At 40.1% G+C, this 71067-nt stretch overlaps 4 protein-coding genes across 8 annotated transcripts; 3 read left to right on the top strand and 1 right to left on the bottom strand.

Moving 5' to 3' along the window:
* The first annotated feature begins 3303 nt into the window (after positions 1-3303).
* On the top strand, positions 3304-23160 carry ccdc80 (coiled-coil domain containing 80). Its single transcript, XM_006805965.3, has 10 exons — positions 3304-4869; positions 4986-5183; positions 6385-6854; positions 7226-7564; positions 8818-8974; positions 12168-12304; positions 18359-18510; positions 19943-20046; positions 22000-22083; positions 22267-23160. Exons 1-10 carry the CDS (start codon positions 4239-4241, stop codon positions 22587-22589), a joined length of 2595 nt encoding a protein of 864 aa, XP_006806028.2. The 5' UTR covers positions 3304-4238; the 3' UTR covers positions 22590-23160.
* A 655-nt stretch (positions 23161-23815) lies between these two features.
* slc35a5 (solute carrier family 35 member A5) lies at positions 23816-32847 on the bottom strand. 5 transcript variants are annotated; one of them, XM_006805961.2, is made up of 10 exons: positions 32769-32847; positions 30872-31031; positions 30619-30717; positions 29146-29279; positions 28853-28920; positions 28317-28505; positions 27426-27620; positions 27206-27333; positions 25895-26163; positions 23816-25276 (listed from the first exon to the last, which is right to left on the bottom strand). In XM_006805961.2, exons 2-10 carry the CDS (start codon positions 30996-30998, stop codon positions 25208-25210), a joined length of 1278 nt encoding a protein of 425 aa, XP_006806024.1. In that variant the 5' UTR covers positions 30999-31031; positions 32769-32847; the 3' UTR covers positions 23816-25207. The 5 variants fall into 5 exon arrangements, with proteins under 5 accessions (XP_006806024.1, XP_087685864.1, XP_006806027.2 ...); XM_087829738.1 differs by lacking the exon at positions 23816-25276 and having other exon boundaries at positions 25353-26163; XM_006805964.2 differs by lacking the exon at positions 23816-25276 and having other exon boundaries at positions 25353-26163; positions 30872-31028; positions 32769-32846.
* Positions 32848-34617: 1770 nt separating this feature from the next.
* Positions 34618-50835, top strand: f5 (coagulation factor V). The gene is made up of 25 exons (XM_006805960.3): positions 34618-34856; positions 35102-35184; positions 35860-35982; positions 37397-37609; positions 37700-37861; positions 38768-38989; positions 39077-39242; positions 39357-39537; positions 39824-39920; positions 40037-40242; positions 40839-40986; positions 41082-41294; positions 41878-43948; positions 44056-44224; positions 44488-44724; positions 44868-45084; positions 45213-45392; positions 45538-45654; positions 45769-45840; positions 46510-46595; positions 49172-49327; positions 49439-49583; positions 49699-49850; positions 50022-50204; positions 50308-50835. Exons 1-25 carry the CDS (start codon positions 34696-34698, stop codon positions 50452-50454), a joined length of 5907 nt encoding a protein of 1968 aa, XP_006806023.2. The 5' UTR covers positions 34618-34695; the 3' UTR covers positions 50455-50835.
* Positions 50836-54470: 3635 nt separating this feature from the next.
* On the top strand, positions 54471-60134 carry rgcc (regulator of cell cycle). The gene is made up of 5 exons (XM_006805959.3): positions 54471-54618; positions 54800-54973; positions 57597-57707; positions 57844-57906; positions 59384-60134. Exons 1-5 carry the CDS (start codon positions 54591-54593, stop codon positions 59389-59391), a joined length of 384 nt encoding a protein of 127 aa, XP_006806022.1. The 5' UTR covers positions 54471-54590; the 3' UTR covers positions 59392-60134.
* The last annotated feature ends 10933 nt before the right edge of the window (positions 60135-71067 follow it).

Below are 71067 nucleotides of genomic sequence, written 5' to 3' on the forward strand. Positions count from 1 at the left end.
AATCTCAGGAAGAGCTCAGGATGCTCGTGACGTTTCAGACATGTTATACTCCTCAAGCAAGCCTTTGAACAGAACATGTGAGACACAGATGGCTGTAATCTTTGGGTGGAATGGCAGACTGTGGGAAGAGGTTAATTTTAGCAGGAGAAGGCGGTGCAAGGGAGCCAAAATGTTCTTTCTTAAACACAGTTTCCTGATTGTTTGATTGTCATTCAAATAGATACTGCCTTAGAAAATTCAATATTATACAGTATAAACATGGAACATGAAGTGCCTCAAAAGATTTTGGTGTGACATTGCTTCTCTGTGGACTTACTATTTTGTTGCTCTTTTTGATCCTGTCTCCCACACTTATTATAATTGTAATTTCTTTTTCAGCCAGGGCCAGATCTAGCCTCTTATGTGTGGGCAGTTGAAAATGAGATGTGGGTAATTTGGATGAAAAAAAGAAAAAGAAAAACTGCTAATAACCTACGATTTATTGAATCACTGTTCAGCTGCTGGCATATCTGAAATGACTCTGCAAATGATCTCTAAAAAAAAACAACAATAATAAACTACTAAACTAATTGCTAATCAATTAACAAACTAATCAAGAATATTCAGAGCTCAGAGAGATGGCAGTGGTGTTTCTCTTTTCCCTCACCACCAACCAGTCATGGCAGATGGCTGCCCTCCCCTGTCATTCCTTCCTGTTAAAGGGGATTTTTTTTTTCCTTCCTGCTGTCGTCAAGTGCTTGCTTATAGGGGTTGTCTGCCTGTTGGGGTCTTTACCATACAATATATGAATTAGCAGTATATAAATTGAATTGAATTGAATTGAATTGAATCGAATCAAATCTCTGATGATGTCAAGATTGTTTGCCAGTGGAAGGCTTGCTTTAGAGGTCTGCTCTCGGCTATTCACTTAATCAGAAATCAGACCTGGCATTTGTGTTTTCTGTGCTGCTTTTTCTACTAGCTAAACAAAATCCAAAATCATTTTTCTTATCTTTTGACTGGGTAGGCAGGATACTATGTTTGCATGAGCTCAGTCAGTCCAGAGCTATAACCAGCCTGGTTTCCAGCTGTAAACCATTCCACTCTTTCATGAAACCAAACATTCAGAAATGGAAAACACAACATTACATTTTGGACATCTTTTATTTTTAAATGGGCAGCACAAGAGTTACGTAGAAACAGGAAATATCCTGTTTCTACGTAACTCTCAGCAGTGTCCTTGTCCGGATTTCTTTTATTTATTTAACAAATTTGAAAAGATACAATAGAAGGCAGTATTTCATCAAGGATGTACAGTTTGTTTCTCAACATATCACAACATCAGAATGTCTCTTCATAACCCTGAAATGAATTGACCATGTTGGTTTAATCAATTGCAATTTTTCTTCAGTCTATGTATGAAGTCCTAATGGAGAATGCCTTTTATTAAAGCACTGCCATACAATTACAATCACAATATTTTAAAAACAGTTCAAAATTGAGGAAAGCAGACTGGTGCACACACCATTGAAACAAAAAAAATAACATCAAGCTGTCACCAAGAACTGGCTTTCTCCATATCTTTTTCATAAAATGAAATGTTATATTTTCAGTTTCTGTTAAGCCAAACACCAACAATTTTGGATTTTTTTTTTTTGTTACAGCATTAAAGAACTTTTAAAAAGGATGTCTGGTATAAGAAACACAGCTCTGGTGTACAACAATCAACATGCCCTCTGACTTGTTAACTAAACCATATTGTAAATATCAGATAATTTATCAGATTGTCTGGGTGATAAATGTTTGGTTCAGTATCAGGTCCAAATGTGATTCCTCCACTGTGACTTATGCATCTGAATCCCTCCTCCTCGATGTTGGCATCCTTCCATATGGTCATCCACTGCTGCTTATTCTGGTTCTCTGAATGTATTAAAGATCTGTTGTACAGAACCATCTGGATGGAAGCAAAATACATGGTTTGAGGCCGGCAGTCCTGGGAATGAGTTTCACCTTGGCTCACTCAGAGTGGAGCGGCCAGAGGACTTTGGTGATTTTGGATACTGAGTGTAATTACAGAGCAAATCGTGGAGAAGTCTGTGGAGTTTGTGCACTGAATGCAGTAATCAGTGCTCTGTTTAATTCTGTCCATTGTGAATGCAAACAATGTCCCTACATAATGTTTTTACTTGTTTATAAGAGATAAGACTTCTGTAATGGTAAGCACAAATACTCACAGGATACATCCATACTGAACCACAAATCCTGAAACTACCAGTGTTATGATGATCTTTTCAGTTGTGCTGTGCTTAGAATGTATCTTTATTCATAAGGTTTATGGGTAGGGGGGGCAAATAACAGGTATAAGATATAATTCCCTAAAAACATTATTCTACCAACCTAACTCACTAAATATCCTAAAATTACCCTACCCTATAAAAATAACACCAATCCGATACATTTGCAGTGGCACATACACAGCATTGTATAAAGATCATAAAGAGAGTTTTTGCAAGTTATGAAATGCCATACAGTGTTAATAACAACTGTTGTTTTAGAGTTTACTTGCGGTAAGCTGCAGAAAGCTTGCATTTCTTTCCCTTCATAAGTTGTTTAAATTTTTATACGTGTGAGAGGAATAGTAAAGTGAAATAAGCTCACAAAGTCTTTTGTTGATTTGATTGTGTGTATTTGTAATCAGATTTTCATCATTTGCAGGATCAAGAAAAGTGTCATAACAAGTGGCAATGTCATCTACGAAACATCAAAAATGCCACGTTGCTGTAATTGTGGACGAAAAGGACCAAAAGTGAAATCTAATCTAATGCTGCATCTAAACACTAACATCACTCGAAGAAAGATGAAGATGCTTGTTGCATGTCATGATATATTTTCTGTGTGTATAGAAATGTGGCAGCTATTCCTTTTTGTTTATGCTGAGGTAGTATTTTGCCTTTGGGGTGAGAGTGGATGTGGTTTAGACTTGGTGGCTTTCTTTTCTTTACTTAGGCCTTAATTACAAGCCAACCTAGGAAACTTTCATAGAGGAAATTGAGAAACACTGATTTGGGTTCAAGAAACATCATAAAAGAGCAAGGGCGATCACTGCAGTTACGTTATTTTGGAAATAAACATATTGCTATATTAATCTTTTGACGTTTTTTTCTCCGTTTTTCGCAGTAACATTTAGAATAAGATGAAAGAGACGGTCATGCTGTGAATTTAAATCGAATGAAAATGAGGAGGTGGAATATGCTGGTAGAAAGAAATCGAATTTGGGGGCGTTCCTCTTTCGCCTTAAAAGGGAGAACTGGACACTGTGTCAGATTATGGGAATTTCTCTTCCCGGAGATCTGGCCAGCAGGGGAGTAAACTTTTTCCTTTACTTTTTTCTTTCTTAAATCTTCCTCAGCTACTTAATGTGTTTTTGAGTGCAACCCACCTCATTCTGACCAGTTTCCTGTAAAGAACCTTCTAGTGAAAGGAGTGTTGCAGAGTGAACTGGCAACCGAAAGTCCCGGGGCAGGTCCTGACATTGCGTCGCCAAGAGTCCGGAGGCTGAGGTTTGTGTGGACGTTTCTGGGAAAACCTCTAGAGCTCCGATTTGCCAAAGGGGAGACCTGAGAAGAGGCAGATTCGCTTTTCCTCTGCACAGTCTAAGCGCAGGTTTCCAGCTCAGACTAACTGTCTTCATTTTGAGGGATCTTCACTATTTCTGCAGCCAGAAGACTTATTGTTGTGGGAAATAAACAGAGCCCAAAAGAACTTTGACTAGTTAAAAAGTAATTAGGGCGTAAACAAATTTTGCATTTTGGAGATGTGACGTGGTCCTTAACTTTTCACTCTAGGACTCTAGCATTTTATTGAGTGTATCCCGCGGTGATAGATTTTTTTTCTGCGACACTTGTGGATGTTTGCAGGTTATAACTGCAATGATCGACGCTTCTGATCTTCTGTTCTGTGAGTTGGAAACGAAAGTGCTGCTGAGATGAAGTTTTAGATCTGTGCTCTGAACTCTTCTCGTGTTCGCATTGTTTGCCAGATTAAAGGCAGACAGCAACGTGGATTTTCTCAGTAGAAGTCATGCTCTGAAAGTGGTCATTGGCAGATTATGTGCCGATCCCGCGCGCGCTGCACTCTTCATCTGGAATTAATTGATTGTCACCCTCAGATGCGCTAAAGACGCACAGGTTCAAGGATCCACCACTGGATCTTTGCATTTACGGCAGTGAGTGTTTAGCCTACTTTAATTTCACACAACAATGAGGGTTTTTGTTCTCAGTTTAGCTTTGATATATCTGCTTACCTGGACCCAAGCCGACAAACAGACTCACCTCAAGCGGGTGCAACTGCGCCGACGCTTTCAGGGACGTTTGCGCCCTGGATATACTTCGCCAATCTCGGTGCACAGCAACAAGAACGCACAAAATGTGCAGGCAGACGAGGCGATTCCGCTTACCTCCAGGTCGGGGAACCTGGAGGGAGCCAAGAGAGCAGGAGGCCGGTTGCGAAGGATAGGGACGAATGGACAGATTGGCTTGTCCCGTCAACTGACAGATGAAGGTACTCCAGGAGCCAGAGCCAGAGTTACCCGCATGCCCAGCAGCGCCGGGTCACCAAATCTGCTGGCCAGCTTTGCAGGAAAAAACCGAGTCCTCGTTATCTCGGCGCCCCATGACTCAGACGGCTACTACCGACTGATGATGTCACTTCTGAAGCCAGATGTCTACTGCGAGCTGGCAGAAAGACACGTCCACCAAATAGTCATGTTTCATCAAGAAGGAGAGATGGGAGGCAAGGTCCGGAGAATCACAACAGAGGGGAAAGTGATGGAGGAGCCACTAGATACTGCACTCATCCCCAGACTAATGAGCTTCCTAAAACTAGAGAAAGGTAAGAAGGTAGACAGCATAAGCCTCTGTCTCAACTTGTGCATGGGTCAAAACGTCATTGCAAGTGCTGATATTAACCATATCATATGCTTAATCTATTAATGTGTTGAACTGCAGGCAAGTTTGGAATGGTGCTTCTGAAGAAAACCCTGCAGGTGGAAGAGAGATATCCCTACCCTGTGAGGCTGGAGGCCATGTATGAGGTCATTGACCAGTCACCCATGAGGAAGCTCGAGAAGCTTCGCCAGAAAGGCTTCATCCAGAAGTGTAAAGGAGCAGGTGTGGAGGGACAAGTGGAAGAAGGCACACTTGCAGGTGAGAATGACCATGATAAACATTTTTTTCAACATGTTTGTTTTCACAGCAGGGAAATCCACACTTTTTAGTTTTAAAACTTCTTAATTAACATTGAACCTTTCTAGAATATATCCATGGTGCAGTGATTACCACATGTGCCTTATAAACAAAAGATCTTTGGTTTGAGACTGGGAGAAGTTGCAAACAGACTTACAATCGTACAATCTTAGTGTCAGTCTGCAGCCTGGATAAGCTGGATGGTTACACCAGGAAGGGCAGCCATGAGATCAAGTTGACACTCAACCTTTCCTCAGGTTGGTTTTCACTTGCCCAGTCTTCATGTAAGTAATCTAGACCAGTTTGAATAATGTGAATAATGGCACTCGGGGTTTTCAGGGGGCTGGCAGCTAGATTTGTCAGCTGTTACAGTGTTCAGTGCCCTCCTATAAACTACAACAACTTCCTCACTGTAAAAACCTTTATGGTACTGTACTATGTAGAATATAGCTTTTACTAAGCAACACTGTCAGTAGTTCATTATAGTTTATTACTATCTCAGATTACTTCCTAAAAGATTCTGTGCCATTATAATGCATTGCCAGCTAAACCTTAACCCTACTATTAGTCACGCAGTCTCTTAAAAACACCTCATACAGAAACAACAAACAAATTCTAAACACCAAATAACTGAAAAACTCTCACAACACTGTTAAATCCAGGATTTAAACCAAAGAAGAACTTTTTTTTCCTCTTTGTAAAATTATGTTGTATCTTGCTGTTCATATTTTTTCATATTTTATATAATATTGTTTACAGTGTGAAGCTGTACTCAGAAACAAAGTTGAGTACAGTATATTACTGTACTAAAATTCCTGTAGTTTTACAAAGGTTTTTTTTAATAGTATACACTGATGACACATACCAATGCATAAATCGTCCATTAAATTGTTACATAAGTACAATGTAATATGTTACCTTTAATGGAATCTGCTCAAATTAAATTTACTTAAATAGTATATACAAAGCACATTTTCCTTAGGAATTTACTATTTCAATGAAAAGTTTGAATTTGAATTTAAATTAATCTTAAATTGTATTTATTTCAGTTGTGTTTTATTCAAAATTATTGCTTCATGTTTATTAGGGTGAATAATCTTTTTTTTTTTGAGTGTATGCAAAATGAAATGTTTACCTGTGATCTCTGTCTCCATCTTGCCAGTTCCTGACACACCTACAATAAAACTAAACTCAAATAGCAAAACAACCCGACCTACTACAACCACCACCAGAACAACAACTAAACAACCAACCACAACTACTACCACTACAACAACAACAACAACAACAGCAACCCAGCCCACGACCACCACTACGACTACTACAACAACCAGAGCAACAACAACTACAACGACAACCAGAAAACCAACCACCACAAAAAGGCCCACTACTACCACCACTAAGAAAACGACCAGAGCTCCTACCACAGCCCTGTGGCTCCCACTGCCAAGAACTACCGCTGATCCATACTACTACAACCACAGAGAGAGGGAACGGTACCCATTGAAAACCACCCCAGCTGGAGATAACCGCACTGACAAACTCAACAGAGATCCACACAGCCGCAAGCTACCCATCACACATAGACTCCCAAAGACCAAACCCACCAAGAAGAAGAACGGTGGAGACAAGGTAATCTGTAACATTCATTTTAAAGATAGATTTAATAGATTGACTTTGTATTTTAATGGGTTTCAGATTCATGCTATTTATAGAATACAAAACACCTGGGCATATATTAGTGCTAAAACCATACATTACATAAATTTATAAATAATATCCATGAGTACATATGCAGCACACTTCTTGCTGATTACTTTAATTGCTTTTCATTGGAGCTTTTCGAATGAAATAGCTGTTTAGCAGCCAACATAACTCATTTCACCATCATTTTTTGTGTGTACAAAGAAAGGTTTACCACGACACCAGCTCAAGACCAAATCATTCTCACAGTGTTTGACTCAGTGAAGAAAATGACAAATAATATCTGCTTTTGTGCGCAGGTGTTGACTAACGAGTACGAAGACAAGTATGAGCCTAGCAAGCCAACAGCAAGCAATCCAGAGGAGCCAGAAGTTATCACTGTTATCACTCCTACCAGGAAGGGAAAGCACGATAAGCATGACAAGAAGAAGAAAAAGAATGACAAGGGTGCCAAGAAAGCCGACAGAAGAGGAAAGCCAGGGAAGGAGGGAAAGATCGGGGGAAAGAAAAATGGAAAGAAGGCGTCAAAGTACCCGGAGAAAGTGGACTATCCAAAGCCCACTAAAAAGCCAACGCCACCACCAAAGGGTGCCCTTGCCTCCTTTCTGGATTACTTTGAAAACAGGAGGCGGCTGCTGGTGAGAGCATGACATAATACTAACAGTTTATAAGAGGCTCTTTCACCTGGCAAAACTCCAGGTTTCGAGCTTTGGCCAGAGAGAAATGTCAGTACTCAGAGCACCATCGCTAAGTGTGGGAACAGGTTTAACATTTTGGCCAAAGTGCTTATTTGATTTCTTGCCAAAATACAGATGAATACAAATATCAGACTATGGGCATCTGGAACAGTTGCTTATTAGTCTATTATATTTCAAACACAGCCACTTCCTGATAAGCAGATAGCATGGACTTCTCTGCACCCAGCCAAAAATGGCTCCAACAGATGAAGCATGATGTGATTTAATTTCTGATTTAGCATTACCTCAGTAATTAATTGCTGTTGCCTCCTTTCTGTAATAATCTAAATATCTCCTCAGTAATTAACTGAGTTTTCTGTCAAATACAACTATCAGCCAGCTTTATGCTAAGCTAACTGGCCAATAGCTGTAACTTAATATATTTCCCAAACAAACTCGAGAATGGGATCAATCTCTTCATCCAACTTGCAGCAAGGAAGCAAATAAGCAAAATTCCCTAAAATCTCAAACAGTTTCTTTAAAGAAACACATCAGCACTACAGTAATGAATGCAGCTATAAGAGAAATTAAAAGACACAGCCATCAGTGATCGAACAGACATGCCTGCCAAACTCATTAGTCAAACATGAAATTAGTGCTTTTTTTCTGGACTTCAAATTTTGATAGACTGGATAGGTTTTGAGTTGGGAGGTTGAGCATTACACCATTCTGAATCACTGAGCAGCTGGCAGTGTGGAGCAGAAGGAAGTGACCTACAGTTGGTGCGGCTCCAATAAGGAAAGACTTTGTTTTCCAAGACAGAGTACTGAAATGTTCTAAAGACTCACATCAGGACAAATAATTTATTGTTGATTGATTTTTCACTAGTCAACAAACAGGTAAGCACCTCTGTACCATTTATTGTACAGTGTCACTTCTTTATAGTGAAGTGGTAGGGTAGGTAGCACAACCATCATCCAGGTATTTGAAAGACTGCACAGCTGTGAGCTAACAGACTGTGCGGCTCTGTTTTGCAGCCAGTATAGATTCTTACCACAGTGGTGCTGTGAACAGGCTGGGAAAATATGCCCCATCGTCCGCCTGCAGGTTAATGTAAACATCACCTCTGCAGCGCACTGTATTTGCACGCGCATGTGTCACAGCATACACAGGATACTCTAACCTCCCTGTTTCCACTCCCTCCCTTCCTCCAGCTGATTACATCCCCCAGTGAGGAGATCAGTATGTATGTTCAGCAGAGGGATGAGTACCTGGAGTCTGTGTGTGAGATGGCCATCAGGAAAGTCTCTATCATAACTATTTTTGGCTCTTTGACCAACTCCACCATGAAAATCGACCACTATCAGATAGGTAAGTAGTTCCATATGCAGTATGAGAGGGTTCAATACGTTGTTGTTTTTTTTTGCTCCTTGTTTTGACATGGTATATGCCACAATCGCTATTAACTGTAGCAAGTCTTTCAGTTGCTCAGCCAGGCACCTTTTTTGAATAGCTCATGTGGCTCTCAATTTGGAGCAGATGTTTTCCGGACGTGCAGCATTTCTCAACTGCAACATTTTGAAACAATGAAACATTTTTGAAGTTTCCAGCACTGAAGATGGATTTCCCAAACAGCCCTTCCATGCAGCAAAACACTGCAGTTAACCAGCAAAAGACTGTAATTCTAAATCAAAGTCATGTTTCTGCTGTCAGTAAATCTTCCTTAGGATGACAGAGTCATCGTAGATCCGGCTAAATGCTTTTCCTGTCATTTTAAGAGCTGCCACTTTTCTGTTCTACTTTGTGAAGACACAGAATACTCACATGTAGTATGAGGAAAACAATATTAAACCAGTAACACAACAGTGGGAACTTCTGTGCACCACACAAAAACAAACAAACAAACAAACAAAAAAACAACATGTTAACTAGAAACACAGAACAACAAAGCAGTTAGTCCAGGTTTATTTTTTATTGCCCCGATCTACAACAACAGCCATCCCAAGTTGTTTTATATACTAAAGACCCTGCAATACAAGAGAGAACCCCAATGATCAGATACCCTGCAAGTAAACATTTGGTGAAAGTGGGAAGGAAGAACTTTTTAACAAGAAGAGATTTCTGACAGAACCACTTCAGGGTGAGACAGTTGGGCAAGTGAGGAGAAAGAGAGGAGAACAAGGCACAACCTGCTGGAAAGAGAAGACAAATAGTGAGCAGAGAAGCTGTTCAGTGCGATGCTCAGAGTGTTTTGCAAAGTCCCCCATCAGCCTGAGCCCACAGCAGCATGACTGAGGGATGATTCAGGGTTTCCCGATCTAGCCCTGACTGGAAGCAATATGAAAGAATGTAAGAAATATGATCTGTCTTTCTAGTCCCGTATTTCAGATCAGTAGAAGGCTTTGGGAGGCAAAGGTAATGTCATCTTAGATGAAGTTAGTGGGTTAGGCACTGTGTTTCTGAAACATCAACCCATTTTGTGTATTAGTATACTATTGTAACAAAACAATGATGGGAATCAGTGTCCAGCCACATGTTCTCACTGACCTCACCCTTAATCTCCTTCACAGTGAAACTCTCTCTTACACCGGAGGGTTGTTGATAACAATTGTGGTTATCACCAAAAAGGAAAGCATTTTCTCTCTACTTAGCACTGAAATAAACAGACTCAGGCATTCTGTCATAAATGTAAGTAAGTTTGTGTGTTTTTAGGAATACAGTAGACGTGATTTGCCTTAAAAAAAACATTTTTCAGGGAAATGTTGTTGTGCGAGTGCTGTCCATACTGAGACTGTGGCAAGGAAAAGTGTCTCCTGCCACATCTGCTGTCCTGTCCTTGTTTTACCTTCCTCACATTATGTAAAACTAGATGTGTTCAGCAGAGATCTCTGCTCCCACAGTGACATCCAGAATGCGCACCGACTCTGCCAAAGCCACAGTGTTTTGTGCTTCTCTGTGCAGGTGATACTAAACAGTGTTGACCTCTGAATTCAGTGATGTTAGATTCGGCTCATTTACCATAATACCGTTGCTTATTTTAGTAATTATACTTTATTTGTAGCTAGAGGTAGGAATGCCTTCAGCTTCCAATCCAAAATGTGATGAGTTCAGCAGCTATGAAGTACAGGAGTCTGTATAACATGTACCAGGAGAGCAAACCAGAGTGCATACCTTTCCTGTGCATCATCTCTTGCGGAGTTGATGTGTAAGCTGGAGACATTTAATTCATCACACCCACATGCACACAGAGAGCAGTTATAACAGTGCTTGAAAACCTACTTGTTCAAATGCAACAAAACTGCTGCTGTTTTTGTGAGACACACTGCGTCATTTGTGCTTGGCTTCTATTTTGAGACATTTTATAGCCGTCTCAAACCAGAGGCTGCGGTTGATGTGTGTTAACTGCTCTTTGTTAAGCTTTTTAAGTGTGTCACTCAATGTGCAGATGAGGTTTTATCCAGATATAATGTTTTTATGTAGTCACATTGTTGTGACCCACCTCTGTTGGTAAGTCTTCATTCGCTTTAATTATGAAGGCTTGATTTAAGTTTAGGTTAAGGTAAGCAACAGTATGTAAATAAATCTCAAGAAAGTAAATGGAAGTTAACATAAGAGTCCTTGGAAGTGAGAGAAACACACTGTGTGTGATCATGTACAAACAGCTGGTCCTTTCAGCATTGCCCCTCCTCTGGTTACAGTGACTTCATCTTTGGGTTGTAGCCTGGTTGGCCACGTGTATGTTTTGCATATAGACCATATTAAAGAGTGTTTGCTGTACATATCTGTGTGTAGAGTCTGTCCTCTGCCACCTACATGTACTGGGGGTTTCCTGACGTGATTGCTCATACACATTACACAGCAGAGAGTGGGCAAACCAGCCACCAAGAACACACTGTTCCGTGGTCTGTATTTCATACACACACACCGAAGGAGCTATGATTAAAGGCTTTGGTCTGCATAAACACCAGCTCCATTAGACTTCTGAGACATCCAACCCTTTTAGATCTCAGCTGCTGTTTGTCCAGTTTGTCCCCGATTCATTCTGCATGCTTCAGTTCTGCTCTTCACTCAAGAGTCTAATTCTTAAACGTCTCAGACAAATTTATTAAAGGAGCAGTTTTTTGAAATCAGCATAGATAACTAAACTACAAGAGGAGTAAGCATGTTAACTGGGAAACAATTGCTCTTCATTTTACGTTAAGAAATACGACTGTAACATGTCTTAAGCAGTTTTTGTATCTGCCCTGTACTTTTCTAGCTGACTGGCAGTGAGGGGAGGGAGACATGACAGAAGAAAGATTAACCAATAGTGTGCAGTTTTCCTTCTTTCCCCAATTTTTCCAATCTGATATTCCGGGCAATATATTAGATTTAGATTAGATTATTTAGATCTAGTTAGATTAGATTTGACTTTTGGACCATTTCACTAAGATTCCAAATACAATAAATGTTATGTTCCTTTGATTTTAACAGTTAATTGATTTTCTTTAAAGGGGAAATTAGTACCCCCTTTAAAGTAGGAAAGTAGATATTGAATCTGTCTAATGTGCCTTTATTTCTCCAGAGAATGACAAGCCTATGAAGGGCCTTCGTCAAGAAGACCTGGTGAACCAGGATCTGATCACAGAGCTGAGGAAAGAGTTTGGCATGACCTACGAGGAGTTCCACATGGTCCTCACAGACACTGACATGAGAGTCAAGGTAGAGACTTACTCTTTCTAAGCAGTATAGTTGGATTATGTGAAGGCTGGGGCTCTATAGTGTAGTGGTTTGCACATTTGCCTAACAGTGAAAGATCCCTATTTAAGTACCAGGAGGAGGAAAAAAAAACCCTTGACAGCTGTGTCGGGAAGAGCATCAAATACGCCAAATTAAACATAAAAGTATACCTGTTGTAGTGACTTGTGAATAATTTAATTCAAGTTTAGGTAAATAGTGCCAGACCACAGTCACATCAAGGCATGTTATATTGATAATAAAGGTGCAGCCCCATAACAGAATGGCCGTGCTGTGTAGATCAATTAGCTTGTTGAATACTTAAATTAATGCGGTGTGAATTTGGAAAGCATGCAAGTCAAGCAGTTTTTTCACTCTAAAATGTAAAGATGTCCCCTAAATGAACCACACACACTCACGTCTTGATGCATTCTCAATCATCCAGGAGATGATTGGAGATTCACACACACATTTTTGTTTTGAAAAGAAGAGAGTTATAAACATATACTCACTGAATGTGACAGTGTCGAGGAAGAAGGTGGTGTGGTGAGCTTTTTTGAGAACTGTAGTTTCACGCTGTGATGAAATTCTTAAAAGTTACATGTTTTTTGGGCAGCTCTTATATTTCACACCAATTTCAAGACCTGTTGGAGGGACTTGGGAATGCATTACTGTCAATCAATATTAGCGCTGCACGATTAATCGTTAGAAAATCGCAATCTCGATTCATACTTATGTGCGATCTCATTTCCAAATGACAACGATTTAAAAAAAAAAAAAAAAAGGATGACGATTGTACTGCATTTTGATCCGGGACATAATCTGCATGAAAACAAGCGCTCACGCTTCCTGCTCAACAAATGACAAGGGCGGAGCCTTATACCACGTGATGCAGAAGCCATCTGGCAGGGAAAAAACAACGGAGAGCACGTGAAACTGCCCGAGGGGTAGTGATGTGCGATACCACGGATTTCCTTTACGATCCGATACCAAGTAATATTCAGGGTGGTATTGACGATACTAATCCGATACCGATACTTTGTACAAAAACTTATTTTATTTATTGTATCTCAAATTATCGCATCATAATGATTACAGGACATCAGAGTACTTGTTTCCAACAATGACGGCAGCTGCTTAGTTTTAATATTACTCTTATTTCTCTTTCTGGGTCGCAAAAAAGACTTTTAACATATTTTCAGGTGAGAATGTAGCTGTGTAAACTTCAAATATCTGAACCCATCGACACATTGTTTTCAAACCCCCGCGGTCTTTCGCTACTCGGGTTAAACATGATATATAAGTCACTTAGATAACTTAAAAATGTTATTGTTTGGCTTTTTCAGTGTTTTATTTGTTCGTGAGTAAATCAGTTTGGCTGAGATTAAAGTTATTACATTAGATTAAATTAAATTTAACTTTATTAATCCCTCAGGAGGGTTCCTCCGGGGTTTTCACACAGCTGAATAAACGTCAAACAGAAAACTGATTAACTAGAAGTGTGAGACGGTCGAGAGTTTACGCCAGCGTCCGGTTATATTTTAGATAGCAAGGAGCAGACGGCAGTTTCACTCCACGGAGGGAGCTCGTGCCGTACTACCCGGCTTTCTTTAGACCGCGAAGGCCGGGTCCTCAAGTGGAAGCAGGCTCTGAATTTGGACACCCCCGCTGTTTCCGGACATTTAACGTATTTTATCCAATAAATAAACACTGTAAAGTGTATTTACCCCCCCCCCCCCAACAGCCTTTTTGAATGTCTCCCTAGTATGGCCACAACACCTCACCTTTTTTCCACATGTATGGCAAACCACGTCTCAGTTTTTGTGGAGGTAAAATAGGTTCGCACGTGACTCCAATTACGCTCAGCCATTGTTGTGAGTGCGCACGACAAGGCTGCGAGAGAGACAGCCTATTTCGCACATGACTATGAAAGGCGGAAGAGGAAGTACTTCCTTTGAATGTAGACAATCCGAATGTTATAGTTTCTTTCCACTGTGTTCCTGTTAATGATAAACTACAAATTTACCCTACATTACTAAAATGTCAATATTTTAATGTAAGAATCAATTCTAGAACATAAATGATTGGTATCGGAGGAATCGATATTTCAGGATCGATCCGCACATCACTACCGAGGGGAGAAAACACAATGAGCGCAGAGGAAACGTTTCCTGATGGCGGTGAGAATGACAACCCCACTGTAAAATTACTTCCAAGAAAAGGTTCTCATTCCTCCATGTGGAAGTTTTTTGGCTTCAAAGAAGACGATGAGAGTCAAAAAAAATATCATTTGCAAGCTGTGTTTTGCCATAGTAGCAGCACCGCAAGGTAACACTACAAATCTGTATAACCACCTCAAACGTCACCATAAAGTGCAATATGACGAAGCTGTAAAGGCCAAGAAAGTGACAGGAGAAAATCCGTCCCCGTCAACCATCCAAACATTAATAACGGGAACCTTATACAGCGCTTCCCCATACCCGTCAACCTCCCGCAGGCACAAAGAAATTACGGAGGCTATCACAAAGATATGGCTCCCATCAACACTGTGCAAAACGAGAAAAAAAATCGTGATTCTCATTTTATGCAAACTCGTGCAGCCCTAATCAATATCCTCTCAAAGAGCCATATAAATATACATGTGTGTACCCTTGTCCTTGATCTAGCACAGCTGATTTAAATGGCTAAATAACCTCCTCAGCATGTCCTGTAGTTCTCCAGAGGCCTGGTAATGAACCAATCATTTGATTCAGGTGTGTTGACCCAGGGTAAGATCTAAAACCTGCAGGACACCGGCCCCTGAGGCCCAGAGTTGGCTGACCCTTGTATAAAAGGCCCCAAAGTTCATAGGATAATTCTATTGGTGTTCATAAGTTTATATAAGTTTATCTACTGTTCATTTAATATTCAATCTTCTGTCAGTTTGGGCCAGCCCACCGTATAGTGACATCATCCGGTTAGTAAGGTGGGCAGTTTAAGGTCAGATGAGCAGTGTTGGTCTTGTGGGGGTGCACTGATTCCTGCGGGATGTTATGTAAAACCACACACATACACATGCAACTGTTTTACAGCCCCAGAAATTGAGTTGTGACAATAAAGTGCCTCAGACCGAACCTCAAGCTCCTTCTTCCCTACTCTGCGACAATTTGCCCTTAAGTTGTGTTCTGGCTGCCACACCGGGGTGACCGTAGTGCTCAAAGACTGAATCAGTGCCACAACCGTGCCTATCCTTGATATCGCCACTACAACCCTAATCTAGAGGAAATAATAATGAGAGAGAATAATCTTTAGGCTAAATATGAGAACTGTCATTAATGTACCCGTAAAGCTTGAAGCAGAGAGATAAACAGCTGTCAATATAGGCAACGATAATGTGGATGGGCATACAGATATATCTAGTGTTCACTTGATATGTCTACACTTGGTTTCTACTCCAAATTAACTTTGTTTTAACTGTTGCAAGTGCTATGGTGAGATACCAAAATTAAATGGTCTTGTTTTAGTAAAGTGTTAAGAAAACACAAAACAAGGTGTTAAAAAAATAAATGAGTAAATATATATTTGTAATGCATCGGTGCCCAATAAACATGCAGTGAGGTACATACGTGTAAGCTAAACAGTCTAAACATATGATGTCAAAACCCTGTGACATTCCAAACAGCCTCAGCTCCATGTTATGTTTAGGACTAATTAGTACATGCTAACAAGACGGTTAGCATGATAGTGATGTGTTGTCATTGTGAGTAACTATAATAGCAGGCTCACACTAACCTTTAGGTTCAAGCGCCACCATCAGTCTCAAAGAGCCTTTAACAAGCATTTGCAGTGTAAGCTCTTCTCAGTCAGCTGCACTGTAAATAGCTGACATGACACGAAGAGAAGAGAAGCAATGCAGGGAAATGGAAAACATTCATAAAAGATATCCCCCTGTAGATTAGGCCACGTAACATAGCCAGCATCGGTAAATGCTTCTTTTTAATGTCTGTTCTGACTCTGGGAAACAAATATTTGTAAAATATTGTGAAAGTGAAGGCAGTGCTGGGTATGGCTGTTACACATGTACATACAAAAAATAAGAAGGAACCAAGCAGAGCAACAATGTAACCAATGCAAAGTGCCTTTGGATGCACACACACATCCAAAGGCATTTCTTTGGAAACAGGAAAAAACACAGAAGAAGACCCAGGAAAGCAGACACGTCATGGTTATTTCAAAACTAAGTTACAGCAGGTTCACAGCTGGCTGCCGGCAGAGCCGGCGGGCACGCCGGTGCAGCCCCCTCTAGCTTCTGCCCGGTGGCTACTGGGTGACCCCTCGTCTTGGGATCCTCAGCCCTTCCCATGAAGGTGGCTCGGATGCCCCTCCGGTGGTCCTCCTTGGGCTCTTGCACTCTGGGGCCTCTGGATGTCTGGGGCCTGGATCTCCTCCATGCCTGCTTCATGCCCTGGGGGACAGGGCTATGGCTCTCTACATCCTCTTGCAGACCATTACATGGGGAAACCATTTGAATACAAGCGCGCCGATCCACACAGGTGTGCACACGGGTGTTCACTGTTTGTAGACTTAAATCACACCTTTCTTGGCTGCTACTTCAAAGTACATTGTGCGCTGTCTGTCCTGCGTGCTGCACAACAACATTCAATATTTAGTATTTACTGCTGTTTACACTTAGCTAGATTAATGCGATGGTGTTGTGTTTAGTATGTTGCTTTGTTTTGGTTTTTTTTGCTTGTTTTCTCTTCTTTTTCTCTCAACAGGTGATCCCGGAGATATTTTTTTCCCCCCTTTCTCACTGTCCCTCTCTGTTTTTCTTTTCCTTCCTCTTTCTTTCTCCCTTTCCTATCCCTCACTCATGTCTGTCCTGTCTGTAACAACTGAAAATAAAATAAAATAAATAATAAAAACAAAGGTCGATCAAATGGACCAATACGGCAATGCCATGATGATCCATTTGGCAAAATAAATCCATTGGGTATCCTTGTTGGTCTTCAGACAACAATTCTGACGGCTAAAGAACCAAATGGGACAGGCAAAAAAAAAACAAAACTAAGTTACAGCGTTCTTGGACAAGACTGTTGTCATGTAGCATATTCACCAAGACTGCATGATCAGCTGTGTCAAAAGTCCTGCCTTCCTGGAACATAGCCTTAAGGGATTCAGTCACTGAATTGTGAAAGACCTCTAAATATACCATGGTATTTTAGCAGGGAGGATTTTAATCGTACTTTTTTACTTGCCCTTTCACATAGTCCTGACTAATACTTTTAAACAGCCTTGATTCACAGCACTGCTGTTGGTCGGTTGGTCCTCTTCCAGTGTTCACTGATTCACAACTTATCTGCTTACACTTCCATTAAATCTTTCTCTTTTTCTCTGCCCTAATACTGCCAACACGGGGCTTTTACTAAAACACTGTTTAAATTTACACAACATGACATTTGCTCAACATCTGTGTATAATAGTGTGTGTGCATGTGCCAGGATAAATCACCAGCCTGTTTTTCGGACAGATTCATCAAAGAGGCCAGTGTTCACATCCTCTGCTGTCAGCAGCAGACACAGAGGAGTCTGTGAATGTACACGGATGTGGGTGTGTGCATTGGACAGAAAAAGGACAGAGAGCGCAGTGCAAGGAAAGGTGTGAAAGAATCAGAATGGCAACTTCAGCATGTCCTGAGGAAGATGTACAAGTGTGTTACATTTTTGTGCGTGTTTCAGATGTTTGTGTTGTGTCCAGTTAGGATGAAATGAGATACTTGGTTTTGCTACTTCCCAGAAGTTGTTATAAAGATTTGCTGGGATGTGGTAAAGGCCACACCACATTTACTAACATGCATAACTTCATATAATCACATTACTGGAAGGAGTTTCACCATTTTCATGCAGTGGATTTCTATTTTAATGCCCGCTGTACTGTAGTGTTACTTATTCTTTAATTTTTTGTCGACAGGGATTTTGATTTATTTATTGGTTTATTGGTTTCACCTCAGACTTGACCTTTGGGAGAGTATGACTGGTTCTTGTCAATCTTGTTTGTCAGCAATCCTATGAGGTTCCCATTGCCATGAAGGCTGTATTTAACTACATCGACACCTTCTCCTCCCGAATCCGAGAGATGGAGCAGCAGAAGAGAGATGGAGTGGTCTGTAAGAAGGAAGACAAGCCCAGATCTTTGGAAAACTTTCTCTCCAGGTGAGGATTTCTGTGGAAATATAGGGCATGACCAAAACACTGTGGATGTACAAACATTAAAACCTTTTTTTCTGACAAAGACATCTTGAGAACTATTAGCAGGGAGATCAGTTAATAAAGCCTGTAGACAAAAGATGGACAGAGCCACTGATTCACTGATCCACTTGTTTTGAAAACCTTACATTTTAGCATTATGGTGTGGTGTTTTTGGAGACACAATTCAGGTTGAGGTTGAGAAAGTTATTAGCTAACACTAGCAAGCTTGGTTCATAAGCTGCAATCATAAACTGTTCGGGGATCACACAATAATGGATTTGTGTACAGGAATACTGCTGTGATTGTTTTACATTTTTAATTTTGATTATTTTAGTCATAGTCTTTTGAATATTTAGTTTTAGTCATAATTTAGGCATCTGAAATATTGTAGTTTCAGTCTATTTCTATTTTTAGTCTGTTAAATATCATTGAAAGTGTAAAGGTTTGTTTCCATCTTATTTTCCTTGATATCAAATGTGAAATGTGTGCATATGCTCACTCTCCTCTTCCTCCCAGGTTTCGATATTTTGTCACATTTTATGCACAGAGCGATTACATCTGATTGGGTCACTTCCAAACTCGTCCCGCCTTTGTACACAGCTTAAATATTTCTGATTGGATCTCACATTTTTAATTTTTTTTAGACCAAAGTATCAATATATTCCATCGCACTTTTTTGTCTCTTGCACTAGTTTTTAGTTAGTTATTGTCTCCCTTTCATCATGAAAACAAAGGTAACTGACAAAAATTATGACAAAAATAATTAGTCAGTGAAATTAACGCTGGATAAGAGCACCCATGCTGATGTAGCATTAACTTCTAGCTTAAAAATAACATGCACAAACCATTCCATAGGTGCAAGATTTGCATGACAAATTGAGGTATTCAGTACAGTTTCTATTACAACATTTTATTGAGATCGATGCCATATATAGGTTGTTCCCCCAAGGATCGATATAGTCTGTGTAGCTGGAATTACTGGGTGGTCCCATCATGCTGTGTCCACATCAGTCAAATATCTGTTGCAGTCAGCTGGACCACAATTAAATAATTCTGAGCAGCACTTGGCAGCCTGCAGCAGCCTGCATGTGTGTGTTCCATGAAAATCAAAAGTAACAAAAACCCTGCCATTCCTCAAGGCTGAATCATTTCAGTCACATTTTCTCCTGGAGATGTCTAAAGACAGGCTGTCTTTTGTTGCCATAGAGACCTGAATCCCCCCGAACACAGTGTAGAGATCTGGCAGGTTTTTGACCATAATTCCGGGTTGTCACCCTCTGGCAGTAATAGGGGGAATATGTAGCACACAAGCACAAACTCCTTGTCTTGGTACAGCACTCTCACTGCGGGACCAAACTGCCACTTAAATCCGGACTCAAATTTTCTGTGATTGCAGGTTCCGATGGAGACGTCGCCTGTTCATTATCTCCGCTCCCAACGACGAGGAGTGGGCCTATCAGCAGCAGCTCTACGCCCTCAACAGCCAAGCCTGCAATCTGGGTGAGTCACCAGAAGTCAACCAGTTTCACTTTTCAGAGGTCACTTCAGTTGCTAAAAGCTCAAATATGCTCGCCACCCAAGCTCTAATTGAGTCTCTCTGCTGCTTGGTGCTGTTTAGGTGGTGTAGGTTTTTTTCTCCAAAATCTGCTGCCTGCTGCAACCAAAAAACAAATCTATAAGAAACACAGTTGCAGGCTCAATGAACTGATTGTTAGTGTGATTAACACTCCTTAGTCTAATTCATCGTAAACAGTCACGATGTGCCTGTTCACTGTACTCTGTACCCTATAAGAAATGTTGTAAGAGATTGAACAACTGACCTTCTGATTAGTGGAAGATGCACAGCCACCCATAACAATCTTCTGTTCCTGCAAGTCCAAAAGTACAAAGATTCATTTCCTGGGAAGAGATGCCTAAAAGAGCAGAACTCTTTATGAAACTTCCCTTTGATGACATGTTTATTCCAAGGTGACCTTCACTTCACACGGGCCTGTGTCACGTCCCTGCTTGCCAAAATGTTAGTCAGAATATTCATGAATATGTTCAAATGAAGAAGTAATGAAATCAAATGAACAAGTTATGTTTTTTGTTTACTGCAACTTTCCAGACATTATCAGCCTGTGTTTATGCACATGAGCACTATGTGTGTGTTAATGCATGTTCACCAGCGGATGTGGAGAAGGATCCCAGATGACGGAACTGGCAAAAAACTGAACTGTTTTTCTTTTCCTCCCCTGGCAGGAGACTTTTCAGCCGGCCAGTTAGTCAACTTTTCCACAGCAACTTGAAAGTTATTACCGCACATCTCAAAAAGAGGCATTTGTCTCAACTTTGCAAATCTCAACAACCTGACATGTTTGACAGGTTTGTGGAAGATACATGTAAACTTTAAATAGCCCACGGTGAACTTTCCTTCTCTGTGAAACCAAATAACTGCTGTCAGCAGGACTTTCTGCCCAAGATGAACCTCACGCTCTTGTTTTGTTTGCACAAGCTGAAGATTTTGGACATTTCTTCCTGGCTCCCTTCAGACTTTTGTTGCTTCTGCAACACTAAATGGTCTTTCACGTGTATGAGCTTGACCTTGAGTCAGATGTTTTATTTGTAACAATCAGCCATTAAATCTACAATTACATTATATCAGTTTCTGACCTTAAGGGCTAGTGAACAAGATGACAAGTAATCTTTCACTGCCCTGTCTTTTTGAATGTTTCATGCCTGTTTCACCTTCAAACACACATACACTGTGTGTACACAGGGGCATTAAATAGGGGTTTATATTTAAGCCAAAGCAAATTTTTACAACCTTGCAATGATAAAAAAATATTTTTAGCTTACTGTTGATCTGTGAAGCATTAACAGATTATTTATCATTTGTCCTAGCTTATAAAGCTCTCATGAAATATAACTTCCTAGAAAGTGCTACCATTTATCTGTTTGAGTGTACACTGTTTTTATTTAAGTCAAGTCAGATGATTGAAAAAATCAGCTTTTCTTGCTTTAACACTAGATCCAGTTTAGGTTCTACTGGGACTTTTTTCCCTTCGTGTGTTGCTCTTGGCTGGTTTAGCACCCAGGGCTGCCCCCTCGCTCCCTCATCCCACACAAAGGCCTGTCCTGCTGACTGAGAGGTTTGATCCTGGTATTCAGCACTTGGCGCTCACCAAGTGAAGCCAGCGTTCTCCTGTGTTTAATGTGGGCTTTCTCACTTCAGAGGAAACAGCTTTTTTGGCAGGGCTTTCCGGACCACCATCACATTCTCCTCCCTTTACCTAGAGACCAGTGCTTAGGACAGTTCCAATAACAAATAAGTAACAATCAGCCTAAATAAGCAGACTGATAAGGAACAGTTGGTCAGCATACTGCTGTTCTCATTTGAAGTCATGCTGTTGTCTAAAAATTGTTTGCCTCATTCTGATGTCTTTTCAAAAAATGGTTTCCATGGTTACACAGGCCTGAGGCACATCGCCATTCTGAAGCTGGTTGGCACAGAGTCGCCAGATATGGGCGGAGTCTTGGAGCTCTATCCTATCAATGGTAAGAATTTTTAATACAAAATAGTGAACAAATATATTTTCTGAAAGCTGAGGTCTCTACTTTTTTGGTATCTGAGTTCAGTGTGATAAGTTTAGAGGAAGAGGAAAATGTCGATGTGCTACATCTATTGTGAAATTCACTCTATAATACGTTGTTCCTAACCTGATCCTCTGGTCCATTCAGGGAGTGCTACCGTGGAGCGTGAAGGGCTCTCTGCTACCCTCGTGAAGGACATGAGAAACTACTTCCAAATCAGCCCAGAATACTTCTCCATGCTGCTGGTGGGGAAGGATGGCAATGTCAAGTCCTGGTACCCCTCACCCATGTGGTCCATGGCCATTATCTATGACCTGGTAGACTCTATGCAGCTCCGCAGACAGGAGATGGCCATCCAGCAGTCACTTGGCATGCGCTGCCCTGAAGATGAATATGGTGGCTATGGTTACCATCAACATGGATACGAACACGGTTATCAGGATGGCTATCACCAGGGGTATGGTTACTAACAGGTGTGTGCTTTCCAATGATGCACACTGGCCTGCAGCTGGTCCTTGGTGCTACCTTCCTTTGGCCCAAAACCTTTTTGTGTCTTTCCCATCTCCCACCGGGCGGTTGACACAGACGAGTATTTTGTAGCACTTAGTGAAGGGAAGAAAAATGCTTTCACATATCCAGTTCTTTAACATTCCCTATATAGCATAGTACGCTGCTTTATAATTAGCAGCGTCAGATCTGGTTAGTCAGTAAATTTATGGATGAACCTGAAGGTTCAGAGATGAATTGCGTACTTTAGTTTTTGCCGGGTTTTTTTTGTTTGTTTGTTTCAACTTAAAACATTATTGGATCGTCTGTCATCTCTAGCTGGCTTTTTTAGGTCAGACTTACATAGTTTCAGCACACACGTTGATTTTGTAGATAATAGAACATATTTATTGGACATCTGTTGCATTTGAAGTGCAGTTACCAATAATATTATTAAAAGCATCACATTATTTCTCTTTTGTAAAGTTTCTGTTGCTATACATTGTTTCTATTTATACTCTGTTTCTATATGGCTATATGAAAATAAACATTTGACAAACATTTTACTACCAGGTCCTTAAATTATTTGTCTCACTTTCAGTGCCAATGCGCTGCAATAATCTTTTGAGCAACACCTCCCCCTAGTGGCAAAACTGGAAGAATATTTCCAAGTATATTTTAGTGGTCATGTTTGATTGAAACAACCTGCCGTACTTGTAATATCTACAGTAGTTTCAGACCTTCTCAACTTACTGTCCCCTCAATGCAATCACATCTGCAAACACACTTTGTGAGTAAGAAGGGCTGGAATCCACCTACCCATTTTCTTCCACTTATCCAATTAAGGGCATGGGGAGGCTGGAGCATCTCTCAGCTGCCATAGAGCAAGAGACAGAGTTTGTATTAAACATGGCCAAAGTGTATGTACAAGTAAGTCTTGTTCATTTAAAGCTTAGACATCAGACTGCGTTACAGTCTCTTTTCTCTTGGATCTGTATAATGTTAGTGGGTGTGGAACACTGTTATTCAGCAGGTGGGTAAAATATAGTTGGCTTAAAGGAACTGATATTGAGCTAAAACAGCTACCAAGCATGTGCAAAGTAATAGAATAAAAACATGGAGTTAGAGCAGCTAGTACCCTTTAGGTCTTCCTTCAGAAAACCTCAGTATTTAAATAAATGCACATAAATTTATGACAAGACATCAGCGATTGTATTAAATTGCATTACTTGCACAGAAGTAAAACAACTTGCCATTTATTTTACAAGAAAATGCATTCACACGTGAGGATTTTAATGGCACAAACAACAATCTTTAGACAATGTTATTTTACAGTTTAACAAGAAAATATTCAAGCCCCAAGTAAGAGAAGCAGGGAGTTTGTGGTGCAGACAGAAAGTCAGGCATTAGCGGCAATTATGTCAATACCACTTATTCTGGCTCAGAAAATAAACACCAATAGTCCAATGAAAATAATAGTCCAGGTGCCAGATGTATAAAACATTCATTTATATTTTTTCTGTTTCCACCTAATGTCGGGTGTACTAAATTTTAGCAAGCCTCCTATTATTTTGGGGGAAATTTGGGGTCCTATAAAAAGCTGCAGCTCTGCTTTCCTTTTGTCAACAATGAAAAACAACTTTCTTTGCCTCTCGTAGTAATGTGAGTGGTATTTTCTTTCTTTCCCCTTTTACTTTGGACTTAATTGCCTCTGTTCCTTTTTTCCCTTTGGTTGAGTTTCTTCTTTTGTGATTCCAGAAGAAAGACAATTTCTTTTATCCACCTTGATGAAAACTCTGTGTCTTCTTTGTGGTTCTATTCATCACCATGTGAAATTATTTAAGCTGCAAATGTCCAGACAGTTAAAGGAGCTCCTGCATCCATTCATGACTGCAGAATGGAGTGGAAACAAGGCTGATGGACAAGGGTTGAGTTTCATGAAGACTGAGATTTAGGGTGGAAAAAGTGCCTATGCATTTGGCCCATGATGTGAGTCAATTCTTAATACATGAACACTTGTGAATGTATAGTTTGTAGATTTGCGTTAGACTGCCTCTTCCACAGTACAATACAAACCGAATTCATCATAGTGTGGATAAAGATTCAAAATCACTACAATTTCAAACAAATCTATTATCAAAACAATCCTGAAACTGCAGTTTCTGGTCCTTAGACGTCCAGCACCAGCAAGCAGTCAAATAGCAGCATGTACAACAGGAATCATGTAAAGAAATACACTGTCCATAAAAGAAATCCATAATGAATCCAAAAGTATCACTTATCACTTATTTTCCAACAAACAGCGTTGCTGGTACTTTCTCCCATATGAATGACAGCAGTCATCCACAGACAGGCACGTTTCCAAAATATACAGATTTCGCTAATTCTGTTATTAAACACCTTGTTTGTTTTTAATTCTAGGAGTCTATCATATAATCTATCAACAGTATCTTTCACCGTTTACCTGCTTATCACTGTTCAAATAAATGCTTTCACAGACAATCTGTGACCGTATTCCATCCAGTCAATTGTGCAGTTCGACATCAGCAGCAGGAAAGATGCAGAGTATCCTCTGGATACTTGGGAGTGAGCTCTATCATTACTACAAGGACTCTTCATCAGATTCACTGTCTGCATTTGCCTTTGTCAGGAGCTCGAGCTCCTCACCGTCCTGCAACACAAAAAAGAGACAAGGCATCAAAATGAATGCACAAGTTGTCAAATCCAGTGGACAAATCGGCAGACATTGAGGTACTGTGCACATCTTTTTTCTGTCTTCAGAAAGGGCAGTATTTGCTCCCCGAAAAACACCAGGGAAGTACCGTGCATTTTAAAGCCACGGCTGCCAATGGAGAGGGTATTTTTGTTAGTGCTCTAGCAAAGAAACAAACACCTGAAACCTGGCATTTCACATGAATTACAGGGTTTCTTGAATACAGAACAGGACGCTGGGGATGAAAAGAATTCCAGGATAGTATCCCCACAGACTGCTGTATTGTTAAATAGCTTCTTCCATCAAAAAACACTTGACTACTAAAGGAATTATATGAAGTAAAGCTCCAGCATGAGCCTGGATGCTATTTTCATAGCTGGGAATCAGGTTTCCTCCTGCACTCAAGAAATGACATTACAGAGAAACAAGAGCCAAGTTTCCTGCAGAGCACTTGGTATGTGGGCGGGAGTAGAGGAAGTGGATATACATCGGGGTTAGGTGAGCGAAGTTGTGTGAGGAAAAGGAGTGTGTGGGCTTGTGTGCGTGACTACTGAGGATTTGTGGTTTGTCTCCTACCCCTCTTGACCTCTCAAACACCTCCCCGTTGATGACCCGTAGTTTCTCTCGCTGCAGGCTATATTCCAGGTCCTTGGGCCAGCTGGCATTGTAGATAAAGATGGCCAGCAGGACCGTGGGTGCCTGGAAGAAGAAGTCCAGCGAAGGGTGGAAGTCAAAGAGGAAGAGGGAGAGGCCTGTGACCAGAACAGTAGTGATCTGGCCAGTCAGCACATGGAACATGTTGTCTCTGAATTTTAAGATGAAGGCCACGGATAAGCCCAGGGCAGCTAGGGAGAACACAGAAGATTATGAGTTCTTCAAATGCATACTAGAGATAGATAAATGAACTAGTCCAGTTAATAACAAATTACATCCAGCAGCTGGATTAGTGTAGCTTAGCACTGATGCCAGAAGCAGGACCAAATACCCACCAGGTTCTGTTCAGAGGCATAAAACAACTCAAGTACCAGCAGCTTACAAGATCACAAGTTAAGATGATTTTGTCTGTAGACGACAGAAATTGTACAAAGTAGTGGTTTCGCATGCTACAGTCTTTTGGAGCCCCCACCCCAACCCCTCCTCTATTTACGCCAGCTTTCATCTGATTGGCTGCCCCTACATCTGAGCTTCTACAAACAGAACCAGGTGCTGCACCACTTCCTCTGCTTATCAATTTGACAGACTTCCTTCAACCCAGCCATCCCTTCCAGCTCATCCTGGAGGACACAGTATTCCCCCAAGCCCACTGAGACCTCCTCCCAGTAGGACATGGCCAAAAACACCTCACCTACCTAGGAGTCCAGGAGGAATCCTGGTTAGATGCCCTGAGTACCTCAACTGTCTTCTTTTGATTAACATATTTTCTCTTCTTCAAGCAACTTCTATAATCCTCATGGACATGTTTGCATATAATTCAAAGCAGCAAACTAATTAAATTAAATTAGAGTGGACATCTCCAGCAACAGCAATGACAGTAGGAGATCTCAGTTCAATAAACATCACACTTATGCCTGCTTGATATTCATCTTCCAGTCATATGCTGTATAAAACAGTATTCAAATGTCCCTCTGATGTGAGAATGATGCACTACAGTGCTGACTGAAGTTATCAATCTTGTGATAGGCAGAAACACCAAAAGTTAAAAATGTTAAATGTAATTTTGTGGTCCCAATGACTGCATGATGTCCAAAAGTAGAATAAATGTTGAAGCTGTTTTGGTCCACTTTTGTTTAACACTGACATTTTGGAAGAAACTGACAAATCTGACTAATGGGAAAAAAAATACAAATTTGTGATGACAGTGCGAGTCATTAATCCACCATTACTCACCAGTGACCAGCACCAAGCCCAGGGAATAAATGTTATGTCCATGTAGGAGGCCACAGTGCATGGTGAGACCTCGTGCCTCGCTGTTGAGCCCAAGAGTCAGACCATTAAACACCACACCAAAGGCATACCTAAAAAACACGCAGTAAAAACGACTGATGTTAGCACCAAACTCATCCACGTGTCCTCTGCTTTCCCATTTTCTTCACAAGCAGCTTCTCACAGTTTACTGTTCTGTATGAAGATGCTTTCAGTGAGCTGCTCTCCTTCTTTGAGAATCTTCTCATTGTAAATGTTGGCCATGGCAGAGATGAAGCACTGGAGGATGAGCAGGATGTGACCCACACCCAGAGATTGAAGCTTCGATACTACTTTGTCCCTCCAGGCCTGGCCGGGCAGGGCTGATGCCCATGATATACTGGCAGTGTAAAGGAACAAAGATGTGAAAAAGCGTATTTAATGTAACGTGTACATTACAGTATTTCACTGTAGATTAATAAACAATACAAAAATGTTATCAAGTTGCAAAAGAAGTGCTCAGAATTTCCCAAAGCTCTCTGTGCCATTTTACTTACAGAATACTTTCTCGATGCAGCAGTCAAAAACACCATCATTTAAATCTAATATTACAAATATGACAGATATGTGTCATTTATTAGATTACCAAACCTTTTCTTCTCCCTTTGCATAAAAGACCTGCTAAAATAGTTGGAACTGATACATATAATCTTTCCGTCTCTCCCTACAGCTGTGGCAGTTTAATTTTCAGCTTCCCAGCATGAGCTGCAAAATCAACTATATTTGAGGGGACTGACTCACTAAATGAATTCAAGGTGATTAGAAATTATTTGAATACAGTAATAAATGTTTTGCATCCTCACTACATTTGACCTGTCATGATGTTTTCATAGTTTTGAAATATTTTACCTACGTTTCTACACTTTATTCTTTATCTCATGTGTATAAATATGCTCACTGGGTGTGTATTGTTCTATTTTGTGCTGCTGCTCATCTTGTTCTGGAAAATTGTTCTGCTGCAAAAACATTTTGAATCTCCGAAAATCTACTTCCTAGTTAAGTAAAGGTTAAATAATCCTGCATGCTTCACTTTTACCTGCTGTTCTTCATCTCCTCCAGAAGCTGGGTGTAGAGTAGGCAAGAGTTGGAGGGGCTAGAAAGTGGGTTTGAGTGAAGACTGGGAAAAGCTATTGAGTTTTGCTTGCCTCCTGATCCTGTTGTCAAGGAAACGATGGACAGGAAGAGAATAACCAACGCTGCCCACTGAACCCAAGACAGGCGCCTCCTGTAGGAAAAGGCCAAGTAAAAAAACAAAAAACAAATGACGCTTAATCTATTAGCTTATGATATACAGCCTTATAAAAATAACAGCCTGAAGATCAAATTACCTGTGAGTGCTTTAGTGCACTGGGACAAGCAAAACACATTCAGTAACAGTGTTCCATAGTATAGGAGACCATTCTCACTCACATGCACACTTTGGTCCGCTTACAATTGGAAAACATGAAAACAAAAATGTCTTTTTTCCTCAAGAGACCAACCAAAAAAAATCTTAAAATATCACCTCTCATTCCACAATCAAACACACACAACATGTTTCTGAAGAACAGTTGAGTTAAAAGTGAAACTTACTTCAAAACAATTCTAAAGAGCACAGCTGTGGTCAGGATGACAAAGTTGGAGAACAACACTGCCATAGCCTGGGAACAAAAAGACCAGCAGCAGCTCAGCACATTTAAAGCATCAAATACTCATGCAGGACATTCTGTTAATGCCAGTCTGATATGAAAAGCTCAAATCTACAAACTGGAAAATGAGATTTGGATGTTGACAAAGGGTTAAAAAAAAATTGCAGTCCAAGCAACCAAATTTCCCTCTAGCAGCTATCATTTAGCAAACATCTTAAATATCTTATCTGTACTGACAGGCTGCAGGTAGCTCATAACATAGAAGATGATGAGGTTGTCAAGAAAGTAAAGGAAAGCAGGGACGGCCCACTTCAGGGAGCTGAGGAAGGAAGAGCTGGAGGCACAACCCAAATCTCTGCATGATCGGCCCTCTGTAGTAACAGAAAGAAAGAGTCAACGAACATCCTTCACTCATGGAACACAGAATGAGGTCAGATAAACTTATGAACACAAATATTAGTTGTAAGACTTGTCGTGGTTTTTGTCATATTCGAGACATGATAAATACTAATACCCAGGTTATTGATCCCTTCTATTTTGTAATGGTTAATCCAACATTCCTGTTGCCACTGACCTTTAATTGGAGGGTTGACCTTATTTTGACTGGCCATCATTAACTAACCTGTCTCCTATAGACTTCATTAGTTTAGATTTTTAGTGCCTTCTACGACCTAAGCTAGCAGGTGTATTGAAATCTAAAAATAATTTCAACAGGCAGTCACACCTATGTATGGTAAACTAATAGGTACAATCCCAAAATTCTGGAGACACAGGACTTTATAATAAATAATACATAATTAATAATTCATTAATAATGGTCCTCTACAGGAAATTGGGCCAGTCTGACAGAAAGATTCTGTCTTTGTAAGTTTGAGATGAAAATTTACACAAATGAAACAACAAAAATGGGGCTTTTAACCTTAAAAACAGATCAGTCATATTTAACTGCTATGTTTTCTTTATTTTCACAGGCAAACTTGTAGAATTTGTAATCACACTTCCAACATTATCTTAGTTTCTTTTTAACTTCTTCCACATTTAAGCAGTTTGCCCAGATATCTGAAATTGAGGGTGTTTTCACATCTATAGTTCATTTACTCTGGTCCTAACCACTTGATGAGTTTATAAACTTTTAGCTTTTCCCTGTGATTGGGTTTGTTTCCACACAGAGAAGAATTCAAGCAAACTCCACACAAACCAAACTGCGTCACTACAAACAATGTGACAATGTTCAGTTTGCTCAGCAGCCAGATGTGCCGGGCCGGGAGCAACAAAAGTAAACGCAAGAAGAAGGTGCTGTGTTCTGTGAACACAGAGAATTTACATTTATTTCATGGTTAGCTGCTAGCTTGTACAGACCTTTGCACATTTATAGTACCTTTCGATGCTGAGATTACAAAGCATACATTGCTATGGGATGGGGTTTTTTATAGCTCAAACTACACCTTCACACCATAAACGAACGGCTCTGGAGTCAATTTGGAACTATACTGAGACCACTTCCTCCAAAGGGTCTCGGTGCTGTTCTTTTCATCCGCTCCTGAGTGCAGTCACACCTGCACGAACAAACTGCACCAAGGGGGGAAAACGAACTAGAGTTTGATTTAAACAGACAAAACACTGCAGGTGTGAAAACACTTCGAGATGTGATGTGAAACCAGATCATAAGCTGATCCCAACTAGGACACACACGCAAGCATCAAAGTTTACCTCGGACTATGACCCTGACTGACATGACCAGACAGAAGAGCAGTTTAAGAGCCTCGGCAAGCAGATTTACAGATGCTGGGAGGAAGTCATACTTGTTTTCTGCAAAAAGAACAAAATGTGAAGACACGTGCTGAGCAAGCTGCCAACACATCACTGTAATGCATGGCAGAAAAATTAACACTGTTTTTTAAATCTTTTTATCCAGCTGTGAAAAAAAAAAGTTGTGTGCATGTGTTTACTGTCAGGTAATCACCGGCATTGGCAGACATTTTCAGAAGTAGGATGCGGCTGGTACCCAGTGTTACAAAGCCTAGCCCGAGAGCAAGAGTGTAGGCTGATGAGCGGGAGCACAGCCTGGGGCACAAGCGGCAGCATGCCATGGCTGCGACTGGAAATGGATCCAGCCAAACCTGCTGGAATACATACAACCATGCACGCACACATGTTTATCAGACTTCCCCTTTACATTATGATTATTATACTGCCAAAGAATTTTTTAAAACTTCAATATTCAGTAAGATGACCTTTATATTCCAAAAAATCTATGTATCAGGCAAGCTTTCAGGTCAATTCTTTAAGTAATCCAAGAGTTTTATGTGGATGTTGGCTGTTTTTGTTTATTCTCTGTCAAACTATGACTCAATAAGCACTGTTGCAACAGGGCTCACAGGGATTTTCAGTCTGGTTATTGTGTCATTTGGCATACCATAACATTTTCTTCCAATTTCCCTCCCTTAAGAGTAATTTTTTGACAGCCACCCTCACACTGACACCATTTCTGATGCGGCTTCAGTAAGCAGTATATGGATCAACTGCAAGCCCAGATGCATCTCTCAGGTCCTGTGTCAGGTCTTTGCTGCATTTTTTCACCCTGATTCTAAAGAACGTGACTTTGAGATACTGTTAATCAGCTGTGGGCAGGTTTTTAAGCCTGCCCCTTCTTCTTTTGTCCTCCACTTGTCTACCTTCCTTTTGCTTTTAAAGACACGCTGCACACCACGCTGAGATATGCCAAGTTTTCAGCTAACACTTCTTTGGTGCAAAAAATACAATTTTGTCCCTGTCAAACAGCATTATCCTGGGCATTTGTTGTATATTCAAATAAGTAAATGGGCACAAATTCTGTGTTTTTGTGAGAGGCAGCAAGTAATAAAGTGGCTAGAAATATACTTTAAAATTGGCTCTTTGCTCAGTTGTTTGTTATGTGCAGACACAACACTGAGTTGGGCTCTCCTATTCTTGAATAATTCACAGGTTAAGTGGCTTATCAAACAAACAAAAATAAACAAATAAAAGTTCTTCTGAAAATAATCAGGTACAATGACTGGACTGAAAATTTGTTGTTGTTTTTTAATTAAAAAAAAAAACGCCAATAGCCACAAATGAGGGAAGCCTCAATATTTTAGCACAATACTGTATATCCACAATTTCACCAAGACAACAAAAAAACACTCCTTGCTAAGTGCAATAAGTATTGGTGCTGGGGGGTTTTCTGTTCACTAATTTAACAAAAAATAATAATAATAAGGATTACACTAGATAGCTATAATAACTGCTGAATGATGTTTTAAACGTACTCTTGCTTTAATTTAAGCTTATTTGATACAGTGCTTCCTGTCCTTTACCTATTCACAAGAGAAAATACGTGTTTTGTACTCTTGCAATCTAAGGCGTTTGGGGGAAAACGCGACTTACATTACCATGATCTTGGCGTCTGAGAACCTACACAGACCTAAATACACAGAATTTAAACACCGACACTTTGCTAAAATACGTAGTTATATTTCACTTTTACAAAGACTTACTGACTTAAGAACTAACAAAGCAAACTAACGGCAAATTAGTCGACAGTTTTTAAATCAACTTTCAGCTTTTGAGATAATTTAAACTCCATTGCCATGTCCAATAATACTCATAAAACTTATAAAAATCACCCGAAAATTGGCAGGACGGTAAGTTAAACTGTTCAAACACACAAAATTCAACACACAGCTCTATAAGCACAGAGGTGGCCTTGCATCACAAGCCTTTAAATCGTCACTTTTGTGCCAATAAACGCCGATAAAACACGCTTGTTCTTTTAAATATTCGGAATTTTTTTTTGAGGCCACTGTCCATAACATGAGAAAACAGGGCAGTGTTATAAATACCTGCCTGCTAGGCTTCTTTAGTACAAAACATAACCGAGGGATTGCATTTCGCCAACACTACCGCTTCCTGGTTGATCTGCGCAGGCGTTAAAACACAGGTTACGACGTCATCCCGTTTTGGGCTTTGGAGTTGACGTCACGCCGCATTGCATTGTGGGATCGCGGCGCCATGACAGAAGGCCACAAATCAAAACAAACACACTACTGTGTTATTCTGGAAGGAATTTAGCAGGTTTGTTATTGTCCATATTTTAAGGGAGTTTTCTTTACGATGGGAAAATGTTTTATTCTGTTTCTTTAATTTCCCCAAGAATTATGATAAATGTTTTTTATGATAAATTTGTTAATACTTTTAGCTAAATTTTTTATCCATAAATGTAAGTTTACTAACAAAACACCATATTTCTGTCATTTTATTAAGGATGTGGAAATGTACATACAATCAATATCAGACTCCACCAACAAAATGCTCTCAAAACAACATATGTATGTGAATTTTTGCGTGTATTCTTATAATTGTTACTTTTTTCTTTTACCCCTGGCTTTTTGTGTTCATGTTCTGTTGTTTTGTATACTTCATCTGTTTGTATGTTGTATACTAATTGTTTGTTAAATAAAGTTTAAAAAAAAAAACACACTTTGTTGGAAGCAGGACTGTCAGAACCATGCTTAACCCCCTAGGACCTGCCGTCCACATATGTGGACATCACATTTTGGGTTATTTAGACCAAAATACTCAATTTTGTTCTACATGGGCCTGATATCCACTTACGAGGACATTATACTGCTACTGTTCTATCAAAATTATAAATGAATATCCTCATTTGTGGCTCTCATTTTTCTTAAAAACAAAAATAAGGTAAAAAAAAAAAAAAAAAAAAGGTAATTCTTTGTTTTTACATTCATCGGGCCCCAATGTGACCAAATATCAAAGAGAAATTAAAAATGCATGTCGTGGAAGAGTTCGGGTCTTAGGAGGTTAAAATCAGCGCAAAAGACAAAGGGCTGTATCGCAACCGATTGCGCCCAGGCGCCAAGAGACTCATATCTGGACATTCACTTAGTGTTTACCAGTTTATTATTATTTTTAAGTAAGATGTGACTTAAAGTATCACATTTACATAAAACAAAGACAAAAAAAATCTATTCTCAGGCTACGTCCACACATAGGCTACGTCCACACGTACCCGGGTATTTTTAAAAACGCAGATATTTCTATGCGTTTGCACCTTTCGTCCACACGCAAACGGCATTTTCGAGATTTTTAAAAACGCCTGCCAGGGTGGATATTTTCGAAAACTCCGTTTTTGCATTTACGTGTGGACACGAAAAACTGAGAAAATGCAGCGTCAAAGGTGTGCGCATTTTTTGACGTCACACTGTGCACCACGTTATTGTTTCGGTGAAATAAATTTCTACAATACTATTACTGTTAATTTTACTCTCTGCAGTGTTTAAATGCTTACATATACACACAGTTACTGTCCCTCCACACATACGACGCGGTTCTACTTCTATGCCCCAGCTTTGTTTACTTTTTCCCACCGAGGCTTCTAGACTTAAACCAAAATGACGTGTGCCCACACCTATTACACATACAGTAATGCTTCCCTGAAATTATGGCATGTTTTTAAGAGTGATTTTCTGGAACATTCTTAGGTCAGAGAAATTTATGATCAGAATTTCAACACTCATTCCCACAATCAACACCCTTCGGGCATGACTCACAGCAACGCACATATGTTTCCAGTTGCAAAAGGAAAAAAAAATATGCAGAGGCGCAGTTCATTGCCCTGGGACATAATGTTTGAACTAGCAAGTGTGGGTATGTGTACGTGTGTCAGTGACAGATAAAGCACACAGCAGACTGTCTGTCAGCTCCCAAGTTCTTGAGTTGTAGAAGAGAGCACACTCTCTGATCATAAGTATGAGGCTCCGTGTCCGGACTGGAGCTCGCTGGCTCCTACCTGTCCTGGTTCTGCTGACTGCTCACCAGGTCAAAGCAAACCAGCCTCAGCCTAAGGAGAGACATTACTACATTGCTGCTGTGGAGATAGATTGGAAATACTCTGGCAACGACACAGACGGGTAGGACAGCACTTCAAACTTTGATAAAGAGTAACTGGAATGCTTTTTTGTTTTTTGTTTTTTTGCATGTAGTAACTTTATTATTGTATTTTTAAAAATCCGTTTTATTATGAAATCAGTAGTCACACCTTGTTAAATCAGTAAATTTCACATCTTAGACTCTATGCACCATTGTGTATGTAATGTGGGGATTTTCTTATGTGTGCACAATGAGTAATGTTTTGTGTTTTTCCACCCTTCCTTAGGTCTGGTCCCACCTATAAGAAAGTGGTCTTTCGGGAATATGAGAAAGGCTTCAGACAGGCGAAGACTCATCCATCGTGGTTAGGTAAATGCTTCATGTGGTTTACATGAACACACCGTATGTCTGGTTTAAATTTTTAAGTAACACTTGCGCTGTCTGCACATTAACTAACCTGTGAGATAGAGGGGTGTATTTACCAATAACGTTCCCAGAAAGCAGTCACCATGTACATGCATGTATATTAGAGACTTAATGAACCAGTGTTGAGGAGCTTTTAAGGTGCCCTGGTGTCACGCAGTGGGAAAAAAACACAGACAGTCGCTATCAAATGCACTCTTTTATCTTCAGGACACATTCGGTTGTTATTATTATTCATTTAATGTATCACTCCGAGTGCATATTAATGGATAAGCAGCTACCACTTTTGCTAATTTTTCTCTAAAGGAACTGAATTAAAAGGTTGGACTTTCTCCCTTCCACCTCTTATGTGGTGCCAAAGCATATATTAATTTGCAGAATAGTGAAATAACAGTCACAGAATAATTCCTTTCCCAGAAAGCAAGAAAAAAATATAAAGCTGTATTTACAAAAAAGAAGGTTACTTTCATTTTATTGTAAATGTTTACGGTCAAGTTGCTGTGCAAGTCAACAGTTAAAGAGAAAGAGTGATGAGTCAGTCTGTGTTTATCCGAGTGTGTCCCTGTGATGAACTAAAGCCTTTGAAATGACATGATTCCACATAAATAAACTTCTCTGCAGGTCTCCTTGGTCCCACACTGAGGGCAGAAGAAGGGGAGACGATTGTTGTAACTTTCAGAAACATGGCCACCAGCCCGTATAGCATCAGCCCACACGGTGTGGCTTATGGGAAACAGTCTGAGGGTGAGTGCGTATTAACCCAGCTGCTAACAGATGAATGCAAAAGATGCTGCTATCCTTAAAACAACAGCACCACTACTTCATAACATAGTCTGCCTCATAATGTTACTGCGAGTGCTTGTGATGTCCCTTATTGTAATAATTACACAACATTAGCCAATACAACAAACAAATCTGTTTGTCTTCTTCTAAAATATTAACCAGGCAGGCAGATTATCAAAGCAGACAGTTCTGAAGTCCAACAGGAAGAACTGCTAAGCCTTAGGAAATCACTCTCTGAGACTTACAGGAATTAAAGTGAACTTAGGAAATTGAGGCAAAGTGTTTCTTAATTTGCTCTTAATACAAAAGTCAGAGTACACAGGAAACACAAAAATTTAAGAAAACCATGCAGGAGAGTCTCTATTATCTTTGTAAACTGTTTAAAGCTGGTTATAAAAAAGAAAGCTCAAAATCTTCTCAGACTTCCACATACCACAGATAACGAAAGAACGAACTAAAGGAGGCAGCTTTATTTATGGTGTAAAAACTAACATTAAATACAAAAGTAAACTAGAAACTGGAAACTACAAACTTCAACTAGAACACAAGAAAACGAACCAGGAAGAGTAAACTCGGGAACGGCTAGGAACACGGAGGAACCACACAGTATTGTGAGAGTACAACGCAATAACAAGCAGGGGAAGACTGAGAACTAAAATACACACGTAGGAAACGAGAGGATGGGGGAAAAGGTGGAAACACAGCTGGAACTCATCAGATGTAAAAACTCAAAACACTGAACACAAGACAGGGACTATCAAAATAAAACAGGAAACACACAAGATGCACAGAGGCATGGATTTGATACTGAACAGAGGGAACACGGAGCATAGGGACAGGAGCGACATGAGACACGACTGACTGGGGAACAAGAAAATAAACATGAAGACAGAACAAAATCTACACTAAACATGAGGGGCACAGGAACAAAACCCAAGAACTAGAAATCAAGAAATACTAGAAAACTTAAGGAGCTAGAAATACAAAACAGAAATCAAAACGCTAAGTCTGGTAAGTCATGATAATAACACAAAATATAAAACACTGATTCACTGACCCAGGACCATGACAATAAGAAAACAGAAACTTTTGAAAGTCTTGTGAACATGACATCAGTGCAACTAAGGAGATTTTCTCTATATATTTTAATTTCATTTTAGTTAGTTTTCCAAGTTTACAAAAACATTTAAATTATTTTCAATTTCTTTTTCAAAAGGCTGGTTTTTATGTTATTTTAGTTAACTAAAATGTTTTTTTTTCCACATCTAGTTTTAGTTTATTTTTTTAGTTGTAGTTGCTGCACACCAGTGGCATTTTGTTAATTTTGTCATGATATTATTTATCTGTAATTCGGGGTAATCTCCTTTCTTCACAGGAGCCTACTACTTTGACAACACATCACACAAAGAGAAAGAGGACGACAAAGTACTTCCAAACAGTGAGCATGTTTACTACTGGGAGGTGACGTCAGATGTTGCTCCTCAGAAAAATGACCCCACCTGTCTTACCTACACCTACATCTCCCATCAAAATGTGGTCAAAGACTACAACTCTGGCCTAATTGGCACTTTGCTCATCTGCAAGCAAGGTAACTATGAAAATGTGTTGGTGCTTTTTGTGTTTTTCACACTGCTTTTAGAATTTTGATCACTCTCTTTTTTTCTTTCTCTCTGGGCAGGCAGTCTAGATGAATCAGGGCAGCAGGCTGGCATCCACCACGAGTATGTATTTCTATTCGGGGTTTTTGATGAGAGCAAGAGCAAATACGAGCCTAGCGGCTATACCTCAGACAACCATGTGAAATATACTATCAATGGATATACAAACGGATCTCTGCCAGGTAAGTCTGTATAACACTCAGTTATTTGTCACTAAGGGATCTAAAAGCTGGCCTTTTTTAATATATGGATTCTACAATAATACAATACAATAATCAAGTATTCAATAGCAAAACAATGAAAACACTTTAAAACAGTTTTTTTACATTTGTCTGAAACATCTGACTATTTTACACACACACACACACACACACACACATATATATATGTATATATATATATATATATACATATATATGTGTGTGTGTATATATATATATATATATATATATATATATATATATATATGTGTGTGTGTGTGTGTGTGTATATATATATATATATATATATATATATATATATATATATATATACATATATATTGTATTAACATAAGCTATGGACTAAATTGTTACGTTAAATACAGACCCCAGAAGCAGCCCAGAATTTCACAGTTGTTTTTTCTGTTCTCCTCTGATGTATACTAAACAATTATTTACACTGGTATCTCTGATTCACATTTCCAAGAGATTCGTTAATCTTTAGCTACAGTTCACTCCATTTCTATGACAGCTGGGGTTTATACAGTGAGTTGTACAAAACGTTTTGACATTGGCACAAGGTTTTTCATTCACTTCATGCTGCTTTTGTTTTTAATGAAATTATTATTGACATGTTTCTATGATAAACTGAAGAACAATCACAAAGATTTAATCATTCAAAAGCTGCAAGTTGCAAAGTGTACCAAAAGACCTTTGTGCCATTGCCAGAACTTTTGGCCACAACAGTATTTTCAGGAACAGTGGCATTGCTGATGGAATTGAGTGGTAAATGCTAGGATGTGTATGTCGGTGTAAAGGAAAAATATTGACTGTAAGAATAAATGTAAAAACCATAAAGAGACTCAGAGTTTCCTCTTTTCCTTCCAGATGTCAGCATGTGCACCTATGCCCCTGTGAGTGTACATCTGGTGGGTATGAGCTCAGAGCCAGAGGTATTCTCAGTGCATATGAATGGGCAAGTACTGGAACATGCTGGGCATAAAGTGTCATCAGTCGGGCTCATCACTGGTTCCTCCATCACTGCCAGCATGGTGGCTGTCCACACAGGACGCTGGCTGCTCTCCTCACACACCGTCAAGCACATAGAAGGTAAGTGTTTCTCTACATAAACCAGAGTAGAAAAGTATTCACCTGTGTAGTTAAACTGACAGTAAAAATTCATTCCTATTGTTGCAGCTAGCATGCACGCTTTTGTGGATGTGATAAATTGTAAAGGATTTGAAAAACCCAAGCGGTGGGTGACCTATGCACAACAACGACAAAGCACAGAGTGGAAATACTACATCGCTGCTGAGGAAATTTTCTGGGACTATGCGCCTACCAACCAAGACCATATTGATGAGTAAGCAGACTATATTTTAAAACATTTTAGGTATTTTTTTTGGTTTATGAAAGATTAAAACTGCAAATGTGCCGACATGAACTGATATAGAAAATTTCTCTTTTTTTTGTGTAGGGACTTCAAGCGCCAGTACCTGAGTCAGTCACCAACACGCATAGGTGGGAAGTACAAGAAGGCAGTGTACACTCAGTACAAAGATGAGACGTTCACTGAAAGATCAGAGAACCTGGCGAGGAAAAAGGAGCTGGGTATTTTGGGCCCAGTGATCAGAGCTCAAATAAGAGACATTATTACGGTGAGAGAACATGTATTGTATGTATTGTATTGTATGATTTAAAACAGAATATTATTTAACTGCGTTCAAAAATTCAAAACCTATCTCTCAAAGACAGGAAATAGATGTACTTTTAAGTTGAAAGTCAGCACTTTATCCAGACAGTCCGTGGTATTTCAAGTCAATAAACACAGAGCTAAGACAAGTATCTTGTGTGTGTCTCACTAAAGTGGACTGCAGGGATTGTGTAATTATTTCACAGTGATTACAGACTGTTTGTCCTCATGTACCCTTACTGCTGTTACAGATTGTTTTTAAGAACATGGCCTCTAGACCCTACAGTATCTACCCGCATGGACTGACAATAGAGAAGTCCCAAGAAGGAGTCAACTACCCAAAAGGAGGTACTAATTTCTCATCCCATTTAAAGCAAACGTTTTAAGGCTGAACAGCCCACTTTAGTTTGCTTATATTAAAAGTTGACATATATTTGATGGAGTTTTTGTATTATGGTTTCCAGGAAACCATTCTCATGGTGTCCAGCCAGGTGAGACACACACCTATGTGTGGAAAGTGGTCGAAGAGGATGAGCCTTTGGAGGGAGATTCCAGATGTCTGACACGACTTTATCACAGTGCAGTGAACACACCGCGGGACATCGCCTCTGGACTGATCGGACCAATGCTCATCTGCAAGAGTCAGTCCCTCAATGTCAGGAATGTGCAGGTAAGAAAAACAGCTGCTAGACACTGGGCAGCAAAAATAAAAAATAAATAATAAATGCTGCTTTCAGTGTTATTTGGTTTGCGTCCAGACTCCACACAGAAAGGCCTCAGTCTTCATATTTAAGTGGTATTTTGAATTAAGTTTGGTTTCATATAGTTTTCCAAGTTCACTTATTTAAGTTGAATTCAGTCCAGTTTTATTCATATAGCACCAAATCACAACAACAGTTGTCTCAAGGCGAGTTATACTGTAAGGTAAGAACCTACAGAGAAAGGCCCAACAATCACATGTCCTCCGAGCAAGCACTTTGGCGCCAGTGCAGAGGAAGAAGAAACCTCCGCCAGAACCAGGCAAAGAGTAAAACGAAACTTAGTTTGTGAGCACACAATCTTGTTCAGTTAGTTATCATTTTTTAGTTTATGTTTAGTTAACAACTATTGAAAAAGATTTTAATGAATGTTGTTTTAATTTGTCTAATAATTTGATGATGACCAAAATACCTGCAAGCCCAAAAACTATAAGACTGAGATGTATTTGCTGTTGATATAGAAACTGATGGTGTGAAGAGGAGTACATGTCTTTCTTTTTGTCTATAGCTGAAAGCAGACAAAGAGCAGCATGCGATGTTTGCGGTCTTTGATGAGAACAAGAGTTGGTATCTAGAGGATAACATTCACCAATATTGTAATCAATCTAAAGTCAACAGGGAAGACCCAGAATTTTATAAGTCCAATATCATGCACAGTGAGTTTTTCCTTGAGCTAATTAAGGTTCATATAACATATTGGCCTTGCATTTACCTGGCTGCAGTCAACTAACTGTCATGAATTACCTTACAGCTGTCAACGGTTACATCTTTAAATACGACCCACCCTTGGGCTTCTGCAGTGGTGAGGTTGCAACATGGCACGTGTCCAGCATTGGCGCACAGGACTACATCCAGACAGCTACTTTCTACGGCCACACATTTGAGCTGAATGACAGAACAGAGGACTTCCTAAGCCTCTACCCCATGACTGGAGAGACCATCACTATGAACATGCTCAACACTGGTCAGTAAGGACTGACAGTGCTCATATTATGTCAGATTCTTAACATCCAGATAATTATTTGCCAGGATATTTTTTACCTTCAGAAAGACATTGAAAGCAACACTTTATTGAACTGCATGATATTAAGTGTAGATTCATAGATGCAATAGCTCTCTGGTGTGAAAATTAAAGCCAGTGCAGTTGCACAGAAGTCTATGGAAACAGAACCCTCAGCTCTCTTTTTTGTGCCCTAAATAAATGCTTTTCTGATGAGTTTATGGCCCTATTGTTACATTACAGATCATAGTTAATATACAAGAAGTTCATTTTGTACAAAGTTGTAAAGGTCAGGATATGCTCACGATTTATCAAAGATAGTGTCCTTTGGTTTCATGTTTAGAGGCACCCCAGGTTGGTGGGTTGATGGTGAGAACAAAAATGTTTCATGACTTCACAAAACTTCATAAGTGTAACGTAACATTTCCCATATCCATCCTATATAGTCCATGTAATTAACCAGTCACTGCCACCATCCGAAACAGATGCACATGAGAAGTGACTCCATAGTTTTATCACTGATGTTTTTGTCTCTCTTTTAAACCAGGTGTCTGGCTTCTTGCTTCCCTGAATTCCCATGAGACAACTAACGGAATGCGTGTTAAGTTTCGGGATGTTGAGTGCTTCCGTGACTACCAGTATGAGTACGAAGATTCATTGCCAAAAAATGAGTTTACTGTGTGGAAGCCCCCAAGCTTGGAGGAAATCAAAGAAAGAGAAGAGAAAGAGAAAGAGAAGGTAGATCCAGTTAAAAACCCATCACTGGAGCCAGATTTCTACACACAAATGTTTGCAGAAGAATTGAATCTCAGGTCTCTCAAGAACCAGTCTGCTGACTCAGATATGGAGAACTTGGACCTCTCTTTCCTGGATTACGATGTTGTTGATGTCCTTGAAAAAGATATGAACAGCACCCTTAATTTCACAGAGATAAAGAGTAAACCCAAGACCTCCACTATAAATCCAGATGCATTAACTGAAATGTGGTTTCTTATTTTGAAAGTCCTGAATATTACAATAGGTAATTTGCAGAACCAAAGCACAAATGAGAATACAACACATATACTGAACAGCAGTACACCATTGACACAGTCAGTTTTAGACAGTTCCACTCTGTATCAAACAGAGAACCAAACTGGTTTGAATAGCCACAATGTGTCACAAAAGGATTCCAGTACAACTAGAAATGGCAGTTTGTCATCAGAGACTACCAGACCTAACGTAGCATTGCAAGAGCCAACCAATCTCACTGCAGCACCATCAGGAAATTCAAGTAACAGTTTAGAAAGGGAAAGAATAAATGTAACACTGACCACTGATAACCACACTTTTATTGAAGAGGTTGTACAGGACTCTGAGGAGAAATACACTAGAGGGGATGTGTTCTCTTACTCTGTGCCTCTGTCAAAGCTAAGCATTAACAATTTCAACAGTAGCCTAAACAGCAATTTATCAGCTGACACTCTGCTGGAAAATACAAAACGGGAAGACGAGACTAACACTGCAGTAAAGTATGGCAACATGTCAGCAGAGAGAACAAACCATTCATTGTCAGTTCTAGAGGCAGATGTTGAAGAAGTCAGCAGCAACATTAAAAGGGACAACTTAACCATCTTGGAGTTGACTAAAAGCACAGAAAATAAAACCAGTGACAATAACACTTTTTTGAGCTCAGGAGAGCTAGAGTATGGACTTCAAATTAATCTTGAAGTTGTGACTACTCCAACTAATTCCAGCTATAAAAATGTAACCCAGCTTTTGCTTGAGAATGAGCAAAATGTCACAGGGGATGCATCTAGATCACCTCTATCAGTGATGAGCAGTATGGGGCATGAGGAGAATATCTCAAGTCTCTTGGACAAGTTGACGAACACATCTTTGGAAAGTCTTTCTAATCAGACTACAGTTTCAGGTAACCAGTCCCTCAGTTCTGAAGAGCTAGGTTTCTCAGAGAGCAGTGAAGAAGTGATCATCTTCCTTAAGGAAAACAATACAGAGGCTATTAAAACCAGTTTGGTCAAAATACAAGGTCACAACTGGACCTACGAAGGAACTTACCAAATGATACCTGAGGAACTTCCAGACCAGTTGAAGAAACACTTTGAGAAGGAAACCCCTCAAACAACACTGCCTCCAAAAAAGAAAGTCAGGGTTGTGAACCGTCGACAGAGACCAGAGAAGGGACATGGCATGAAAACAAGGAAAAGAAAGGAATACAAGCCTCAGGCCCGGAGTGGTTTACCATTCTCTCCTCGTGGATTTAATCCAGGAATGACTCCTCGTGGGTCACGGCCTCACTCACCAAAGCCCGTCTTGACCGAGGACCACGTCATTGACATGCCCGTTGTTATTGGTGTGCCTCGGCCTGATTTCAGTGACTATGAGCTTTATATTCCTGGGGGAGAACCAGATCACCTAGCGCTAGAAGAACAGGATTTCAAAGCTGATGAATACGAGTACGTGATGTACAAAGACCCTTACAGTGTCGCTGATGATATCAGGAACCTTGACCTTGACGAGACCACAAAATATTACTTAAAAATGTCAGGCCCCAATGTCAAGACTTATTTCATTGCTGCAGAGGAGGTCGAATGGGATTATGCAGGGTATGGACACAGGTAAGCTCAGAGTTGTGAAAATTTAAAAGACTAATATAACACCTGAATGCTGATTTACAGGAACTCAAGAACATGTCAGCTAAAGCATCATCCTGTTATTTAAACAGGAGGCAAGAAAAGCATGAACTACCCAGCCAAGAAACTAAGTTCACCAAGGTAGTCTTTCGAGGTTACTTGGATAGTAGCTTCACCACACCCGACATCCGTGGGGAGATAGACGAGCATCTCGGCATCCTGGGGCCGGTCATCAAAGCGGAGGTTGGACAAAGCATCATGGTAAGACTAACCCGACATAAGCCAGCTGCCTTTACTTTCTCAATATTTATATATTCTGTCTAAAGCAACCAAGATCCATCTAACCAATTACCTTCACTAAGCTAATAGACTCACTATGTATCCTCTATCCTGGTTTAAAGGTCAGAGCTCCTAATCTAACTCTCAGCAAGATAATCAAAAAGAGCATTTTCCAAAAAAGTTTATAACCCCAACCCTAACACTCCATCTTTCCAAAATGCAGAATGTGTGTCACTGTCTCGTAGGTGGTGTTCAGGAACAATGCCAACCGTCCATATTCAATACACCCCAATGGGGTGTCCTATACCAAGCGGACAGAAGGCCTCTCCTATGAGGATGAATCCCATTACTGGTTCAAATATGACAATGAGGTTAAACCCAATAGCACCTTTACTTATTTGTGGATAGTCGGGCATAAAGTTGGGCCAAAACCAGAAGAGTCTGACTGCCGAACCTGGGCCTACTATTCAGGCGTAAATCCTGTGAGTATAATAATTAATACTTGTTATAAAAAAGAGAGATGCAGAGAATTTTCTGTGGTTTAAGTTATATCTTCAATAAAACAAAAACAAAGTAATGATTTATTTAAAATAATATTGAAACTCACATGTGCGCTGTCTCTTAGGAAAGGGATATCCACTCAGGCTTGATTGGGCCTTTGCTGGTGTGTCGAGAGGGAACCTTGGACATGAAATTAACAGTTAGGAGAGAATTCACACTACTTTTCATGACTTTTGATGAGTCACGGAGCTGGTACTATGAGAAGAACTCTGAGATGATGCAAAGAAAAAGGCGAAGGAGAATCATGGATCACACCTTCAAGGAGAACCTAAAGTTCCATTGTAATGCATTAGGGTTTATGTAATCCACCCAAAATGTGTTTAAATATGATAACTTTTAGTACCTTCTATACCATGCACCTATTAGAGACAAAAACAGAATTATATAAAAATGTCTTGGTTTTTTTTAGCAATCAATGGAATTATACACAGCCTGAAGGGCCTGAGGATGTACACCAACCAGCTTGTGACCTGGCATCTCATCAACATGGGTTCTCCCAATGATTTTCATAGTGTCCACTTTCATGGGCAGACATTTATACACAAGAAGAGCACCAGCTACAGACAGGCTGTCTACCCACTGCTGCCTGGTGAGAATGATATGTAAACTCAGAGTAACACCTTCTTCACCACATTTTAAACATTAGAATTCACAGTCTACAGGATTTGGATTGTCAGCTGTAGCAGCAGAGAGAAAAGTTTCAAGTGAATCAGTGTGATGAACTGTGTTTGCAGGGGGCTTTGCTACCCTGGAGATGTATCCATCCAAACCTGGCCTCTGGCAGCTGGAGACAGAAGTTGGCCTTAGCCAACAGAAGGGCATGCAGACACTCTTTTTGGTTCTGGATAATGGTGCAAATATAAAACTATCACTCTGCTGCATTTACAACATGATTTTCTACCTTTTTTGACATGTTTTATATGTCTTACATTTTAATACTGAAATATTTCTCGTGTGTCCCCAAGACTGCTATCGTCCACTGGGTCTAGAATCGGGCAGTGTGAAGGATGGAGAGATCACAGCAATCAAAACTAGAGGTAGCTATACTACCTCTTGTCTGCAATAATTTCTTTTAGCAATAAATACACTTCGGTACTACTTAACTCACAGTACATCACGAATCACTACTGATCTACTGATGTTGTTGTTACCTGGACTAAAACTAGAAGGGTAATCAAGGTCATTGCCTTTATGTAATGAGGGAAAAGGAGAAGGAAGAGGGAGGTCCTTTTCCATTGGGTGGAGATCAACTAAAAAACTAAAAGGGCAGTGATAGCCAAGGAGTACAAAACTCAAGAGTAGCAAATAACATGATTTATTTACTATAAAACAAGCCCAGGGCATTTAAAAATAATAATAAAAACTAAAGCCAAGCTAGAAGTCCAACTTCTACATTATATGTACAGATGGAACAGTCTTGAACAGATGCTCTAGCACCAACTATCACAGAAATCCTTCTTTTCACCAGTTGTGTCTCCACCATATCCGACAACTTTTCTATAATTCTCATAAAAAGGACTTTTACTGTGGACTCAATGCACTTCTTATACCACAAGCTGCATTCACCCCTGTCCCACGTTATTTTCTGCACTTTGACCAATCACACTCTGATGGATACATCGGAGGCAATCGGAAGTTCGGTATCTTGTCAGAGGACCTGGGAAATTTTGCATGGTAAAGGTCTGTAATTTTTTCTGTCTTTTAAGGATACTGGGAGCCCCATCTTGCCAGATTGAACAATCAGGGTAAATACAATGCATGGAGCACAGACATGAACAACAGCTTTATTCAGGTAATGTGGTGTAGATGTGATAACCTACACTCCCATGCTTACCATGTAAATGAAGTTGTTACATACCAGATGCGATGAAAAAAAAGACATGAAATTCCACATTTTTCAGATGCAAACTTGTTGTTTAACATATATACACACTGAAAGCGTTTGTTCTCAAAAAAAACAATTTTTTCCTCCAACACTGGACTGAAAAAAGTAGCTGGTCCTGATGTTTCTAAACCAGAAAGGGAAAACAGAGAGATTCTGGGTTCATCCACTTCTCACAAGAAGGCAGCAGCAGGGAGAACTTCATGGTTTGAAATCCAGGAATTGAAGCTGTTTTACGACTGCTTGTACATGTTTCAGGATGTGAGTGAGGCAGTTTGAGCTCTTGTTGGCAAAGTTGGGACCACATCTGAAGAGGCAGAGAAATTATGTCTTAGGTAAAATAGTCAGAGGTTGGGAGTAATGAAGTACAAATACTTTGTTACTGTACTTAAGTAGAATTTTCAGGTATCTGTACTTGAGAATTTCTTTTTCTGACAACTTTTTACTTTTACTCCCTAGATCTTTAAATGACTAGCTGTACTTCCATTTTCAAAACAGCTTAGGTTTGGGATAGGTTACATTAGGTTCAGCTGTGTCATCTGTAGCATTTATCATCTGGGGTTAAAGTGGAATGGTGTTGTGTACTCCCAATGCCAAGTATAACTACCTTGGCACAACAGTGCTCCTGCTAGCTAAAGGTCCAGCTGCTGTATTTTACAGGGAGAGAAAATTGTGTGACATAAGTTCACTCAGAGATGGAGAAAGATGTAGGAACACAAACAGGAGTGGGTAAGAAAAAGAGAGGTTAGATTTAAAGATAAAGACTGCTCAGTGACGCTTGATAAACTGCAACTTTAAAGCTTGTATTCAATGTCATAATTCTAATCACATATTTGATTTGTATATGGTGTGTTTTGATAAATTATGTATTATCATATTGTGAAATGTCTTGCAACACAAACAAACCTACACAAACTTTATGTTCTTCAAATGTTGCATGAAAATACTGGGTAAACAGGTTAGTTTTAGTACTGTGGCGAATTCTTTAAATTCTAAAACACTGTGTGCGTCTGGTGCATAGTGGCTGTGCTGCTCATGGTCAGTGTTCGGTTACAAGTGCAGCAGAGATGAATTTGCATTTAAGTCAATGATGCTTATATTAATTAACTGAATTCCATCTTTATACTGTCTATTATAAACACAGTATAAAAAGTGTAGTGTCAGTGTAGGGGATAGACACCAGCCAAGATAGCTTGTGAAACTGCTTACATCATGTTCAGTTGTGTGAATCCACAAAGAGCAGCTGGTCAGCTGATTACAGCATGTACACAAAGAAAACCTACTGGAGCTCACTTTAGAAATTATTGTAAATTGTGATTCTTTTCCCAACGCTTAGACACTGCACAGATCTTAGAGTTTCCTTAATGTATCCCACTGAATCCGACTGTAACCCTTGACTGCGCTCATTTTATTGTTTATCTGTGGAGGCACCCTCGACAATGTAGGCAACAGAAAATAGTGTGTTTGTTTTTTTTAATTCTCTTTCACTTCATGTGTCCTACATAACATGCTCAAGCTAAGTATATTCATTAGAATTAGCATTTAAAATTAAATTCTCATGTACTAACATTATTTTATTATTATATTAATATAGCACAAGCCTCAGTTACCTTTGGACAAAAATGGTTAGTAGAATCAAAGACCTACAGTTTGTTTTCTTACTTTAAGTGCATTTCACAGCCTGTATATTTTCACTTTTACTTGAGTGAAGAAGTTGCTTCAGTACTTCTACTGGAGTATTTTTTTAACCCAGGTATCCATACTTCTACTTAAGTAAAGTCTGTACTTTTGGCACCTCAGCTATTATTTAACTATTATCATTGTATATTCGATATCGGTGCGCTATGAGCTATGAGCCCACCTCTCACCAAATGCAGCGGTTTGATTTGTCACATTTATTGTTCATATGGAAAAAATTTGAAAAATCTACCTTTATCTGAAGAATAAATGCTGCAAGTTTCATCAAGCGAAATGACTCAGTTGGTGTGAACAACTGCATTAAGAAAATGTGGGTCTTAAAATATTTTTACCGCACAAAATATTTGCACAAATTTTACCTGTCCAGTGTGTAGAAGTGTCAAAGGCCTTAATACATGGATCAAAACTCCTTTTTGATCCACTTTGATCTTATGTGGGACAGACCAGCAAAACTGCCCTTTCTGCCATTGAACAGAAGTTTAACTGCACATTTAATTCCTTATATATCTCATATACAAACTATTTTAACAGAAAGAAATCTGTCATCACAAGTCTTAAATTTTAGTAAATGTGTAAATGTAAATCTGTAAATTACAGAAATCTATAACTGAATAACTTTGTTTAAGTAGGGATTACCATGGGGGACATCTTTATCAGCAGAAAAAGCTGTAAATACAAAATTAAAAGTCCAAAATTTCTTTTCTGAAGACATCCAGTGGGACGGACTAGAGGCTTTAGCGGGCCTTATGTTTGACACTGTGCCTTAATACCTACTTTCCCCTACACAGGTAGACTTCCAGCGGCCAGTTGTGATCAGCCAGGTGGCAACTCAGGGAGCCAAGCAAATGTTCTACTCCCAGTATGTGGTCAAATATTTGATCTCCTACAGCAACGACCGCCGGAAGTGGATCTTTTATAAAGGCGACAGCAAAGGCTTTAGAAAGGTGGGGGGAAGTTTGATCACTTCCTTTCTTTAATGCAAACACCTACAAACTGGACAAGCTTGGGAGCAGCTATCTAATTCTCTCACTTTGTGTCTTTTCCTCTCTTACCAGGTATTCACTGGTAACCAGGAAGCCTATGAGACAAAGACAAATATTTTCTTCCCTCCCGTGATTGGACGATTCATTAGGCTTCACCCCATTGAATGGTACAACATGGCAACAGTCCGCATGGAGTACTTTGGCTGTGAGCTTGATGGTAAGCCGGTACAGTAACAACCATTTTAGTAAAAAAAAAAAATGCTGTGAAAATTTTAAAAGTGTATGTTATGATCAAGTGAAAGGTCCTGAACATTTCTGATCTCCTACCTCAGGCTGCTCAGTGCCTCTTGGGATGGAAAGTGAAGCTATAGGGGACATTTACATCACAGCCAGCTCTACAGCCACTAGCTGGTACAATGGACCCTGGAAACCATCACTCGCACGCCTCAACAGACAAGGTGGCGTCAACGCATGGCGGGCTATGGTAAATGTCCTAATATTGGCATGATAGATAAAACAGAAGTGCATTCAGATTTAATGTGAGCATCGCGTAAAAACCAGTACACCTACAACACTTAAAAACCCTTGAGAATTTGCCAGTTCATTAGCATACAGATTTTTCCTGATTGCCTCTCTTGTTTCTTCTCCTTCTCAGTATAACAACATGGACCAGTGGCTTCAGGTAGAACTGCCTCAGATTAAAAAGATCACAGGTGTCATAACCCAGGGAGCCAAGTCTCTGGGGAAGGAGATGTATGTCATGTCCTACATTTTGCAGTACAGTGACAATGGGATAGAGTGGAAAGAGTACACAGATAGTGAGGATGAGCCTGCCAGGGTGAGCCGTCCAACATGTTGAGCAAGTAAACTTGTGTTTTCACTGAGTGAAGTAAAGAAGTGATTGTAAACAATTCCTGTCTCTCTGCTCACATCAAATCCAGGTTTTTGTGGGAAATACAAATAACAACGGCCACGCCAGGAACTACATCTACCCTCCCATTTTCTCCCGTTTCATCCGAGTCATCCCCAAAAGCTGGATGACCTCCATCACCATGAGAATTGAGCTGCTTGGATGTGACTTTGAGTGATAATAGATCATAGAGGTCAGCTCAAGCATGCTCATGAATATGCAAATAACTGGGCATGAAGCTAAAAAGGTAACATAACATAGAAATACCAAATCACAGCTAACATGAAAAAACTCACACATTTGTTTCAGACTATTTGCCAGATTTGTCTTGTAGCTTGAGTAACTCAGTGAATTGTCACTTGTCACTATGATTTTTTTATTTTTTGGAAGTTGCAATCAAAGTAGTAAAAAGTAGTAAAAATGTAATGAGTAAGTAGGATTTGTGTGTTTTTGAAATACTAGTTGTATTTTCAAGTTTATATGCAGTATTTTATCAGGAACAGATATTGATTCGTGTAAATATGTAAGCAGAGAACGAACATGTAATTTATTTCTAATAAATACAATATGCATTGTTTTTATTCGGTGTCATGTTCAGTGATGGATAGACGGTTTGCATGACTGAATACGCTGTACAAATGGAGAGCCTTGGTATCCCAAGCATGAGTGTGGGAACACTGATATCTTCTCATGGTGTCCTGAAGGTGTCGCTTTTAACACTTCTGCTGTTAGCAGCACCAGAGTCAACAGACACGTGCAGCTGCACACACATGTTATGTTTATCCATTTGCTGATCATGTTAAACGGGGCACCAGAGGTGTGAACGTCTCAGCATGTTTGGATTACTTTGCTACTGATCTATGGAGGCAAATCAACTCACAGATAGCCTTCTTGGACACCTGCAGTCTGCCTGGGAGCAGCTGCTTAACTGTGTGATTTGGAAATAATAATACTGCATGCATGCTACTACCGCACATTCAACTAATGTATATATTATATATATAATGTTCTTCCTCTATCCGCCCCCCCCCCTTTTTGCACAAGTTGAGGAGCGTGTCAGGTTACACTGTGTGTTATACTTGTATAACTATGCATGTCACAAATAAAGAACCTTGAACCTACTAATACTACTACTACTACTGATGATGATGATGATGATGATGATGATGATGATGATGATGATGATGATGATGATGATGATGATGATGATGATGATGAAGAAGAAGAAGAAGAAGATGATGATGATGATGATGATGATGATGATGGTTATAATAATAATAATAATAATAATGTGATGGTGGCATGGTGGTTAGCACTGCTGCTGCACAGCAATAAGGTCCTGAGTTCAATTCCACCACCAGGCCGGGGTCTTTCTGTGTGGAGTTTGTATGTTCTCCCTGTCTTTGCGTGGGTTCCCTCTGGGTACTCTGGAAAGCAAAGGTGATATATTGAGAGCGCCCTCCTTAAATTGTACTTGCTGATGTAGATTACAGTTCAGTTCAAAATACAACTAAGGTGAGATTTTGTTTTGGGACTGTTATAATGCTGACCAAAGATCAGCCGCAACTGTGAGATTCCACCACCAGATGTCACTGCAGTTTCACGATGGCTGAAAATCAGACCTAGACAAAATAAGAGCCCCGGAGATCCTGGAGATCATACAGTGCAAAACAAGCTGTCTCGTTGGATTATGGAGGTCCTATCTAGTGATGGGATTTCCGTCTCTTTTTAGAGAACCGGCTCTTTCAGCTGGGCTCACTAAAAAGAGCTCTTTCAGCTCCAAACTGGCTCTTCGGGCTGTTTTGTTGCTTTATTATGCACAAAAGGAATTACTAATGTAAAAAAGAAAAAGTGGTTTTATTTATATATGTTTATATATAAATATGTGCGGTGGCGGCTGCGGCGCGCACGCGCGCGCTCGCTCGCTCGCTCGCTCGGGGCTACTGAGCCCTGTCGACCAGGGCAGCACGGTGGCACGGTGGTTAGCACTGTTGCCGCACAGCAAGAAGGTCCTGAGTTCAATTCCACCATCAGGCCGGGGTCTTTCTGTGTGGAGTTTGCATGTTCTCCCCGTGTCTGCGTGGGTTCTCTCCGGGTTCTCCGGCTTCCTCCCACCGTCCAAAGACATGCAGCTTGTGGGGACAGGTTAATTGGATAATCCAAATTGTCACTAGGTGTGAATGTGCAAGTGAATGTGAGTGCGAATGGTTGTCTGTCCCTGTGTGTTGGCCCTGCGGCAGACTGGCGACCTGTCCAGGGTGTACCCCGCCTCTCGCCCCATGACAGCTGGGATAGGCTCCAGCGCCCCCCGCGACCCTGAAAAGGATAAGCGGAAGCGAATGGATGGATGGATGTGCGGTGGCCCCCAGAGACAAAACACGCACAAATTCCAAAACACATTTCTAGCGTTAACTGAACTTCCAAAACAGCTACCTAGATCACTTAAATTACACAATTGAAAGCATATTCGTATTGTTTATGTATTTATACACAAGCACACATATATATTCAAATAATTTAAAAAGAAATGTTCATTTACCTGTTACTACCACACACTGGTGATGGGATTTTCGGCTTTTTATAAAGAATCGGCTCTTTCGGCTCCGAACCGGCTCTTCAGGTTGTTTTGTTGCTTTAATTAATTTATTATTAACAATAATATAAAATTATGCACAAAAGGACACAAATTTTGAACATGTCAAAGATAAATCTTACTAAAGAGCAGGGGAAGAGTTGGCTGCCTTAAGAGACCTCTTTGCCCAGATAAACACAAGGACACATATATATTCAAATAATTTAAAAAAAAAAAAAAAAAGAGTTAATTTACCTGTTACTACCACACACCAAATCCGGTTGTTGGTACTTGCTGGCTTATGTAGCCACTAAGTAACAAAAGCTCAACACTGCGCTTAGCATCCTGGAGCACTTCTTTTGTCTTTTGTACGTGTTTTGGAGTTTGTACGTGCTTTGTCTCTAGTGGCCACCGAAAATATACTTTTATTTATTCGCTCCACATAAAATGTAATAAATAAATCTTATAATACAAAAACCAACTATTCACATTTTAACTTTTAACTATTTAAATTTTCAGCTTTTTCCTTTTAAACAAATTTAAAGTGAAACAACACAAAACACTGCAAACCACAACACAATTAAATATAAATTAAAATATGAAAACAAAAAGAAGATGCATATTCTATGTCATTCGGGCCTGCATAAATAAACTTTCTGAATCCTTTATCATCTGCAACTGAAAATAGTTGTGGATGATTACTATACCTTTCTAATGTGACGTTATTGTCCCTGGCTCTCTTTCTCTGTCTCTCCCTCCCGCTCTGTTCCTGTGCTACTGCGTCCCCCCTCTCCCCAGCACAAAGCACAAGGCTCGTATGCGGAGTGAAGCGGAAAAAAGTGCGAGAGAGAGAGGGTGAGAGAAAGAAAAAAAACCCACAGATCGCGATAAGGAGTCGGCTCGCGTCGTTCACGTCAAAGACCCGGCTCTAAGAGCCGTTTCGTTCGCCACCGACACATAACTACTCCTATCTGAGTACAGTGCAGGATTATGTGTTCTATCTATAAAACCAGAATAAATTCCCATTTTCAGAGAAATTATTCAATAACTTGATTTTTTATGGGATCTGTCAGTGTTTTGTCTCTTTGTGAATAACTCTAGCAGCAACCACGCAGTTTCCACTGTGTGAATGAAAATCAATCACTCAGTAAGGCTGAGATGTACCGAGTTAATCATTGATCTAAAGATGCCCCACACTGATCATACTCTCATTTCATTTCTTCTAAATGCAAAGAGAGGAAACGCAGTTTGATTATAGAAACTTGGTTATTCATCAAAGATGAGGCTATAGATCACCACAGCAGGGTGAGTAAGTATACTTACTAAGTATACTTACTCACCCTGCTGTGATGATCTGCCCGGTGATAAAATATGAAAAGCACTGACTCGTGATTATAAATATCCCTGCATTACACTTCTGCCTGGCAAGTGACACAGAAGTTGTTTACAAACATACTTTTAAGAAGGAGACGTCAGGGGACCGTAACTTTAACCGGGGGAAGCTTTATTGGTAATGGCGAGCGCGTAAAAGATCGCGCACACACATATGCTTCCCCTCCCTTCCCTGCGTCTCCGCCCCCACTCCTCAGGGCTCGTTAAAAAGCGCCAGTCCTGGACCTGGAGGTTAGATAAAGACCTGAAGCACCCTACGACGAAGTGGGACTTTACGTTGAGGGGCACACTTATTTATTTAGAAGTTTTCACGACGTTTCTGGATCATTTCTAAGCGAACTAGTGGAATCATGAAGTCCCCAAAGCTGAAGCCTCAAGGTAATGTCGTTTGTTTTAAATATATATGTATATAAATATTATAGGAGTACGATAACTGAATTGCAGTTGTGTTTATATAAGAATAGAATAATGTGCTACGTGAATGATTTTCAGACCGGAATCATAACATCAACAGTTTGCGTAACATTTTATTTCAATTTTGTGAATTATTTCTTTGCAGCCAAGTTCGTCAATGAGGAGGATCTGAACGATGTGTTGTGCGAGTTCGACGCGGTGATCGAAGACTTCACATCGCCGGTGGAGAAGCGACACTTCAGGTACGACGAACACCTAAAGACCGTGAAGAGGAGGAGCAGCGCCAGCGTCAGCGACAGCGGCATCAGCGACACGGAAAGTAAGTGGGCAAGGATTGTTATTTACTCTCGGCTCACCTGCTCCTCAGTTTTACCATGGTTATCTAACCAGTGGAAAGGTTCAGTGGCGCGACTTTGTTGTCATCCTTAACATGGAGCAATTAAATTGGACCCCAGACAGTCAGGCAAGAGTTACAAAGTGTCACAAAATGATGACATGTTGTACTTCTCTGCAGACTGAAGACACAGTTTGTTATCTCTACAGTACCACTCCTCCTATAGCGCACTGTATGCCTTGGGTGTGTTGTGTCTTATCAGGTACACTGTAAAGTTGGCTTTATGTAAAAAACATGCAAACTCTCTAAGTAAGGAAACCTTTAAAAAAAAAAGCCAGGTTCACAAGCTTGTTTATTTTGAGTGTACTTGGCTTGAGGAGGATATGTCACATCAATGTAATATAGTACACATAAACATAAGAGAGTGTTATTTAATTTTAATTTAGTATTGCAATTAAACAAGTGTCTAAATTCAATTTCTGATTAATGTCACAGTGGCCCAAATACCACACAGTTACATAAACGCTAGCAAACATTTGACCATCAACTAAACAAGAAAACTGAGCAGGAATCATTATTCTCAACAGGAGGAAATGTTAGAGACCACATCCACAAGAAGTGCAAACACGACATAACTGGAATCGGGGCCACCACACTGCTAAACTTACTGAAAGTTAAACATTAACGTTCTCACAGGTGTATGAGGTACAGATAAGCATACAGACTATTTTGAATTGATTAGGGTATTGTTTGCATTTACAGTGCCGCATCCAGAGGGCACCCGAGTCGAGCGTCAAACTGTTGCATACGCCTTCATGTATGCTCGCACGCAGGGAGAGTAGCAGTGAGATAAAAAACCCTTTCTCATGCTTCAGAGATGTTGGCGTCACGTTGAGCTGCATATTTTGGCACACCTGCCCCTATTTTGTGGCTGCGTCTCTAAGGGTTTACTGTCATATGTTACCATATCACTCTACCATACAGTGTCTTAAAAGTCTAGCTTTCCCCAGCTGTAGAGCCGACTTCAGGCAGGCAAGTGGGATATGCTGACACACAGAGAAAAATATGCTTCATGTCCCCATGTGCAAATATACTTTTCCAAACAAAAGCCAGTGGGTTGGGCCGTCTAAGGGAGGAAAAAGGGTGTACAGGTTTGATGGCCACACAGTCGAATGTATGATATATACTAGAAAGATAATCAGATGTTTAAAACTAGATAATTGCATAACAGGGGCCATTATCACTAATCATCTCGCAGGGAGCAACATCAGAGATACAAACACAGGTGTTTGAACACATGTCTATGGCACTAATGAGCTTGCTGATTTGATCAGTGGATCAGATTCCTGCTTGAACCCTGTCCTCTCCATGGTAGTGAAGTAATGACGAACGAGCTGTCTCCCACAGGGGTCATCTATTGTCTCAAAGTCTGATGGATGTATTGACTGTTGAAGGCGTAGATAGATGACAAAAAAGTCTTGGAGCTGCACCCTGGAGTGTCAGTGTGAGTGAGAGAGGCGACAGAGAGCCACAGAAAGTGGTATGAAGAATGTAGGAGTGAATAAGAAGGACAGACAGTTTGTGTTTGCATGTGTTCCACTTGCCCTTCCCGCGTGTTGTCTTCTATCCCACGTGTAATTTCCCACAATCCAGAGTTGTGGGAGAGGCATTGGTCAGAGAGGCGGGAACAAGTGGGTGCTTGACATCTCAGACATGGTGCAAGATACACATCGGCATCTTTAAGTGTAGCCTAATCTTAGTTTGAGCACACACACTTCACAGCTACACATTCATTATTATCAGTGTGGTTTGCACTTCTACAAAGAAGGATTTAAAAAGTCTCTCATGCTGTCAGATAAACATTTATCCCTATCCAAGCTACACCCCGACAGGTTACTTGTCTGCCGCAAGCAAAGATTCTCATTCACATCTACGGGCAATTTAGAATCACTAGTTAATCTAACCCCACTAACTGCAAGTCTTTGGGCTGTGCGAGGAAGCCGGAGCAGCCACACAGATGGTGGATTCAAACCCAGAACCTTCCTTGCTGTGAAGCAACAGTGGTGGTTTGAAGTACTGTGCGGCAAAATAAAGGTGACTATTAGATCATTTATGTAAGACTCTGTGTAGAGATTAGGGTGGTGCATAAGAAACACCAACAGTATCCCAAATAAGAGCGTGCTCTGCTGTTTTGAACATGTCAAAGATAAATTTTACTAAAGAGCAGGGGAAGAGTTGGCTGCCTTTAGAGACCTCTTTGCCCAGAAAAACTTTTGATATTACTGTCACTAACAGCCTCAGTGGTCCTTTAATCCATGATTTATGGTCATCAAGACTTTTTCTTTTTAGCTTTGAAAGTCATCCAGAAGTTTTTGCTGCTAGAAAAACAAAGACTTCCGTAGAGATTCATTTTAACACTTTTGTTTTTGTGCTGTACCCGCACGTGTTTGTGAGGCATGCACGCGACAGCCCATAGAGAAAGGGTGTCATTAGAGGAGAATGCGATGATTACACACTGAAGCTTGTTCCACTGACACAGATGTAGAGAAAAGTGAGTACTCGCTTGATCTTATGTGCCTGCATTTTCTCTTCTGTCTCTTTCTGACAGGTGCCGAGTCTCTCAACAGAAACAGCTTCAGCTTCAGCGACGAGAGACTGAACTCGCCCACCATGCTCTCCCCCACCACCACCACCTCACCTCCCCTAATGTCACCAAAACGTGAGTAAAAGCCCTTGAAAACTCGTGGACATAAACAAGCTATGTATTGTACTGTATATGTAGTAATGAGTGATTGAAGAAGCTTATATTTAAACTGCTTCAAAATCGGGATTCTTTCTGCGTGTCTCCATTGCAGCCAAACTGGGCGACACTAAAGAGCTGGAGGACTTCATCGCTGACCTGGACAAGACACTAGAGAGTAAGCACTAATGCAATCTGGCTGTCAGAGCCCCATGATAAATTAGCCTGCATGCTGGCGCCGCCCGCTACTCGGGATTAACCGGAGCGTTTGTTCCCTGTGTCGGCTGTGTTAACAACTGCTCATAAAATGCCATGAGAGCCACCCCACAGGTTTCTATGAAACAATGATGTGTCAGGATTATGAGGTGGCTGAGGCTTGCTATATGGACCTCCAGGCCTCCAGGGCCACACTGGAGAGAAAGGCTGCGTATCCCTTTTCACTTGTCACTCAGCTTTGAAGTGCAGATCATACACAGTGGAACGCTGCTTTAAATTTCATCCTGGTCTATTCTTCCCCTATCTCTTTCCGTGTATACAGTGTATGGTACATATACCCTGTATGGAGGCATTTTCCTCTGGGCTTTTGTTCTTTATCCAAATTGATCCTCTTAGTCTAGAGCAGGGGTGTCAAACTTATTTTAGTTTGTGGGTCACATACAGCCCAGTTCAACCCTCCAAATCATTCCTATTACTTTCTTTTCTTTTCATGTAAAGTGTAACTCCAATGTGAAAATATCTACAGGTAATAAAACATCTATTTGTAATGATAATGATGAGATGTCTTTAGAAAAACAAGTCAGTTTGAACAATATGTGGTGGTAGTGAAGCAAAGAAACCCCCCACCTTACTCTCGTGTAGCCATGAGTGATGTCAGGATAAACTCTGCAAACCCAGCAGTGACCTAAATAACAGCTGTCATCACACCGTTCATTCTTATCAACTAGCAGCACAGTTCTTCCAAATGTAAAATGCAGTAAAAATTCCAAAATTTATGCCCTCCTTGTTGCAGTCTTTGCACTCTGCAAAGCCATTCAGTGGGCTGAATCTGGAACCTCTGCTGTATATTTGGCAACCCAGAGGTAGGGAATGTTCCGTGGTGTATGCAAATTTGTCATCTCTAGCCTACTGGGCTATAATAATAATATTTGACCTGAGTTGATGTGGAATGCACAAATCTGTAACCTGAGAAGGCAATTTGGTAGCGTACACAATGTCAGGCAATAGACGGCTGGTTTGTGCTGCGCCTCCTCTTTGCTCAGGCCTTGTCAGAGTTGGAACTTGCATCAGAGAATAAGGAATGTGTGCCGGGTAAACCCTGTCGGAAATTTCAACTTTAAATGTCAGTATTGGAAAGAGACAGGGGTGGGAGTGAGGAACTTTTCTTATTTCCATGTCTGTTCCTTGGGCTCCCTACTCTGTTTTAGCTACTGCACATCCGTCTTTCACAGACATCCCGTCTGTCTGCAAAGTTGGACATTCAATTAGCCATTCAGGCAGTCAGCCAGCTCCTCTGTTAGCAACGGAGTGTGGTGTGTTTATTGGGGCCACCAGTGTTTACGATGAGCAGCCTGTAAAGTTGAGCGTCCACCATTCTGAGAATAGAACCAGGAGCCAGGGAGTCCTGCTCTAACCGTGTCCGTCTCTGTCTGGTCTAGGCATGTGACACAGAGGCCCACAGTCAGCTTGGAGCCTGGCCATGAGGGAAGGAGGGAGTGTAAGTCTGGAGGACCCCCCTTGAACAGTTAACATGCACCTGCCCCCCCCCCCCCCCCCCCCCCCCCTCACAGAAAACCACCCAACAGGATGCAACTGGATGGCGGAGCAGCTGCCAAGTAGCTCGACCACAGCATCAGTTCCAGCCGCTCAGCGCTCCCAAAGTTAACCCAGCACTAACTTCAGACCACATGGCTGTAAAGACTGCAGTCAGGGTTAAGATTAGCTTTGTAGGACAAGAATTATGCGCAGCCATGAAGTAATGGACTCCCATTAAAGGTGCGAGGAGTAAAGACGCTAGAACATTCGTTGTTTGAATTACAATCCATCCTGCCACAGACCAGATTACACTCCCTCGTGCAAAACTTGAGCTGGAAGAGTTATTTTAAAAATGGCTTTTTATAACAGAAAGATATTTGTATTTTATAGAGCTTCTTATTGTAAATATATCTCTCTTTGATTGTGAAATCTATTTTTGTATCATATGTAAATAATAACTGCTTCAAATTCTATTTACCTTGGTTTTGACAGGACAGTCAGATTAAGATTTGACAAGTTGACTGGAATAAAGTTGATCAAATGTGAACTAAAGCCGTAACCCACTCTGAAAAAAACTGGAAAATAATGTGTGTATTTATACAGCTACTACCTGCCTGCGATAACATAAAACGATTAAAAATAGTTCTTTTATTAGCACGTGTCTTGTCTTTTTTTTTTTTTTATTCTGAGATTCAGTTCACATCTGAAATTAATCTGCTTTTGGATTTAAAAAATCCTGGAAACTCCCCTGCAGGGAGGTGTTTCCAGAGGTAGGCAACCACACTAGATGTACCTGCTGTCTTGCAAACTCTACTGGTAAAGCAGTGTCGATCTGTGATCAATGGAAGACTACCAACACTACATGCACAAATGGCCCTGTGTGTTTCAGTGACCTGATCACTCACTGTTTATCTCTAAGCCATTGTAGGCAAAACAAACAAGATCTACACTGAGTGTCAAATGTTTCTTGGAACATCGACATAGTTCTCTTAATGTGATCCATCAAAGTGAATCACAAACATAGACTACATAAAGAAGGGCAGGAAGAGCCTTCACTTCCTACTAAGAATGTAATACCTACATGCAAAACTGCAGGCACAGTGAAAGATGTGTTACAAGTCTCTTGACTTCTGTGCGCATGAATCAACCACTCGGCAAAGCTGAACTTCTTAAGCAACACTGTGTCTATTTCCAGAGGTGGAAGGAGATGGGAGGGCGTGACCCCTTTCAAGCTCAGTGGCAGCTGTGACTAAAGGAATCTGATGTCTGCTGACCAGTAGAGGTCAAAGGTCAATAACTACGAGTAGATATGCCTCCTTACTGATAGTGCAGCAGGTGTACACAGAAGCAAGTCTTTACACTTACCAGGCATCTCGGTTCCACCTCTGGGCAGTTAATTGGGCAGGTTTTTTGTTTAAAATTGGAGTCCCCAACTAAATTCACTTCAGTGGTCAAACGGGCATAAAAACACATGTTCACTTAAATTCTTTGCCCAAGAAAATGTTTAAAAAGATTTTCCCATCAAGTTATACACAAGATTATATGATTAGGTTACACATTATGGCTGTATTTATGGGTCAGTTCAGAGCGCCATAATCAACAGACCACCAGAGCACTGAACAAATGCTGTGCTAATTCATGGTATGAATATAGGAAACCAAGACTAAAGCGCTTCATTTTCTTTCTATAATATGGCTGCTACTACACAGTTATTGGCTCTTTAAGGGGACGGGGAGGATAACAGAATTCACCAAAAGATGTCTATTCAGGATTCCTCGAGTCCAGCCTCTCCCCCTCTCTGTCTTTGCCATTGAGATGATATTATTTTTTTCTATTCTGATCTCACATTTCCCATAATCTAACTAGTCTTTATTGCTAGCGGGTTTTTGATAAAAGGTTTCTGTTATAAATTGTTACATCCTGAGCCAAGGAAATCCTGCTTGCATTACTGCAACATCAAGATCCTTTCTGTGACTTGAGAACAGAATTACACAACAATATGAGGCTTAACTTTACCTCTAATGACCCATCTGGAACATGTTGCACAGCTACAAAGTCTAAATTAAAAAGACTTTTCAAAGTAAAGTCATTAAAAGATTTCATTTATTTTTCTAATACAAAGTGAAGTAAAGAGAAAAATTCTCAGAAAGTCAGCATTTAGTGTAAGACAACAGAGTTCCTCTGAACTCTGGGTTATCAGTCTTGGTTATCACATCCACTTATCAGTCTGACTAGGACTATCTTTCACTCATGGTATGTTATCACGGATAAGAATCTAAACATCTTAAGTAGCTAAAAGTTCAGCACAGAAGTCCATGCGCACACACGCAGGCTGTAGCTAAATGTAAAGAGATACGCCTATGCCCACACTCCCACCCCCACCTTCAAATAAGTGTGCGGATGTGGCCAGACTACTGTCAGTCCATGCCAGTCTGTATTAATGTGATGGCAGGAAGCTGGCACTGCGACACCATGTTGTTTTTTCAGTACAGTTGCCGCAGGGAAGCTGTGGGTACAGTGCCACTGCCACTGGATGGTGTTTGGAAGACAGCTGGCACTGATCTGGCAGTCCTTGTTGACATAACACATAAAACAACCTCCCCCCCTTGGCAGCAGCGAGCATCTTTTTGGCCACATGGGTCAATCCTGTAGAAATGTTGGCCTTGGCAGTGTGGACAGCAGTCATGTTCACAGGCCTGGAAGTGTGGGAAAGTCAGGGAGTCAGGAGCAAAGAGAACACAGCTGTGGAAAAGGGGCTAGAACAAGATAAGGCAACGTAGCAAGGTGAAAGGATTAAGAGGCTTCCAAAACAGAAAATTAAGATAAAGAGGTGCATAGACGATGGGAGCAAGATGGGCAGCATCATATCAAACAAACTAAATCCTTCCATATGACATCTATACATTCATACGGATTCCCATGGGAGGCCCCTCGAGCCTGCTCAAGTGGTTGGTCTATGAATAGGCTGGGCAGAGACCCACAGATGTGCATCCACATCACAAAGAGACAGAAATACATGAATCCAAATATCAGATTCAGCTTTCTACCAAGTCTTCACATTACTGGTGTCCAGATGTCACTGCTAGCACTGCAAGAAGAGGGAAACATTAACTGATATGTTCATATGTCTCTGTCTTTAATCTACCCATCCTGTTTGCACTGTTGCCTCATAAAAGAAAGGTTTGAGTCAGCTTTTTCTGAGTGTTGGTCACAGATTCTTTTTTGTATTCTGCTTTCCATCCAAACTAAGGTCAAAGTCAAGTGAATGAGATTTCATTCCCCCCATGTCTGGATAAGTCCTAGCCTATAATACAAGAAGTAATACAATCTCCCTTGGTTAGAATTTTTTTCAGTGATGTGAAGTGGTTAATAGATCCTCCCAAAAATGACTGTAAATGTCCCAGTTTACTTTTTTTTTTAGATATGACATGTTCGAGATATTAAAGGGATATCAGTCATTAAGGGATGTTCCCCAAATTTGGTGATGTTTTGAAAACAGTGTGATGAACTTCATATGACAGAGGCATGCACTAAAGACCTCCCCTCCCCTGAACTGAACCAGTGTCATTGTGATGAACTGAGCAGCGAAAGAAAGTCAGGCACAGGTTAAAATCCAAAAAAAAATTTTTTATATTGAACCCAAAAACATAGTTGGTTAAATCATACAAAAAAAAACAAAATCTTGGGCCCATAAGAGAGGTCAAAATAACAGAACTCTACTCATAGTTAACAAATAATACTGATAACTCAAACAAACTGACTTCTCTAAACGAGACAAGGGGGAAACTTAAATAGTGGCTGAAAAACTCAAAAAGGGGTAGAACACACAAAACCTAACTGAAACTAACATAACAAATCCCAATTACCCCCCACCTCCCCTCTACAAGTGTATAAGCCTCTACACTAATATTTGGTGGATATTACCACTGTGGAGCTGCAGCCATAACAGTTATATAGAAAAGTGTCCCAAAATTTCTCCACAATGATGTGAGTGACTGATAAAGCTGGTTCTACGAGCTACTGAACTTGGCTTTAGTTTTTCACAGGACTGTATGACTAAAATTACTTTGAATGGCCTATGCATGAAGATGGAGTCTTATCACCACCGTGGGAATTATGGGTCACTCTCTGGTAAGAAGGCAGATATTTCACACATACAGAACAGAGGCACTGCCTGCTTGGAAATTGGAACAATATGTGGGTGTGTTGGTGCAGACAGATGAGTAAATTTACTGCTGTCGAAAGCTAAGCAGCAGGTGCTTGACAGTTTTCTAGAGACTCACATATTTAGGGAGAATGAGACGTGACGTTTTGGCTTGTTTAGTTACTAAGAAACAATGTTGAATGGAAAAGGAGTTAACATTTCAAATCTGACTAAACCCATAACACAAAGTATTATGACAACAAACTAAAGTCAGTTATGTAATCGTGGGCCGTCTACTTTTTTCTAATCTGGGTTTGAATGTTCTCTCATTGAGCTCTGTGAGAAGCTGAATCATGTTTCTTTTTATACATGAACCAGTGTCCACTGGACAGTAAATTTTGGGTGGCTGCAATTTACGTGGTGCAAAGAATTGGCCATTTGCCTTCAGACTAGAGTTCTCTTATGTCTCTCTCTCTCTCTCTCTCACTCACACACACACACACACACACACACACCCCAATCGTTCTCATAGAAATATGTTTGTTAACTTATTAATTTTACATGCCAGGGCTGTTACGGCGTTCTATTCAACTGCAGTTCTTCAAGTGGCCACTTGAGACTGTGTACAAAAAACAGGTTAAAATCCCCAAATTTAGAGCAGAAATAAACATGTTTACAGAAAACAAGTTTTCTCTGTATAGCTATCTCAGTTTGTGTGTTTGCCCTGTTCTTCAACTTCGTCCCACAGTTCAAAGGTTAATTTGCTATCCTAAGTTAACCATAAATGTTAATGGTTGCCTGCGTCTCTCTGCATGCATCCTGTGTCCTTGGGCGAGATACTAACCCCAAGTTGCGCCCTGATGCATCAACTGAAGTATTAACGTGTGTGAATGGTAAATAGGAAGTACTTGTGTGAATGGGTGAGTGAGACAAGTTCTGTAAAGCACTTTCAGTGCTTTTAGATATGAACCAGTCCATTTACCATCTGTCATAGTTCAGCTTTTCAGGCAGACTGAAACCGAATTTCCCAGAGGAACCCACCCGAGGGATTAATAAAGTTTTATCTTATCTTATCTTATCTTAGACTGAATTAACCCTAATGTGGAAAACATAAATAAATTAAACATAAATAAAATAAAAAGCTGGCTTCTCAGTGCTTTGTCTGCTTATGAATAATTGAATTTAAAATCTTACGTGACTTTAATATAAGCAAAAATGTGCTTATATTTTATTCAGCAACTGAAGTCTTAGCACATACAATGCATTATAAATTTGCTCATCACTGCAGGTTGCATATGTGGCTGTAGCAAAGCACAACTAGCGAGTTATAAAGCTTTGGCACACTCTGATATCACTGGGATTCGAGCCTACCGAATCCCCAGCCAAATTTTAGGCACAGCTGCCTTCCTTGGCTGCTCTTAACTGAGTCTGTACTTCCTCTGAGCCTCAGACAAACTGGAAAGATTTAATGCAAGGAATGCAAATGACTGGTGTGTTTTAAAGTAATACTGAAGAGAACCAGTTTTGTAGTAGTTTTGCTTCACCTTCATTTTGATGGACTGTATCAAACTAATATTTTGTCCTATTGAAACAAAAACTTGAAGCAGTTTAGCTTTTTCTAGTCTACAAAGAATCCAACTATCCAATTTGGTAATAAATACCAGATATGGCTCATGAATCACGCCGGATGCCTACGTGGCTGGTGGACCACAGTTCGCAGACAGACTCTGAGTCAGGGTGTATGACCATTACCGTGAAGTGTGACCCTGTATTTCCATCTGATGAGTCACTGGAGTGTTGCACATATGATGGATGTGCTATCCCAAAGAGCCAGTATGACGGCTGCATTCTGCATTCATCAGTTTACTTTGCAAACATTAATCAGAGGTTTGTTATTAATGTGTTAGATATTTCCTTTCTCCCACGTGAAACACAGAAAAAGTTATTAATAAGCAAACAACAGAAAACACAACACATAGACAAAAACAGACAGATTCCAGATGGCCCTCTGTGACCATACAGCTCTTCCTATGTTGTCAGTTTATGCTGTCTGGTTCCCATCTGTTCCACTCTCTATTTCCTCCCATTTATCCATCTGTCTGTGTCCTAGATCCATAATGCATTTAACAAAACCCTTTCGTTCCCACTTCCTCTCATTTACCACGCCCCTTTTGTCATACTTTTGATAAGTAGATTTGGAGGAATCTCTGACAATGAAGAAGAAGAAGGAGCAGATATGGGCAAGAAAATGGAAAGACCATCAGAATGAGCAAAAGTAATTTGAAAGCAAGCGAGCAAAAACAAATGTGACATGCATGTCAATGTTTGCTGGAGTATGCAGCTTTGTTTCAGATGTCCCCATTTACCTGCACTGTTAGTTCTGTGTTCTTTTCTGTGTTGGAGGCAGAGTCATGCAGACAAATGCTTTTCTGCTGAAATTCGGTTCATTTCACTTTCAATTCAATTTCATCATACTCATTATAATTTTCATCATATAGTGACAAATCACAACAACACTCACCTCACAGTGCATGGTAAAGACCCCCCAATAATAAAGAGGAAACCCAACAATCAAATGACCCCTTATGAGCTAGTGCTTCGGTGACAGTGGGAAGGAAAAACTCCCTTTTAATAGGAAGAAACGTCCATAAAACCGGGCTCAAGCAGAGGCAGCCATCTGCTGGGTGTGATAGAAAGAAGACAGGGCACAACACACACTGTGGAAGACTCACCAATTAATAATTGGAATAAAAGAAAAACCTAAAAAAAATATCCTTTAAAGTCAGGACTCTTAAAAGTAGTTCACGTGTAGCCACTGTTAGCAACTGATAACATTTTGTTACCACATGTCATACCAAGCAACACAACAAGAGACCAAGGACATGTTTCCACTCACTGTAGTTGACTACACCTTCCTCACTTTGACAAATACACAAGACTTTAAGAAACATTAGCAGCTGTGTCAATAACAGCTAAACTATAAACTAGCAGAAGAACAGATGTTTCTGCAGGAGGAGGTATTGAAAGGGAGTGGCTGCAGGGGTAAAAGAGGATGCCTTTGTTGCTGCCCCATACTGTATCATATCAGATTATGAATGTACTTCACTTATTACGCACATGACAAGTAAAACAACAAAGCAAAGAACATTACCCAAATGCCCGTCTGAATAGATGGGCTGTAAGCTGTTTTTTACATGATGCAAAGAGAGAGCAGCAAACACTTTCACAGATTTGGAGCTAAGGTCTGGAATGGACAATCCCTCTTGTTTTAGACGGGTACATGGAATCACAAGAAGGCCTCTATCTGTGGAACTAAGGATCAGGCTTGGAGAGCAGGAGTGGAGTAAGTGATAAATGGGTGCCTCACCGTGTAAGGCCATAAAAGTAAGAACCAAGATTTTAAAATGATACCTTAACTTGAAGCATGTGCAGACACATTAACATTTGGGTGATATGAGATAATTTATAAGGGTGAGTTAAAAGCCTTGAAGCAGCATTTTGGACAGACTGGAGGCGATTAATAGACACTTTAGACAGACAAGGAAATGGAGCATTACAGTAATCCAAGCAGAAGGAGATGAAGGCATGAACGAGTTCACTTTTTGAGACAACACTCCCGAGTTTTGCACTATATTTTTAATGGAAAAGGCAAGAGTGGGTCATAGACTCTATGTGAGCATCGACAGTCAAAAACTGATCAAAAATGAACCCAAGACTGAGTAAAATTTAGTATGAAGAGAACAAACAGACATTAGAGAGAAATGCTCTGTTTAATGTTTGATCTGTATCATCTATACTCTGATGTTATCTAGTTGATTCTCAAATGAAAGCACATTTTTACTGTAATACGTTTTGTGAAGGCACACCAGGATCATTCACAAACATCTGCTGAAATAATGATAGCAAAGAAGTGTTTGTGAAAAGGCATCATATCAGAATTTTCTAATTGGTTTACATCCTGTTCATTAATTGGGAATCAGCATGTGCTGTGACTCAAAGACTAAATGCATACTTCAGATTAACACACTATAATTAGTTACAGCAATGGAACTGACAAAAACTACCCATAATGCAATAATCTAGTGTCAAGCAGGGAAAATGCTTAAATACAGGCTCTTTTATATGCCATATTTAAACTGTGCAAATGTGATGCACTGAAACATGTTTCTTTGAGCAGAGCTCTAATTTCCTTACACTAAATATTCATCAGCAAACACTGTGAATAATCATATTAATCTGATGCAAGTAAACGCTATTACATAGACAAAGGCCGCTGTTAATAATTAAGCATCAAAGAGATGCTAACTCCTCTAACCCCTCCTCCTGCTTTCACTTCTCCACCCATCTTTCTGTTCTGTCTGTGTATCCTCCGCCTGCTCCTTTTCACAGCTCCTGCAAACATGTGTCTATCTATTGTCTTCTTGTCACGCTTGCCTTTACCCACACTTCTTGTCCTCTGGGATTTCTTAGAAGAGTTGACTCTGCTTCTGTTCCTCCATCTCAGACCTCGTTACTCCCATCAGTATCTCTGTCTCTGTTCCTTTATACAACCTGCCCCTTAGCCAGGTTAGAAATGTGGGTTAGTGTGTAGCTTTGGGCCTTCACCAGGACTCCTTCAGTAAGGGTTAGTTTACGTGAAACTGCACTTTCCTGATCACTAATATCAAACTGACCTCACAGCCCATTGTTCGTCAGTGGTGCTAGTTTCAGTTATTATGCAGATGCACTGTTTAAAAGGTTGAGGAAACCTGCAGTCAGCTGAGACTGAAGGAGTCACTTGGATGAGTGACAACACATTTCTCCCACTGAAAACGTTACGCCCAGGTGAGCAGAATCAACTTTTTGAGATGATCCTTTCTTGGATTAAGCAGGAACTAAGCTACTGGAAATACTCCTTGTAATTCAAGTGAGCCGCTTGAACATCCCTCCCCAAAATACTACATAATAACTATTGTTTTACATCAGAAAGGGGAGCAATTTCCCCCAAAGTACTCATATCAGCACTTTGCACTTGCCTAAAGCTCCTTCTTCACCTACTGCCTCAGGACTTTTTTATTTTCCTAGACTGTTGCTGAACAAGTGACTTTCATCCTCAGGAGAGCTCAGGGGGAATCACCTCACACAATCATTGCTCTACACAAGGAGAATGCTGTCTTGTCTTTCACAAAAGGCAGATGCCTTCAAAGCCCTTTGCTTTCAACCTTAACCTGTTGTGTTTGTTTTATGCTTTCTTTCTTTGCTGTGTGATTCATTTTCTCCTCATTCTTGATGAAGTATTGTTTCCATTTTCTCAGGCAGTAAGGCGGAGTTAAACAGGATTTTAAGATGTGCATGGACTTGTGTTTAAATCTAGCTTTCTCTCTGTGTCTAGGTGTACATCCCAGTGCTTGTTATCATTCATAAATCAAATGAGAGAGGTGGTAGCCAGGATATGTCTCCAATCCCCTAGACTTCCTTTCTCAAATTCACTTTTTATTAAATAGATCTTGGCTGGAAGGATACTAAATGACTGTCAAATCAAAACATTTAATTACTGATCCAATAATAGCTTCTATCACCCGCTCCTCACTCCCAGTACAAATAAACAGAAGATAGCTCAACAAGACACTGCATGTCTTTGAACTGTTCGGAACATTTTTCATGAGCAGTAAATCATGTCGAGTTTAACTGAGAAAAGCTGTAAGTCAATAGCTGAAGGGACTTACAGATCTCTGATATAAAATATTGCTCAAGTCAAAGCAGATGTTTTAAAGTGAAACTCAGAGATTCATTGGACAGCACCATAAAACCAAGCAACTATCAATGGGGCTGAAAAATGAAGCTAATGCGGAGCAGCCAAAAACTGCAGTTCCTCAAGTGGCCACTTGAACTTGAAGTAAAAAACCATGTTTCCAAACTGGTACAAAAATTAGCTTTGGACTCTGTGGATTGCACCCCTATTCATAAAAATTAGGAATGAGGCTGCTTTGATTGACAAGTGTGTTGACAGAGGCAGCTGTAGCTGCTAGTCATCTGCTATAATAGTCACTGGACCCTTTGTCCGTGTTTGTCCTGCTGGGACGATTTGGAACATTCTGGATTGAACAGTCTGATAATGTATCCTTTTGTGTAGAGCCGCTCATTCAATACACTTTGTATTCTACTTTACAAGACTTTAATTGTAGTGTTTTATTATTATGTCATTTAGCACTAGCTAGCAGGTATATGTTGCAGCTAGCATAGCTTGCTAACATAAGCTTTTAATGTAGCATTTTATCCAAATATGATCCCTTCCAGGTCTAATATGTTGGCAAAGGAAACTACTCCAAAGTAGTGTTTCATCCATTTTCCATATACATAGTGTATCTACACACTATAAACCTTATAAAGGTATTTTTGCAGGAATATTTTACTTTTTTAATACCCCTTGACACAAAATGTTATTTCTTTTTAACTGTTTTACAGAGATTCATATTCATCATTTAATGTTTTTTCTGCTACTTTGATCAAGTTTTGTGGAAACTAGTTTTTAAGAATCTATACATTTAGCACTGCATTAAAATGGAGAAGACTGCAGCCAGGAGGTTCAGAGCTGTGAACTGAAATGTGAAATTATGCCTTTTAAACAAATTAGAATGAGAATATTAGGCTCCATGTAGGGGAGCCAGTTGGAAACCAACAGGGGGTCATTACTTCCATTACATAAGCCACTGGCACAGAGGGGAAGTCACCGTAAGCTACTTTGTTATGTGCATCGATAATCACCAAAATCTCCAACTCTAGTCTGTTTCATTTGAAAGCAAATTGACTGATTTGGTTCTAACAACTATGATTGTTCTCATTGGTGTCATATCCAACAGCAGGCGGTTTTTGCATTCAGATAAATCCACTGCTTACTCACAGCATAACAAAGAACAAAAACAAAGGACAGTGGAACATTTAGTTTCTAAAGCGTCACATGCAAGCTCTGGGAGTTGGTTTCTAAAGCTTGCAAAAGTGAATCCAAACAAATAATAACAATACTCCGTCTCCTGGCTGTCTATATAGAGAGCTCATATTACCAATATGTTTGCCAGCAAAATTTTAGGCAATAATTTCTCCTTGATTTAAACCCGACAGGATTTTTCTTTTCTTTTTTTCCCTGGTAGCATCACTAATTTGTTATTAATAAAATAATAAAAATTTGTTATTTTGTCAACATGCTTCTGCAGCAGCCCTTGAAACACATGAACATGCAATACACAGTTAACAGCTGCTGTTACACTATTTCTAGAGGCTTGAATATTGCAGTCTGGCAATCTTCTCTCAGTAAAAACACAAATTCTGCCTATCATTGCATTCCCCATACAACTTTCTAAAAAAAAAATAAAAATCTCAAAAGCATCAGCGCATAAATTTGCAGTGTGATCACAATAAAGTGGCGAGTGGAGTGAAAAACCTGTAGTCCAAAACAAGCTTTGACTC

Source organism: Neolamprologus brichardi, chromosome 16, assembly GCF_056152115.1.
Source record: "Neolamprologus brichardi isolate AB-2024 chromosome 16, ASM5615211v1, whole genome shotgun sequence".
NCBI classification, from domain to species: domain Eukaryota; kingdom Metazoa; phylum Chordata; class Actinopteri; order Cichliformes; family Cichlidae; genus Neolamprologus; species Neolamprologus brichardi.

Coding starts and splice junctions, on each gene's coding strand:
- ccdc80 (XM_006805965.3), top strand. CDS start 4,239: ATGAGGGTTTTTGTTCTCAGTTTAGCTTTGATATATCTGCTTACCTGG. Junction 7,565..8,817: donor AAAACAGGAGGCGGCTGCTG/GTGAGAGCATGA, acceptor CCCTTCCTCCAG/CTGATTACATCCCCCAGTGA. Junction 12,305..18,358: donor ACACTGACATGAGAGTCAAG/GTAGAGACTTAC, acceptor CTTGTTTGTCAG/CAATCCTATGAGGTTCCCAT.
- f5 (XM_006805960.3), top strand. CDS start 34,696: ATGAGGCTCCGTGTCCGGACTGGAGCTCGCTGGCTCCTACCTGTCCTG. Junction 45,085..45,212: donor GGAGAACCTAAAGTTCCATT/GTAATGCATTAG, acceptor GGTTTTTTTTAG/CAATCAATGGAATTATACAC. Junction 49,851..50,021: donor TCAACGCATGGCGGGCTATG/GTAAATGTCCTA, acceptor TCTCCTTCTCAG/TATAACAACATGGACCAGTG.
- slc35a5 (XM_087829738.1), bottom strand. CDS start 30,998: ATGGCATGCTGCCGCTTGTGCCCCAGGCTGTGCTCCCGCTCATCAGCC. Junction 29,280..30,618: donor AGTCAGGGTCATAGTCCGAG/GTAAACTTTGAT, acceptor CTGTTACTACAG/AGGGCCGATCATGCAGAGAT. Junction 27,334..27,425: donor TTCATACAGAACAGTAAACT/GTGAGAAGCTGC, acceptor CGTGTTTTTTAG/GTATGCCTTTGGTGTGGTGT.
- rgcc (XM_006805959.3), top strand. CDS start 54,591: ATGAAGTCCCCAAAGCTGAAGCCTCAAG. Junction 54,619..54,799: donor CCCAAAGCTGAAGCCTCAAG/GTAATGTCGTTT, acceptor ATTTCTTTGCAG/CCAAGTTCGTCAATGAGGAG. Junction 57,708..57,843: donor TCCCCTAATGTCACCAAAAC/GTGAGTAAAAGC, acceptor TCTCCATTGCAG/CCAAACTGGGCGACACTAAA.